Genomic DNA, 72,089 nt, shown 5'->3' with positions numbered 1-72,089 from the left:
CGAAGATTATGTCATCGACATAAATCTGAACAAGTAGGAGATCTTCTCCTTCTTTGAGAGTGAACAAGGTTCTATCCACTGATCCTTTCTTGAACCCTTGTTCTACAAGATACTCAGAAAGAGTATCATACCATGCTCTTGGTGCTTGTTTCAACCCATAGAGCGCTTTCTTCAGCTTGTACACCTTCTCTGGTCCTGCAACCTCAAAACTTGGAGGTTGTTTCACGTAGACTTCATCGGTGAGCACTCCATTGAGAAATGCGCACTTCACATCCATTTGGTGTACCTTGAATCCTTTGTGAGCGGCAAAGGCTAAGAAGAGCCTGACTGCTTCCAATCTGGCAACTGGGGCAAAAGTCTCATCGTAGTCGATTCCTTCTTCTTAACTGTATCCTTTTGCTACTAGCCTTGCTTTGTTTCTCACTACATTTCCTTCTTCGTCTTTCTTGTTTTTGAAAATCTATTTCAAACCAATCACTTTTGCATCGTCTGGTCGATCCACAAGTTCCAAAACTGAATTCCGATTGAATTCATTGAGCTCTTCTTGCATTGCGATGACCCATTGAGTGGACTTCAGAGCTTCTTCAATGTCCTTAGGTTCTGTAGATGATAAGAAATAACTGACGTTCTTATCTTCGTTGATGCAGTTCTGGTTGATATCAAAGACGAGGTTGCACATTGATCTTCGAGTCTTTACACCGTCTGATGGTTCTCTAATGATGTTCTCATTTGAGTGGAGTTCAACCCATCTTCGATACTTCTTGATTTCTTCTGGCGATGGTGGTGGTTCTTCAGTCAGAATGGTTCTGACTCGTTCAACAGTTTCTCGAGCAGGGGAGTGTTGAACTGGTGTTGCTTCAGCAGGTTTGACTTGTTCTTCGGCAAACGGAGTTCTCCCTTGACTGATGCCATCTGCAGTGGTTCCAGTCTGAGCTTCAGACCTTTTACTGATCTTCTGATATTGAAGCTTTTCAGTATCTTCTTCTTTTCCGGGTCCCCACACCAAAATTGTAGAAGGTTCGGTGTCCTGCCTTTCAGTTCTGGAAACTTCAGTGTTCTCAACACTTCTTTCAGTTTCCTGTTTCCTGAAATCATCAGTAGACTCATCAAAAACAACATGTGGTGTTTCTTCAACACAAAGAGTTTGAGAATTAAACACTCAATAGGCTTTGCTGGATCGTTCAGTTCCAGAGTATCCAAGAAAGATTCCTGGATCAGCCTTGCTATCAAATGTGTTTAATCTCCTCTTGTCATTGTTGTGAATGAAACACCGAGAACCGAAAGCATGAAAATATGAGATTGAAGGCTTCCTATTCTTCCATAGCTCGTATGGAGTTTTCCCATGTCTTTGAGTGAGGAAGGAACGATTCTACGTGATGTGTTGTTGACTGCTTCGGCCCAAAACTTTAAAGGGAGTTCGGCTAGCATCGTTCTTGCTGCTTCCTTCAAAGACCTATTTCTTCTTTCGGCTACTCCGTTTTGCCGAGGAGTCCTTGCTGCAGAAGTTTGATGACTGATTCCTTGTTCCTCACAGTAGTCACAAATTACGGAATTGAGGAATTCAGTCCCTCGATCTGATCTGATGCTGATGATGTTGACTTCCTTTTCAACGGTTAGTCTTCTCAGTAGCTTTGGCAATTCCAGTAGTCTCTCTCTCTTGTTGTAGAGAAAGATAACCCAAATATATCGTGAATAATCATCCACGACAACTAAGGTATACTTCCTACCGTTGTAACTTCTGGGAGAGATTGGGCCAAACAGATCCATGTGAAGTAGTTGAAGAATTCTTCCAGAGAAGTGTCCTGACTTTGACTTGAATGACGTCCTGGTTTGCTTTCCTCTTTGACATGTGATTTATGCCTAATTGTTCGTATTTTGGGGGTTTGCATGAGCTTGTTTTGAGCTAAATATTCTGGAAATTGGTGTGTTTATGGGTTTGTTTTATGCTTTGCAGGAGATTTTGATTTTATAGATGGAAGAGTGTGATTTTGGAGTAGAATAGCGTATTCTGGCGCAAGCCAGAGCAGAGCTGAAAAGTCGCATGACAGAGCAGAGCCCACATCGTCAGACCAGAACTTATATCTCCCGAGCTGAACTTCCCGAGTCAGAGCTGAAACTCTCCAGAGCAGAACAAACTTGTCAGAGCAGAGCTAAACTCGACAGAGCAGAACAGAATTCCAGAGCTGACTTCCAGCTATGCTTTCATCGCCGTTCCAGAGCTGACTTCCAGCTCTGGCATATCTTTCCAGAGCCGCTTACATTTCCAGAGCTGGCGATTTCTCGCCAGAGCTACCGCGTTACTTGCAGAGCACGCTACTTTGGACTTACCTTTGAATGCACAATTCTATTTCCTTAAGAGTCCAGTTTTGCAAGGGAGTTTGATGGTGATTAGGATTGGAAGGAAGTCTATAAATAGGGTCTAAATATTCATGTAACAATCATTCTTTTGCCCTAATCTTTCGTTCCACCTTGGAGAATCATCCTTCCGCAAGGCAACCAAGACTTAGGCTTTTTCCTGTTTTCATTGATTTTATAGTTTTCGAGTTCTTGTTTTATTTCGATTTCAAGTTTAGTGGTAAAGCATAAATGAACGGTGATCGTTTGTTTGGTGAATTATCGGTGAATTGTGGATTTTAACTAGAGATTGATCGGAAAAGTGAAAGGAGCTTGCTAAATTGCTGAGAGCACGAGAGAATATAATTGCAGTCATAAAAGTATTGGAAGCGTAAGGTTACAAAGTGTGTACGTGCGACTATTTATAGATTGCATGCTAGGGGTAAAACAGTAATTTCGCCTTCGAAGCATGCTTCCCGCATGGTCAAGGGCATAGTGGTAATTTTGCCCCCCAGGCGGGCGAATCCTCCGCTCTTCAGCGACTTCTCTGGCATAAACGGCTTCTCTGGCGTAGGTGACTTCTCTGGCAAGGGCCATTTCTCTGGCAAGAGCCATTTCTCTGGCAAGAGCCATTTCTCTGATCGGGAATGATTTCCCCGACATATCCGCTCCTCTGGTGAGGTCCGTTCCTCTGATAAAGACGATTCCTCTGCTTTGCATATATTACTCCTCATCATTTAGTTTGTTTAGTTGTCCTTTCGAATTTGTGATCAAGTGACAGTGGTTGCACCTTCGAAACGTTTATGGTATTTCGTATTTATTTCAATCTCTCTCATTTTGTTATGTTTATATTTTACGTTTATGCTTTATTTTCAATCATGCAATTTAAATTATGCAATTTAATTATGTTTATGCTTTCCTTTAAATTATGCAATTTAATTTATGTTTGTTAGATTAGGAGTTTTTAAGTTACACGTATTTAAATTCTTATTAGCGTTTAATTCTTTAATTGCTTTCGTTCTTCGCATGGCTAGTTAATTCTCTAATTTAAATTCAAGTTAAGTTTAATTCACGTTTAAGTTTACTTTACAAGTTTTTAAACCAACCTTTACTGCTTTCTCGAGATATAATTAAAAGCCCTTTAAGATCTTCCTTGAGAGACGACTTGGGTTAGCTTACACGTTACAATAGATCTCGTCCTATTGCGAGTCAATCTAGCGTAGTGTTTAGGTTGAGTCAAATTTTGGTGCCGTTGCCGGGGAAGGTTTTAGGCGTTTAGTTGTGTCACTTTCTTTTCAGTTTTTACCTGCTTTATTTTCTTTTTTCTTGTTTTTGGTTACTGTCTCCCTCTGGTGCATTTAATCCGTTTGTTTAGTGTTGTGCATGCAGGGACACCGTAGTCTTAAAGGCAATCTTGTGTCTCCATTGCATAGTACGAGCGAAGGGATTTTCAGGAAGAACAACTGCAAAAGAGTGTTAGCTAAGGACAGAGCAGACGATTTTGAGTCTGGCTCTGAAGCAGAAGCACGTGACAGAGCTGACGGTTTCTACTCCAGCTCTGACTTTGACTCTGACTTTCCAGAGCAGAGCGTAGAAATGGAAGAGGAAAAGCCTACAAAGTTGCCAGCGAGCTCTGTCTCTGACCATACAGAACAGCCCGCAGAAGAGAAAGAAGCCAAGTCCAGTGTTGACGAGTCCAACGCTGACGACAAGAAAGAAGAAAAGCCAGCCCAGCACAACAAGAAATAGATAGCACTTAACAACATGGAGTACATGGGAGATTTCACCAGGCCCGTCATAAGGGATACGAACACTTCGGCTGTTGTGCTTCCCACGGGATGCCAAGTGAAGACGCACTGTAATTCATTCGTGATTTTTGCATGCAAGTTCAAACCATCCCACTGCTGAATCTTACGGAGGATCAACTAAAGCTCAAGTGTTTCCCGTATACTCTTAAGGATAGGGCGAGGACGTGGATGCTAACTCTGCCGCCCAACTCTATCACCACTTGGGGAGAAGCTTGTGAGAAGTTCATGCTAAAGTATTATCCGAGCCACAAGACACAAGAGCTCAGAACGCAAATCATGGACTTCACCCAAGGATCGGACTAGCCTTTACATGAAGCTTGGGAAAGATTTCAAGAACTTCTCCGCTAGTGCCCGCAACATCAATTTACCAATGTGATGTTGATGCAATTTTTCTACGATGGGTTAGTACAAATGGCCCAATTCATGGTGGACAGCACTGCAGGAGGGAACATAACTCGGAAGACTGCAACAAAGTTAAAGGAGATATTTAAGACCTTAGCCGAGAGCTCCCAGCAGAAATCAGTCCGTAGAAGGAGAGTTGAAGCCAGCGCCGTGACGAACCAGTATGAGCTGCAGAAGCAAGTAGCCGATATTATGAGAGATGTGCAGTAGATGAAGATGGGAAGAATGGAGCCACCTCGGCCCCATGAGCCTTATGTCGAGAGTTGTGGGATATGCGGCGAGTTCGAACATGGAGTAAATGAATGCCACCGGATGGGTGAGTTCACACCCGAGGGACAAGCCGAGGCGTATGCTGCGCAGGGGTACCAGGGAAGACCGCCTTACGAGAAACGCCATCTATATAATCAGGGCAGCAGAACTCGGGTTGGAGGAACTCAGCTCCTAGCCAAGGGGCAGGATTAAATCAAAATAGCCAATTCCACCAACCCACGCAGCAGATGGGCTATCAAAGTAAACAACCGTTTTACCCACCACAGCCGCAATATCCTCCTCAGAAGTACCGACAGCAATATTCACAGCAGTATCAACCATCCCCAATGCAGCAAGGGAACGTTTAACCTCAACAATTCCAGAATACGCAGCAGTTTCAAAAGCAAACTCCACAGCAGAAGGAAGAGACTATGCAATCGTTTATAGAGATTAGCAAGCAGAACATGGAGATGACCAAAAAGAATATGAAGTCTCAATCCGCAACCATCAAACGCCTTGAGACTATGGTGGGGCAACTGTCGAGCACTCTAAACCAGCTGCAGTAGCAGCAGCAGCCCGAGAAATTTCATGGTCAGCCCTTGCAGACTCACCAGGCTCAAGCTATCACTGTTCTCCGCAGTGGTAAGATGGTGGATAATAAAGTGGATATATATCAGATCAGACCAGGGTACCAGAGCCGACATGGATGCCAGAGCTGATTAGCATACCAGAGCAGACCTGGGTACCAGAGCAGACATGCATACCAGAGCTGACCAGGGTACCAGAGCAGACTAAGGTGACAGAGCTGATACGACCGCCAACTCTGACAATGCCGTTAGCTCTGCCAAAATTGACAGCTCTGTCAAGATCGCCAGCTCTGACGAGTTTAGCCCTGCCAAATTCAGCTCTGCAGAATCCAACTCTGCAGAATCCAGCTATGCTAAATTCAGCTCTGCAGAATCTAGCTCTGCAGAATCCAGCTATGCAAAATTCAGCCCTGCCAAATCCAGCGCTGCAGAATCCAGTTCCGCAAAATCCAGCGCTGCCGAGATCAGTTCTGCCGAGCTTAGCTCTGATGAGCCCCTGCAAAGAAGAGAAGGCAGAGCAGCGGCAGCCGCAGAAACAAGGAGACAAGGAAAAGGAGAAGGAGGCGAAACTTCACAAGTCTACTTCACCTTATCGACCACCGATCCCTTTTCTGAGCAGATTGAGGAATGAAAAGCTGGATAAACAGTTTGCCTACTTCTACAACATGCTTGCTAAGGTCAATGTAAACTTGCCTCTTCTTGACGTGATCAGAAATGTCCCTGCTTATGTGAAGTTCTTCATGGAGTTGGCATCCAACAAAAGAAAGTTCAGCGACAATGAGAAGGTTCTGGTCTCGGAAATTGCAAACTCTATCATACAACAGCCTTTGCCATCAAAGCAGCGCGATCCAGGTAGTTTTGTTATTAATATTGCTTTGGGAAATGGTAAGGAAGCTACGGGTATGCTAGATCTTGGTGCGGGAATTAACTTGATGCTTTACTCTATTTTTCAACAATTAGAGTTAGGTAATTTGAAATCTACCCGAATGTGTTTGCAACTTGCCGATAGGTCTGTTAGATATCCTCGTGGAATAGTAGAGGATGTGTTGGTGAGTGTTGGGGGATTAATTGTCCCCATTGATTTTGTAGTGTTGGAGATTGGGAAGGTTCACGAGAATAGTAGAGATCACACTCTGTTGTTAGGAAGACCCTTTATGGCAACCACTAACACTTTGATTGATGTTAAGGAAGGAAATATTAAGATGTCTGTGTTAGGGGCATGGGAGTCATGCAATGCCTTATGCAAATTTTATTAACGAATGCTCATATATAGATCCCATTGATGGCTTGGTCGAGACGGTATTTGTGCAGGGGCAGGAGTGTGTGGATGTTTTTGCAGGATCAGCCGATATGGAGGAGTTAGCTCGAGATGCCGACGTTATGGAATGGGGTACGCTGCCTCTAGATGAACCTGTGGGGTCCAAGAGACCCAAGTTAGAGCTGAAGGAACCCCCTGAAAATCTCAAGCACGTGTTCTTAGAAGAGGAAAAGGAGAAGCCGATGTTTAGATCGGCAGAGCTGTCTCGGGAGCAAGAAGGTATGTTGCTAAAGGATGTGTTTGACCCAGGTGCAGTCGAGCCGTACATTGAGAATGCTAAGGAGAATTTTAGAGTAGACGGTCATAGCATGTGTAGGAATATTAAACTGAATTAATACTCGATTTACCCGAAGATCATTTCTTGGATTATTATTAATTTATCATACAGCGATTAATCTCTAACATGCCCTTATGAATTTAAGTGCTGCACGTTGGAGTTCAGAAATACCTGAAGAATTCAGAAGAATTCGTCAAACTCGCAGCTGAACAGACCAGTCAGCTTCAAGCCTTCGTTTGAAGCCTCAAACGTCCTCAAATCGTATTTCACCCAGAAATACGACTTCTTCGTCTTCGAGAGAGCTTTCCGTGGCCGCCTGTTTCGTCTGAATCGGAGTTCTGTGGAGGAAGTTATGGCCGTTCTCCCAAAACTGCCAGAACTTGATTTCCTGCGAAAATATGACTCCAGCTCAGATCTTCTGAACTGTATCCCGCTCAGCTTTCACCGTTGGATGGACAACGAACTATGAAAGTCCCAAGCTAGAAATTCCCACACGTTTCTGCGCCTCCCACAGCTCTCTCAAAAACCCTAATTTTATCAGTGTGTATTTCCTGAGAGCTGACAGCTGTATTTAAATGAGAAATACAGAGAGGGGGCGCAGGTTTAGGGTGTGGGGCGATTTCTAGCCCTTCTTGGGCTAGGAGACTTTGGGCCAGTCCAGGGACCAAATACAAGGAATAAAGATGGGCCTCAAATAAATTAATTATCTATGGTCAGCCCAGACCATAATTAATTTATAAATATTAGTTCATTCCACTAGAGAACCAATATTGACTTACCCCTTTATTGCCGGTGATGAGTCGGGGCTTGTATTTAGACTTATTAAATCCCCGTATTAAAAATATCCGACATCCATGAACACAAACAAATAGGAGATTAAAACAGTCCGTCAAAATTTGCATGACATGCTCGTGCACTGAGCTGTGCTCACTCATAAAAATAACAAGATTACTCTTATAAAATTTAAATGAGCAGCTCAGTCCGACTCTCGGAACACTTTCTTGAGATTCAGCATGGTGCTAATAGCATCGTCCATGCCCTGATGTTGGAGCTACAAGGTTTGTGACATTATATTCATAATATAGCATCTAGCCACATTATTCGTCTTATGCCACCTTTTATGTAATTCTTTTTTCTCATCAGTTGACTATTGTTCGGACCTTAAGAACGTGGAGTAGTAAGCAACACAAAAATTGTGTTAGTTTGTGATAAAGATAAAAATCCAAAACTGCGTTTCCATTTTATATATGTGGACCGGTTAAAAGACTTTGTGCAAGAATAAATAAACAATAAGAGACATAGACATATCTGAAAGTAACGAACATAAAGCACATAATTCGTAACAATAATATTGTAACCTTTTGATAAAATAATATTAATGAAACCTCCAACCGCTCAAAGAATCTCATGTGCAAGCCACGCGGGTGGACGTTTACACACGAACTCCTCAACCAGACTATTTACCTAGTCGTTTAATTTCCATCCATGTCAACTTAACCTTTTGACAAAGGAAATTAATAGTTGAACCTTAACTAGACCATATCATAATCAAGAAGGGACTCCGCGGAGAGTTGTACATTGTACTTGATATGATATCTAAGCAATGACCACAATTTAACCTTGATAATTAAAATCTCGAAATTGACATACTCACTCGGACCATGCCGCTTTCAATTTAATTATCTTGGTTATCTTATTTAATTCCATTCTTCCAAAGTACTCGTGAAAATCATACAAGCAAGCCACGCGGGTGGACGTTTACTGCATAACTCCCACTACTTTAATGGATTTAAATATTTTTATAGAAATCTCATCTGACAAACTTATGAAAGGACAAACATGAAGTAAGCCACGCGGGTGGACGTTTACTCACATCGCCAATCACTTTGTCTAGAGACCGCTTGTGGAGGTCTACATAATTTTAAAAATAAAAATTATTAAGTAATAACCACAATCTAACTTTAAAATTAAATTCTCGAATTTGACATACTCACTAGGACCATGCCGCATTCAATTTAATTTCTTAGTTATCTTATTTAATTCCATCGTCTAAAGTACTCGTGAAAAATTATACAAGTAAGCCACGCGGGTGGACGTTTACTGCATAACTCCCACTACTTTAATGGATTTAAATATTTTATAGAAATCTCATCTGACAAACTTATGAAAGAACAAACGTGAAGTAAGCCACGCGGGTGGACGTTTACTCACATCGCCAATCACTTTGTCTAGACACCATTTGTGGAAATTTAAATAATTTTTAATCATCTATAAAATTATTAATACAGCTTAGTCTTTTTCTTTCAAAAGGTTTGATCATGCTCAACACATAATCCTAAACATGCTCATCTAGAACGCAACATGTAAAACATGCTCGCAGAATTCTAAAACATGCTTAAGAAAACGATAAACCTAGCATGCTTGTCTAAGCGCAGTTAATAAACACATATTAACAAGCAAAGACAAAGAAAAGCAGGTAAAGAGCATAAGGGATTAACACCACGGCATGCAAAGAACAAAATAATAGAATTAAATTCTTCGTGACCCATTCGTGGAATCCCAACATCTAAACTATTAAATTAAAAACAGAAAAGAAAGCCCAAAAAATGTAAACTTGGCCTGAACACTTCAAACAGGCCCGTCTTTGGAATTAGGGTTTGGGCCCCCTAGGGTTTGAGATACGCAGCTAGGGTTTGGAAACCCTAGCTGCCGCCGCCACCTCTCTTGACAGCAGCCCACGGCGCGCGGCAGCAGCCCGGCGCGGCAGCCGCCTTCCTCCGCAAGCAGCAGCAGCACGCCAGCAGCGACAGGCCCCGGCGCAGGCAGCAGCGGCAGCGCATCGCCCGCTGGGCGCGCAGCGCGCAAAGCGCGCAGGCGCACCCCGGGCACGCACAGCCCCTGCCGGCTGCCTCCTCCTTGCTCGCCTGACCCGCAGCCACCAGTAGCGTGTGCAGCAGCAGCCTCGCACGGCGCCCTCGGTGAGAGCAGCAACAGCGTGCACGACATCTGACCAGGCGCGCGGCGCAAAGCGCGCAAGCGCTCGTGCGCGCGCTGGCCTCGGCGCCGGTAGCCTTATTCGCTCCTCACCCAGCACGCCTCCGGTGCTCCAACTCCAAACACCGTTCATCCGTTGTTGATTCGTCGTCGTCCTCGTCTCAGTCCTCAGTTTTATAGATTACAAAGGAAAAACAAATATAATTTGAAATCCTAATCTAACCACAGATTTTCTCGCGGTGAAAAACGATTACAACGTCAAAAATGACGTATCCCACGAATCAACAAACCACGAAGAACAACAGCAGTAAAAACAACGCATATTATTAATCGTACATAAATTAATAATAGAGCCAAGAAATTAATCCTGGGCTCTGATACCAATTGTAGGAATATTAAACTGAATTAATACTCGATTTACCCGAAGATCGTTTCTTGGATTATTATTAATTTATCATACAACGATTAATCCCTAACATGCCCCTATGAATTTAAGTGCTGCACGTTGGAGTTCAGAAATACATGAAGAATTCAGAAGAATTCGTCAAACTCGCAGCTGAACAGACCAGTCAGCTTTAAGCCTTCGTTTGAAGCTTCAAACGTCCTCAAATCGTATTTCGCCTAGATATACAACTTCTTCGTCTTCGAGAGGGCTTTCCGTGGCCACCTGTTTTGCTTGAATCGGAGTTCTGTAGAGGAAGTTATGGCCGTTCTCCCGAAACTGCCAGAACTTGATTTCCTGCGAAAATCTGACTCCAGCTCAGATCTTCTGAACTGTATCCCGCTCAGCTTTCACCGTTGGATGGACAACGAACTATGAAAGTCCTAAGCTAGAAATTCCCACACGTTTCTGCGCCTCCCATAGCTCTATCAAAAACCCTAATTTTATCAGTGTGTATTTCCTGAGAGCTGACAGCTGTATTTAAATGAGAAATACAGAGAGGGGGCGCAGGTTTAGGGTGTGGGGCGATTTCTAGCCCTTCTTGGGCTAGGAGACTTTGGGCCAGTCCAGGGACCAAATACAAGGAATAAAGATGGGCCTCAAATAAATTAATTATCTATGGTCAGCTCAGACCATAATTAATTTATAAATATTAGTTCATTCCACTAGAGAACCAATATTGACTTACCCCTTTATTGCCGGTGATGAGTCGGGGCTTGTATTTAGACTTATTAAATCCTCGTATTTAAAATATCCGACATCCATTAATTAATTAGAGCTCTAACAGCTTTAATTAATTAATCTCTTTGTAATCCTTAAGTCATTAGAGCTCTGACAACTTTAATTAATTAGCGCCCAGCGGGCGACGCGCTGCCGCTGCTGCTGCTCGCGCCGGGGGCCTGCCGCTGCTGCTGCTGTGCTGCTGTCGCTGGTGCGCTGCTGCTGCCATGCACCGGATGCCGCGCCAAGGCGGCTGCGGCCGCTGCTGCATGCCACAAAGGGCGAGGAGGAGACTGCTGCCGTTGCTGCACGCCGAGGAGGCCGAGCCAGTGCCGGGCTGCTGCAGCGCCGGGCGGCTGCTGTGCGGCGCAAGGGAGGCGGCGGCGCCTAGGGTTTCCAAACCCTAGGTGGCCGAGTTTTTCCAAACCCTAGGGGGCCCAATCCCTAATTTTTCCAAAGACGGGCCGGATGAAGTGTTCGGGCCAAGTTTTAAGTTTTTGGGTTTTCTTTTCTATTTTAAATGTAATATATTAGAATTTGGGATTCCACGAATGGGTCACGAAGAATTTTAATTCTTTATTTCTGTTCTTTGCATGCCGTGGTGTTAATCCCTTATGCTCTTTATCTGCTTTTGTTCGTCTCTGCTTGTTAATATGCTTTATTAACTGCGCTTAGACAAGCATGATACTAGGTTTATCGTTTTCTTAAGCATGTTTTAGAATTCTGCGAGCATGTCTTACATGTTGCGTTCTAGAAAAGCATGATTAGGATTATGTGCTTGAGCATGAACAAACCTTTTGAAATTAAAAAGACTAAGCAGTTTTTAATAATTTTAAGCAATTAAAATTATTTATAGACCTCCCCATGCGGTCTCTAGACGAAAAAATTGACAATATGAGTAAACGTCCACACCACGTGGCTTACTTCATGTTTGTTCTTTCATAAGTTTGTCAGATGAGGTTTCGATAAAAAATATTTAAACCATTAAAGTAGTGGGAGTTATGCAGTAAACGTCCACACCACGTGGCTTACTTGTGTAATTTTCACAAGTACATTGGAGAATGGAATTAAATAAGATAACCAAGAAAATTAAATTGAAAGCGACATGGTCCGAGTGAGTATGTCAATTTCGAGAATTTAATTTTCAAGGTTAAAATGTGGTCATTGCTTAGATATCATATCAAGTACAATGTACAACTCCCAAAGAAGTCCCTTCTTGATGATGATATGGTCTAGTTAAGGTGCCAACTATTAATTTCCTTTGTCAAAAGGTTAAGTTGACATGGATGGAAATTAAATGACTAGGTGTATAGTCTGGTTGAGGAGTTCGTGTGTAAACGTCCACACCACGTTGCTTGCACATGGGATTCTTTGAGCGGTTGGAGGTTTCATTAATATTGTTTTTTCAAAAGGTTACAATATTATTGTTACGAACTATGGCTTCATGTTCTTACATGTTTAAATTGTTTACTTTCAGATATGTCTATGTCTCCGATCATTAATATTCTAGCAAACAATCCTCTCACCGGTCCTAACTATACCGAATGGAAACGCCACATAATGTATATTCTTGACGCTGATGAGCACAGTTTTGTGCTTACCACTCCACGTCCCGCGCCCTTAACTGATCAGTCAACTGATGCGGAACGTGAGGCGCATAAGAGGTGGCACAAGTCAAATAATATGGCCAAGTGCTATATTATGATGACTATGTCGCAAACTTTGCAACTCCAGCATCAGGTCATGGATGACGCGGCTGGCATCATGTTAAATCTCTCTGAGGTTTATGGGGAGTCCGAAAGATCTGCCCGCTTTAACATAATGAGAGAAATCTTAGCATGTAAGATGAGCGATGGAAGTTCTGTGCACGATCATGTCATGCATATGATAAATTTTTTTGACAGGCTTGATCTGCTAGGAGGGGGTATCGAAGGCGAAGTCAAAGTCGATATCATCCTCAACACTCTCCCCAAATCCTATGAGAATTTCCGTCTCAATGTCGTTATGAGCAAGGCCAACTATACTCTTAATGAGTTGTTGAATGCTCTAGTTACGGCGGAGGGAGTCATGGGCACAAGGAAAGAGGTTCTTGTCGCTGCCAAGGGATCTGCTTCTTCGTCGAAAGGCGGGAAAAAGAAGTGGAAAGGTCCAAAGGGCAAGAATGACAAAGAAGCTAGTGGGAGTGGCAAAGCCAAAGTGGACGGCCCTACCGGCGGCGTGAAGAAGCCAACGACAAAGGGAAAGTGCTTCAAGTGCGGCAAGACTGGGCATTGGAAGAAAGATTGTCCGGTGCTCAAGGCAAAGGGACAAGGTACGTCACAAGTTCTAGTAACTGAGACATGTTTAGCTTCGTTTTCTACTCATTCATGGGTAGTGGATACGGGGGCAACTAATCATGTTTGTTACACCTTGCAGGGCTTCAAGCCGACAAGGCAACTGGAAAGTGATGAGATCACCATCTCCATGGGCAATGCAGTCGAAGGTCGCAGCTGTTGCTATTGGAGATTTATCTTTATGTTTTGGTGAGGACATTTTAGTTTTGAGAGATATTTTATGTGTGCCGGAGTTTCGGCGAAACATAATTTCTGTTTCAAAATTGTTTTTGGATGGATATTCTGTTACTTTTGATAGAGGTGTCTCTATCATGAAAAATAACATGACTATTTGTTCTGGAATTTTGAATAACTCTCTCTATACTATTACATGTCCAATTAAAAATTCTGTCCATGTTGCATCTACATCACAAATCTGTCCTAATCCGAATAAGAGGAAATATTATTCTCATGAACAATATACGCATGCGTGGCACCTAAGGTTAGGCCACATCAATCTAAATAGGATCCAAAGGCTCGTTACAAATGGAATCTTGAAAGACTTTCAAGCTGTTACATTTAGAACCTGCGAATCCTGTATAGAAGGAAAGATGACGGCAAGACCTTTTGAGGCCAAGGGGAATAGGGCCTCGCATGTGTTAGAATTGATTCACTCTGACTTGTGCGGACCGATGTCCACAAATGCTCGTAGAGGGTATGAGTATTTCGTCACTTTCATTGACGATTACTCAAGATATGGGTACATTTACCTACTTCAACGCAAGTCTGAATACTTTGAGAAATTCAAAGAATTCAAGGCGGAAGTGGAGAAGAGAAAGGGTAAATCTATCAAGTCATTGCGGTCTGATCGCGGTGGCGAATACCTTGGGAACGAGTTTAAGCAATACTTGTCAGATTCTGGGATTTCATCCCAATTGACTGCACCGGGTACTCCCCAACAGAATGGTGTAGCGGAGAGAAGAAAACAGAACTCTTTTGGAAATGGTACGATCAATGATGAGTTATGCATCATTGCCTATTTCGTTTTGGGGATATGCCTTGGAAACAGTGGTTTATTTGCTAAATCGGGTACCGTCCAAATCGGTTCCTAAAACTCCTATCGAGTTATGGTCAGGGCGTCAGCCCAGCTTGAACCATATAAAGGTATGGGGTTGTCCTGCATACGTGCTAGACAAGGAAGCGAAGAAATTGGAGCCTAGATGCGAGTTAATGCTGTTTATAGGATACCCTAAGGAAACGAAAGGTGGTTATTTTTATAATCCTAAGGATCATAAAGTGGTTGTTAGCACCAACTGCACGATTCTTGGAACAGGATTATATAAATGAACACAAGTCAAAGTCCGAGATTGTCCTTCAAGAAATCGAAGGCAATGGACAGGCGATTCCATCACCCCAGCCAAGTGTGCAAGTGAATGCACCGCAGGATACTGCACAAACCATTGTCACAGCTGTACCACCACCGCTTCGTCGTAGTGGGAGGGTTGTAGTTCAACCCGATCGATTTATGTTCATGGGAGAATCTTCGGATCTTCTTCTTGTTGATGAACAAAAGGATATCGACCCTGATAACTTTAGACAAGCGATGAAAGATACAGATGTAGATTCTTGGTACGACGCCATGGTTTCTGAAATAGAATCCATGACTGCTATGGATGTATACAAGAAAACTGAACTACCGGATGGCTTCTTAGCTATAGGTAGTAGGTGGGTATACAAGAGAAAGCAAGATTCGGATGGCGAAGTCGCAGCTTTTAAAGCTAGACTGGTGGCGAAAGGATATACCCAGGAACAGGGTATAGATTATGATGAAACCTTTTCGCCGGTTGCCATGCTTAAATCTATCCGAATACTCCTTGCCATAGTAGCCCACATGAATCTTGAGGTTTGACAAATGGATGTCAAAACCGCTTTTCTAAACGGTTTCCTTGAAGAAGGAAGGGACATCTATATGCAGCAACCCGAAGGGTTTGTGAAAAAGGGCGAAGAGCAACTTGTATGGAAGCTGAAGAAGTCCATTTATGGACTTAAGCAAGCTTCGAGGTCATGGAACAAGCGTTTTGACGAGGTTATTAAATCTTATGGATTTACTCGTTGTGAAAATGAAAGTTGCGTGTACCGTTTAGATGCCAATGGCGACGTGGTTTTCCTTGCACATTATGTAGATGATATCCTCCGCATTGGCAACAATGTTGAGCTATTATCGGACATAAAGAAGTGGTTATCCGAACAGTTTCAAATGAAGGACTTAGGAGATGCAGCGTACATCCTGAGAATCAAGGTTATTCGTGATCGCCATAAAAGGATGTTGAGCTTATCTCAAGCGTCCTACATTGATACTGTGATTGCTCGTTTTAGCATGCAAACTGCCAAGAAAGGCTTGCTACCTTTCAGACATGGCATTCCTCTGTCTAAGGACATGTGTCTTAAGACGCCTAGTGAGGTTGAGGAAATGAGGAAGGTACCATATGCTTCCGCCGTAGGTAGCCTCATGTATGCAATGCTTTGCACGAGACCTGATATTTGCTATGTCATTGGCATGGTTGCAAGATATCAGTCGAACCCTGGACCAGGACACTAGACTGCGGTAAAACATATTCTCAAGTACCTGAAGAGGACTCGAGATTATAGGCTAGTTTACCAATCAAACAGTCTAACTCCTTTGGGTTATACCGATTCGGATTTCCAGGCTGACCGGGATGATAAGAGATCTACCTCTGGCTATGTGTTTACCTTGGGAGGTGGAGCCGTATCATGGCGGAGTGCAAAGCAGAAATGTATTGCAGACTCCACCATGGAAGCCGAATATGTAGCTGCTTCTGAAGCTGCTAAGGAGGCTGTATGGTTCCGCAACTACCTCTTAGATCTAGGAGTGGTGCCTACTTTGCCTAAGAGTATCATAATTTATTGTGATAACTCGGGTGCAGTGGCAAATTCTAAGGAACCCAGGAGCCACAAGGCGACCAAACACATAGAGAGAAAGTACCACATCATACGAGAAATCGTAAGCAGATGAGATGTGCTAGTTGAGAAGATTGATACATTGGAGAACTTAGCTGACCCTTTCACGAAGAGCTTGCCGCAAAAGGCCTACGAGAAGCATGCTCGAGGGATGGATTGTGGTTGATGACACCCACTTAGAGAAAAAACTTTCAGTATAAGTGGGAGAAGAAGTGAAGTGTTGTTGTAATAGCTAATATTTAGACGCATTGTATACTAAAAGTTTTGCTTTAGTATAAGTGGGAGATTGTTGGATTTGTATACTGAAAGCAAGAACTCTTTATGCTTGTATACATTGATTCCTGTATTCACTGTTTTATCTCCTATCTGATTGTGTTCATGATTGCATATGTATGTTCTTTATCTCTATATAAGTAGATTATATGGTGTGTTGTAGATCACAGAAGACCATATAATTGGAATAACCTTAAGAGATATAATATAATCACAGCCGAAATAACTCTAGGACAAGTTATTGGTTTAGGTTGCGACATAGATGGAAGTAGTTTGTCTTGACTACTTATCTATACTGGTACGTCATAACGTATTGATAGGACCACAGTGAGATGTATTCTTATATCTGACTTAAGTGAAGAATCAAGATCTCGGTAACTTATATGATCTTAATACTAATAAGATTTCAGATATATATGTTGATTCGTTTATCACTTTGATTTACTATGAGTGAGAGTTATATAGTAACTTGAGTACTCTGTATCTTGGGTGATAGCAGTTAATATATGATATTTGATTATCTGTATTAGTACTCGTATCCGATAGAGGATAATGACATCCACTTAAGGAGCTCAATAATGTTTATTGCGTTAAACCCTGCAGGTTGATTAAGTTCAGGCGCAATAATAAGGTTTGAGTGGTACTACTTAAGGATTACAAAGAGATTAATTAATTTAAGCTGTCAGAGCTCTAATTAATTAATGGATGTCGGATATTTTAAATACGAGGATTTAATAAGTCTAAATACAAGCCCCGACTCAACACCGACAATAAAGGGGTAAGTCAATATTGGTTCTCTAGTGGAATGAACTGATATTTATAAATTAATTATGGTCTGGGCTGACCATAGATAAATTAATTTATTTGAGGCCCATCTTTATTCCTTGTATCTGGTCCCTGGACTGGCCCAAAGTCTCCTAGCCCAAGAAGGGCTAGAAATTGCCTAACACCCCTAAGTGGAACCCCCTCTCTGTATGTTATTCTTTAAATACAGCTGTCAGCTCTCAGAAAACACACACTGATAAAATTAGGGTTTTTGAGAGCTGTGGGAGGTGCAGGAACGTGTAGGAGGTTTCTAGCTTGGGACTTTCATAGCTCGTTGTCCATCCAACGGTGAAAGCTGAGCGGGATACAATTCAGAAGATCAGATGTGGAGTCTTTCGACACGATCATCAACGACCTCTGCATCCGCTTTACAAGTAAGTAATTCCTAACACCTATGTGCAGCTGTTAAATTCATAGGAGCATGTTAGGATTAATCGTTGTATGATAAATTAATAATATTCCAAGAAACGATCATCGGGCAAACGGAACGTTAATTCAATTTAATATTCCTTCACTTCTGTGATCTACAACACACCATATAATCTACTTATATAGAGATAGAGAACATACATATGCAATCATGAACACAAACAGATAGGAGATTAAAACAGTGAACATAGGAATCATTGTATACAAGCATAAAAGGTGCTTGTTTTCAGTATGCAAATCCAACAGCATGAAATCCTACTATGGGCACTTGAGTACTCCGATGATGGTGGAGTCTCAAGCTCTGCACGATCCTGACTGATGATCAGAGCTGAAGTCGGGCTGGCGACTTTAAAACTAGCGCTTGGTGGGAGGCAACCCACTGTTGGTTTGGTTTTAGTTTATGTTTTTCTGCTTTCCGTTTTTTGTGTTTTCCTTGTTTTTGGTTGCTTGTGCGGTTGCTTTGATTCTGTGTGTTAATGTTTTTGTCTCCAGCGCTGCAATTCTACTCTAACTTTGCCGCCAGCGCTAAAGAATACTAGCGCTGAAAAGTCCAGAACCAGAACTGAATTTTCTACTCTGATTTTGCCGCCAGCGCTGAAGAGAGCCACCAGCTCTGAAACGCCAGCGCCGACATTTCCACTCTGCCGCAAACTTTACTTCTTGCGCCGCCTCTCATAGCACTTCGGTCTTTCTTTGCCAATGATCAGGGATGTTTTCTAACTCTCTTTATCTTGTGCCCTGAGGATATGACATTCTTTAAGTGTGGGGGGGGTGCGCGCATCCCCGATGACAAAATCATCACAGGTATTTGACAAATCTCCTGCCAGGGTAGACCGCACTGAGCCACACAAGAATGTGGTGACACAATGAGAAACTACTTTGAGATAGGATCCTTGACATGTTGAACAACCGGGCTTTCCTCCGAGTATGAGTTCTGGCCCTTTCTTTCTCAGTAAGAGACAATGTAACATCTCGCGGTTGGGAGTAAGATAAGCAAAGGCCTTTCTTTCCCCGGACCGATGATATTCCTTATTTGTTTTTACCGCGACGGTTGAGAAAAGGAAGGAGAAGTCTTGTTTTGCTTATGCTTTCGATTGGACGATTGGTCCCTTTATGCTTAGCTTATTCTTGGATACTTGTGATTTTGTTATGAATTTGTGGAAGAGAAGATGGTTTTTGATGTGATTTTCAGGTTTGTGTTTGAATGGTGGTTATTCTTGTTTTTCTTTTGATATATATTTCTTGTTTGTGCAAAGAATTATGAGTTTTGTTGCAACACGATTGTAAGTAAGTAAAATGTGATTTGTCCGGTAGATGCTAGAAGGAGTGTTGTCATTGTGATTGCCTATGATCGTATCCTTATCTGTGAAATCAAAATGTTGGACGAATTGCCAGCTCTGAAAAGGCCAGCTCTGAAACATCTGGTCAGCTCTGAAAATGACAGCGCTGAGTCTCTGCTCCTCTAGTTTAACTATGAGCATGGGAAACTACTTGAAAAGACTTTGGATTACATCCAAATGGTTTTTATTTAATGAATTATGGCTCAACTGTCGAAATTTAAGTGTTTAAGCACACAAAGTCTGAAAAATGGAGATATTGATTATAAAGGCGATCACATTAGGAAATTCACTTCTAGCGGAGAATTAGGTCTGATCGAATTACTTGCATTACTGTTTTGCTACTTCGTAAACTTTAAGTTACTTGCATGATCGAGAAATATGTGTTGATTGAAAATTTTTGAATTGACTTGTTGAATGTTTGGATGGAAATAAGCATCGTTGAAACACTCTCTTCCTAGGATTCATACTGATTTTGCTTGAGGACAAGCACAAGGCTAAGTGTGGGGGGGTTGATTTATGCCAAATTGTTTGTATTTTAGGGGTTTGCATGTGCTTGTTTTGAGCTAAATATTCTGGAAATTGGTGCGTTTATGGGTTTGTTTTATGATTTGCAGGAGATTTTGATTTTATAGATGGAAGAGTGTGATTTTGGAGATTTTGGAGTAGAATAGCGTATTCTGGCGCAAGCTAGAGCAGAGCTGAAAAGCCGCATGGCAGAGCAGAGCTCACTTCGTCAGACCAGAACTTATATCTCCAGAGCTGAACTTCCTGAGTCAGAGCTAAAACTCTCCAGAGCAGAACAAACTTGTCAGAGTAGAGCTAAACTCGACAGAGCATAACAGAATTCCAGAGCTGACTCACGTTTCTAGAGCTGGCGATTTCTCGCCAGAGCTACCGCGTTACTTGCAGAGCACGTTGCTTTGGACTTACCTTTGAATGCACGATTCTATTTCCTTAAGAGTCCAGTTTTGCAAGGTGAGTTTGATAGTGATTAGGATAGGAATGAAGTCTATAAATAGGGTCTAAATATTCATGTAACAATCATTCTTTTGCCCTAATCTTTCGTTCCACCTTGGAGAATCATCCTTCCGCAAGGCAACCAAGACTTAGGCTTTTTCCTATTTTCATTGTTTTTATAGTTTTCGAGTTCTTATTTTATTTCAATTTCAAGTTTAGTTTGGTTAGTTTTCCTTTCGAATTTGTGATCAAGTGACAATGGTTGCACCTTTGAAACATTTACGGTATTTCGTATTTATTTCAATCTCTCTCGTTTTGTTATATTTATGTTTTACGTTTATGCTTTATTTTCAATCATGCAATTTAAATTATGCAATTTAATTATGTTTATGCTTTCCTTTAAATTATGAAATTTAATTTATGTTTGTTAGATTAGGAGTTTTTAAGTTACACGTAATTAAATTCTTAGTAGCATTTAATCCTTTAATTGCTTTCGTTCTTCGCATGCCTAGTTAATTCTCTAGTTTAAATTTAAGTTAAGTTTGATTCACGTTTAAGTTTACTTTACAAGTTTTTAAACCAACGTTTACTGCTTTCTCGCGATATAATTAAAAGCCCTTTAATATCTTCCTTGAGAGACGACTTGGGTTAGCTTACACGTTACAATAGGTCTCGTCCTATTGCGAGTCAATCTAGCTTAGTGTTTAGGTTGAGTCAACATGCTTCACATGCTGGCTTCTTCTGGAACACAATAGAGGGTAAGCCCTCTACCAGTTGATGCTTAGCAAGCTTGTTGATCGTTTTGAAGTTTAGGTGGTTTAGTCTCCTGTTCCACAGCCAGTTGAGCTCCGAGCTGCTTTTGCTGATGAGACAAGTTTCTGGAGGGCTATCTTCCCATGAGACGACATAGAGACTTCCTTGTCTGATCCCTCTCAGAACCACCTTCCTTTAACTGTTTCTGACAGTGAATTCATCCTTTTTGATCTTCACTGCAAATCCGCTGTCACAAAATTGACTCACAGACAACAAATTATGTTTTTGTCCAGAAACATAGCTAACATTACTGATACTGGCGTTACCCATGTCGAGTACACCATAGCCTTTTGTTTCTCCGATTGGGTTGTCTTCGAATGCAACTTTTGATCTAGCTTTTTCAACATATTGAGTTAGATATTCTTTGTAGCCCATTATGTGCTTCGAACAGCCGCTATCTAGGTACCATGTTCTGATTGAAGCTTTAACTTCTTCTTTCTTTTTGTGTTTCCTATTTTTGACCTGCAAGGAAGAGTTAATTTAGGTACCCAATCAATGTTTGGGTCCTTCATTGTTAGCTCGTGTTCCTTTTGAAACCCATATCTGCTTCAGAACTGGTCTTGGTGCTGATCTCTTGCGCTTTGCCTGTTGTCTGACTGAAGTAGTCGGTGCTTCAGTTGGCACATGAGCAATCTTCTGTTGAGCTTTCCTTTTGAGAGCCTCACTCTTGTAGAAGCTTTGTCTGGTGAGTTGTTGAGGTCTTCTTTGCTCTACAGAGTATCTCCTTTGAGATATGTGAGTCATTCTTGAGTGATGGAGACTTGATTGATGTTGTGGAACATGAGTCATATGATGTCCAGTTGCATGCTGTCGTGATTGGCATTTGGCTCGTCTGGACTTATCATAGCTTTGTCTCCATGGATGTTCTTCTATTCGAAACTGAACTGGTTTCAGTTTCTGACTGATGTTGTTGTTCTTTCCCCTGTACCGGTGAGGAAGATTTTGCTTGAGTCCTGATGTTCCTTGCCCTATCTTTGACTGAAATCTGCTTTCCAGTCTTCTCAGTAGAATGATCTGGTTGGGGGCCTCCTTGGCTCGTTTGTAGCTTTGTGGAGGAGGAACATTTGTTCTTGCCATCAGTTTGCGTTTCCGAACTTTTTCCATATCATGATCTCTTGATTCTTCTGAAGTGTTATTTTCAGAACCGTCAGCTGCTTCTTCGATCACGATATTTTTACCTTTAACAGTTGAAGCAACCTTTCCTCCTATGGTTACGACAAGGGCTTTTGAAGGAAAGTTGGTCATCATGGGAAACTTCATCATGTAGTCCTCGACTGTTTCTTCCAATTTGTGATCGAACCTCTTGATTTTATGAGATGCTCTGTCATACTCTGAAGCATAAATTCTGAGCTTTTCTACCAGTCAACTGTTCTCTATGATCAATTCGTCAAGACAAGTTTCATCCGAAAAGTAGATGATTGTCTGATTCTTGATTCGTTCATCATTGATCTCCTTTTCCATTTTTTGATTCTGCTTGAGGAGATCTTCAAACATTTTCCTTAACTGACAGTGATCAGTCATGAGCTGATCGTACTCGTCAGTTTCATTGGCTGAGCTTTCTCCGAATTCTGAGTGAGAGTTTACCTCTGAGCCGTTCATTTCGTTGTCGTAGCTGTTGTCGGCCACGCTTTCAGTTTCGTTAGCCATCAGTGCTTGGCTCTCATCATCTGAGCTGGTAGAGTTGAAGTCGGATGATTCTGATGCTTCTTCGGAAGATCCTGCATCGTCAACAACCATTGCTTTCTTCTTCGTATATTTGCGATCTCTCTTGACTTTCAGCTCCTTACGCTCAGACTGCGTCAGTTCAGGGCATCCAGTTCGAAAGTGCCCATTTTTCTTGCATCCAAAGCATTCCACATCTTTCAAGTCGAAAGCGGTTGATTTTCTTTCTCTGCTTCTGTTAGTGGAATATTTGGACTTGCTTTCTCTTTCTTTTCCTTTGTAGTGGTGCTTGTGGAACTTCTTGTACTTGCGGAATTTAGACTCGATCTTATTGAATCTTTCAGTCAACTAAGCATATTGACTGAAGAAGTCTTCAGGCTTGAGTTCCTTTGTCAATTTCTTGCTTTCTTTTGCTGAAGCTTTCAGTGCTGCTCCTTTTGAGGATGATGGACCATCTTCGTCTGATCCTCCAGCCCTCTTGGTTCCAAGATTTCTCTGAATGTCGAACTCATTTGCCAAAAGATCAGAGAAAAGCTTGTTTGTCGGGAGCCGACTGAATCCTGGCTTATTCTGATGAACGACTGAGTAGATCTGCCAATCTCCTCGCGGAAGAGCTCGAAGAATCTTCAGGTTGATTTCTCGTTGAGTGTACTTGTCCTTCGAGATGGATTGAACTTCGTTCAGGATCTGGTTGAATCTGAGTTCAATCTCGTCTATAGATTCATTCTTGAGCATGAGGAAGGAGTCAAATTTCTGACAAGCTATGGACAACTTGTTCTCATTTATCTTCTCGGATTCGATGCACATTCCTTCAAGAATGACCCACATCTCCTTTGCAGTTCTACACTTGATGATCTTGGTGACGTGCTTGTCTGGAACTGTGCCGGAGATGATGCTTTTGGCGAGGTTGTCAAGCTCATCCTGCTTCCTTTCTTCTGTGGTGAAGTCTGCCTTTGGCTTGATCTGAACATCGTCGAACGGATATCTAGATGGTTCTAGAGGAATTCTTCTGACAATTTCAGTGATGACGATGAGTCCATTGGTGATGACTTCCCACATTCAGCAATGCTGGGCAGTGAGGAAGCTTTCAAGCCGAAACTTCCATATGTCGTATTTTTCAATACTAAACATAGGTAGAGAGGATACTCTGCTGTGGTTAGTCTCCATATAAAAAGAGAGAACATATAACAACAGATAAGAAAAGCAGTAAACACTTTTTGAAAGAGAAACTTTTCGTGACCTTTGAAAAAAATGATCTAGTTCAATTAGAACCTAATCAAAATAGAATTGTTCTTGCGAACAACCTACTCTGATACCAATTGCTAGGTCCGAAGGGTCTCGAATAGGTGTATGGCGGAGGGGGAATACACCTATAGGCTAGTTTTGATCTTTACAAGAGATCAAAACGAAACTTCAAACACAAACTCTGACACCTGTTTACTGAAAAGAGTTTTGACCAAAACAGGGTTGACGACTGATACTGAATACTCTTCAGTAATGAGTTATCAGTTAAGTCAAAAGAACTTAACTGATGCACGTAAGGCTTCAGTCGAGTTTGATAAATAGAGATGTTATAAATCTTCTGACTATCAGAGGTTAGATCAGTCAGACTGATAACACACGCAGCGAAAAACTTTTGTTTCGCAATAGCCTGTGAGTTGAGCACGTTGTTAGTCTTAGGTTTCTCTTTGCAATTAATCAGTTTTCAGTTTACGAAAGGTAGAGCACAAGTAAGAACGTAAATACTGAAAGCTATAAATAACACAGAGATTTTTACGTGGTTCGGAAAACACTTCCTACATCCACGGTCGGTTGATCAGACCAACAACTTCACTCTGCAAGTGCTTACTGGTGCACTGCAAACCTGAACATGTGCTTACAGGTGCACACAACTGAAACAACCGAAGATCCAATCTTCAGTACCAACACACCTTGTTGGATTTCTCACTCCTAGCACACACTAGGCATGCACTAGGATCTTGACTCAACTAGAAACACCTCTAAGTTGACTTGCAATAGAACAAGGACATCCTAGCGATGGTAAGTTGACCCAGTGTCATCTCTCAAGGAAGATCTTTAAGGGCAATTAATTATGTCACACAAAAGCAGTAAACTAGGGATTATTAAACTAAAACTTGGAAAATAAATTGACGTGAATTTAAACTTAACTAGAACGTAAACTTAAACTTGTAAATTTAACTAGGCATGAAACTATTAAACCCTAAGCAAGATTTAAACGCATAAAAGTAAAGGAACTAGGAATTTAAATACTTGTAATTTAAATGCTTCTAATCTAATCTAACTAGGCAGAAACTAAATTGCATAATATAAAGAAAGCATCATAAAAACGCATAAGTAAATTTGCAGAATTTAAAGAAAGCATAAGTAAAAGCAAATAAATAAACTTGATTAAAGAAATACCGTAAATCGTCTCGAGAAGTAATCTGTCACGTAATTACAACTCTAAACGGGAACTAATCTAAAACATGAATTAAAAGAATTATACTAAACTAACTAAGAACAATAATCAAAACTAACACTAGAAAAGCAGTAAACCTAAGCTTTAGCTAACTTGGCGGAAACTAAAGATTAGGGCAAAGGGAATTATCTAACTACACGCCTGGAGGCAGAAGGATTATTTTTACAATGAATAACTAAGCCCTATTTATAGACTTCAAATCCCTCTTGATCACCATGGAAGTTGCCTTTCAAAGTAAAACTCTAAAGGCAACAAAATCGTGTAAAATAAGGCAACTTTCAGCTGAACGCGCGCTCTGAAAAACTCCTCAACTCTGGCGAAATTCGGCTCTGAAACGGCATGACAGAGCTGAAAAGTCAGCTCTGGCATTGATGCTCTGAAATGTCCAGAGCTGAAAAGTCAGCTCTGGCAGTTTGACTCTGGAAAGTCCAGAGCTGAAAAGTCAGCTCTGGCGGTTTGACTCTGGAAAGTCCAGAGCTGAAAAGTCAGCTTTGGCAGTTTGACTCTGGCCCTTAGCTCTGCTCTCTCTGGAGATGTCTGCTCTGCTCTGGATGTTGGCTCTGCTCCGGATGTTAGCTCTGCTCTGGCGAGCGGGCCTTCAGCTCTGGCGCGGGCCTTCAGCTCTGCACACCAAAACACCTAAAAAACGCCAATTTCATCCACAATTGCACTCTTCCATCTATAAAATCTAAATCTCCTGCAAAGCATAAAATAAACCATAAAACGCACCAATTTCCAAAAGATTATCTTAAAATAAAGCTCATATAAACCCCAAAATTTAGCACAATTAAGCATAAATCAACCCCCCCACACTTAGCCTTTTGCTTGTCCTCAAGCAAAATCCATATGAATCCTAGGAAGAGATTGATTTCAACAATGCTAATTTCCATCCAAACATTCACAAAGTCAATTCAAAATTTTACAATCAACACACATCTCTCGATCATGCAAGTAACTCAAAGTTTAAGAAGCAACAAAGGAGTAATGTAAGCAATTCGATCAGACCCAATTCTCCGCTAGAAGTGAATTCCCTAATGTGATCGCCTTTATAATCAATATCACTATTTTCACACTTTGTGTGCTTAAATTTTCGACAGTTGAGCCATAATTCATGAAATAAAAACCATTTGGATGTAATCCAAAGTCTTTTTACGTGGTTTCCCATGCTCATAGTTAGACTAGAGGAGCAGAGACTCAGAGCTGTAACGTTTCAGAACAGGCCAGATGTTTCAGAGCTGGCAAAATTAGAGCTGATTTTCAGCGTTTTTCACAGATAAGATACGATCGTAGACAATCACAATGACAACACTCCTTCTAGCATCTACCGGACAAATCACGTTTTACTTACTTACAATCGTGTTGCGACAAAACTCATAATTCTTTGCATAATCAAGAAACATATATCAAAAGTAAAACAAGAATAACCACCATTCAAACACAAACCCGAAATTCTCATCGAAAACCATGTTCTCTTCCACAAATTCATAAAAATTAGCAAGTATCTAAGCATAAGCTAAGCATAGAAAGATTGATCTCGCCCAATTTTTAAAAATATAAGCACAACAAAACACCCCCCTACACTTAAAGCATACCATGTCCTCAGGGCATAAAAGAAATAAGAAGAGTGTAGAAAATGTCCCTGATTATCGGCATTTGAAAAGCTGAAGCATCGTGAGAGGCGGCGAAAAGTGAGGTTTGTGGCCTTGGGCAGTGTAGAGACGGCAGCACTGGAAACAAAGTCATTAACACCCAAAAATCAAAGTATCCGCACAAGCAACCAAAACTTAGGAAAACACAAAACAAAAACGGAAAACAAAGAACAAGAAAAACAAAAACAAAAACCAAACCAACGGTGGGTTGCCTCCCACCAAGCGCTAGTTTTAGAGTCGCCAGCCCGACGTAGAGGATCCCTTAACCAAAATCGCTATGAAACGTCAGCTGAATTAGTCTTCATGAAAGCACATCATCCTCCAGTTCAGCTGCGGATTCTCTTAATGAGCAAGCAGAGCTCATTGCGTTCATCATTCTCTCGAACCAAGAGCTATGTCGAGATCTCTCATCTTTCTTCTCTTCCAAAGGTGGTGCACTCTGCACTCTTAGCACGGTATCATCCTTGCATGGCAGCACATCAGCCCGTTCCTCCTCAGCGGTTGCATCCTCTTCCACGGGAGTTGGCACCTCATGAACGGCATTAACGTCGATTGGAAGCTTGGCCAAAAGCTGATCTTCAATGGCTTCCTCATCCTGCAAATTATCAAGAAACTTTTGTATAATTTTGTTCTCTTCCGGGCTGGTGCACATCAGTTTCTCCTTAGCAACATTCTGGCAAGTACTCTGCAGAGCTGGCGGACTGCTCAGAGCTGAGCTCGTCAGAGCTGGGGCGCTGTTCAGAGTTGGCGCTGGCGGTAGATTTGAGCACGTCAGCGCTGGCGGTAAAATTTCTGCTCTGTCTTCCAGCGGCAGAGCTGGAGTAGTCAGCGCTGGCGGAATGGTCATAGCTGGAGTAGTCAGCGCTGGCGGAATGGTCATAGCTGAAGTAGTCAGCGCTGGCGGAATGGTCATAGCTGGAGTAGTCAGCGCTGGCGGAATGGGCATAGCTGGAGTAGTTAGCACTGGCGGAATGGTCATAGCTGGAGTAGTCAGCGCTGGCGGAATGGGCATAGCTGGCGAAAGACAGTGAGCTCTGAAAATTTCTACTTCTTCCTCATGGTCAGCAATCTCCACAAGAGAACAGATATGCATTGAAGAATTAGAAATAACAGGCTTTTTATTAAAAACGGAGAATGTTACCTCTCTACCAGACCCGGCCATGCTCAACATTCCCGAACCCACATCAATGCGCGTCTGAGTAGTAGCCATAAAAGGCCGACCAAGTATAACAAGTTGCCCATTCTTTTCTATAATACCTTGCCCTGCCTCGAGCACAACAAAATCGGCTAGCACCGTGATTCCTCTCACCATGACTTCAACATCTTTTAACAGACCACGAGTGCTACAATTTGCTCCATCGGCAAGTTGAAGTCTTGTATTCGTGCGTTTATGCTCCTCTTCCTTTCTGCCCAATTTCTTGAATATAGCATACGACATCAAATTGACTGCCGCACCCAAGTCTAACATGCCCGTGAATTCTCCAGCTCGACCCAAACCAATACCAATAATGAAACTTCCTGGATCTTCTTTCTTTGGCAATGGTTGGGTTGGATCAACAATTGATGGTGGCAGAGGCGGGCTGGGCTTCGGTGGTTGATATGGCGTACTTGATTTGTGAAGTTTCTGCTCTGGCCTTATCAACTCTGGCGCTCTCCTCTGCTCTGTCATCCTTCTCCTCTGCTCTGGCTGCCGAGTCAGAGCTGACTCTCTCCTCTGCTCTGGCTGTCGAGCCAGAGCTGTCTCTCTCCTCTGCTCTGGCTGCCAAGCCACAGCTGGCTCTCTCTGTTGGATTTGTATACTGAAAGCAAGAACCTTTTATGCTTGTATACATTGATTCATGTATTCACTGTTTTATCTCCTATCTGATTGTGTTCATGATTGCATATGTATGTTCTTTATCTCTATATAAGTAGATTATATGGTGTGTTGTAGATCACAGAAGACCGTATAATTGGAATAACCTTAAGAGATATAATATAGTCACAACCGAAATAACTCTAGGACATGTTATTGGTTTAGGCTGCAGTATAGATGGAAGTAGTTTGTCTTGACTACTTATCTATACTGGTACGTCATAACGTATTGTTAGGACCACAGTGAGATGTATTCTTCCATCTGACTTAAGTGAAGAATCAAGATCTCGGTAACTTATATGATCTTAATACTAAAAAGATTTCAGATATATATGTTGATTCGTTTATCACTTTGATTTACTATGAGTGAGAGTTATATAGTAACTTGAGTACTCTGTATCTTGGGTGATAGCGGTTAATATATGATATTTGATTATCTGTATTAGTACTCGTATCCGTATAGGATAATGACATCCCCTTAAGGAGCTCAATAATGTTTATTGCGTTAAACCCTGCAGGTTGATTAAGTTCAGGCGCAATAATAAGGTTTGAGTGGTACTGCTTAAGGATTACAAAGAGATTAATTAATTTAAGCTGTCAGAGCTCTAATTAATTAATGGATGTCGGATATTTTAAATACGAGGATTTAATAAGTCTAAATACAAGCCCCGACTCAACACCGACAATAAAGGGGTAAGTCAATATTGGTTCTCTAGTGGAATGAACTGATATTTATAAATTAATTATGGTCTAGGCTGACCATAGATAAATTAATTTATTTGAGGCCCATCTTTATTCCTTGTATCTGGTCCCTGGACTGGCCCAAAGTCTCCTAGCCCAAGAAGGGCTAGAAATCGCCTAACACCCCTAAGTGGCGCCCCCTCTCTGTATTTTATTCTTTAAAAATACAGCTGTCAGCTCTCAGGAGGACGTGACGGGTGCAGAGCGGGTAAGGCTGCCGGTGCCGAGGGTAGCGCGCGCACGAGCGCTTGCGCGCTGTGCGCCGCGCGCCTGGTCAGGCTGCTGAGCACGCCGCTGCTGCTCTCGGCGAGGGTGCCGTGCGGGGCTGCTGCACACGAGGCCGTGGCGTGCGGGTCGGGCGAGAAAAGAGAAGGTAGCCGGCAGGGGCTGTGCGCGCCCGGGGCCGCGCCTGCGCGCTTTGCACGCTGCGCGCCCAGCGGGCGACGCGCTGCCGCTGCTGCTCGCGCCGGGGGCCTGCCGCTGCTGCTGCTGTGCTGCTGTCGCTGGTGCGCTGCTGCTGCCGTGCGTCGGATGCCGCGCCAAGGCGGCTGCTGCCGTTGCTGCATGCCACAAAGGGCGAGGAGGAGACTGCTGCCGTTGCTGCACGCCGAGGAGGCCGAGCCAGCACCGGGCTGCTGCGAGCGCCGGGACGCTGCGCGCACCGGGCTGCTGCAACGCCGGGCGGCGCAAGGGAGGCGGCGGCGCCTAGGGTTTCCAAACCCTAGGTGGCCGAGTTTTTCCAAACCCTAGGGGGCCCAAACCCTAGTTTTTCCAAAGACGGGCCAGAGTTTTAAGTTTTAGGGTTTTCTTTTCTGTTTTAAATGTAATAGATTAGAATTTGGGATTCCACGAATGGGTCACGAAGAATTTTAATTCTTTATTTATGTTCTTTGCATGCCGTGGTGTTAATCCCTTATGCTCTTTATCTGCTTTTGTTCATCTCTCCTTGTTAATATGCTTTATTAACTGCGCTTAGACAAGCATGATAGTAGGTTTATCGTTTTCTTAAGCATGTTTTAGAATTATGCGAGCATGTTTTACATGTTGCGTTCTAGAAAAGCATGATTAGGATTATGTGCCTGAGCATGAATAAACCTTTTGAAATTAAAAAGACTAAGCAGGTTTTAATAATTTAAGCAATTAAAATTATATATAGACCTCCACATGCGGTCTCTAGACAAAATGATTGACAATATGAGTAAACGTCCACACCACGTGGCTTACTTCATGTTTGTTCTTTCATAAGTTTGTCAGATGAGGTTTCTATAAAAAATATTTAAACCATTAAAGTAGTGGGAGTTATGCAGTAAACGTCCACACCACGTGGCTTACATGTGTAATTTTCACAAGTACTTTGGAGAATGGAATTAAATAAGATAACCAAGAAAATTAAATTGAAAGCGACATGGTCCGAGTGAGTATGTCAATTTCGAGAATTTAATTTTCAAGGTTAAAATGTGGTCATTGCTTAGATATCATATCAAGTTCAATGTACAACTCCCAAAGGAGTCCCTTCTTGATGATGATATGGTCTAGTTAAGGTGCCAACTATTAATTTCCTTTGTCAAAAGGTTAAGTTGACATGGATGGAAATTAAATGACTAGGTGTATAGTCTGGTTGAGGAGTTCGTGTGTAAACGTCCACACCACGTGGCTTGCACATGGGATTCTTTGAGCGATTGGAGGTTTCATTAATATTGTTTTATCAAAAGGTTACAATATTATTGTTACGAACTATGTGCTTCATGTTCTTACATGTTTAAATTGTTTACTTTCAGATATGTCTATGTCTCCGATCATTAATATTCTAGCAAACAATCCTCTCACCGGTCCTAACTATACCGAATGGAAACGCCACATAATGTATATTCTTGACGCTATTGAGCACAGTTTTGTGTTTACCACTCCACGTCCCGCGCCCTTAACTGATCAGTCAACTGATGCGGAACGTGAGGCGCATAAGAGGTGGCACAAGTCAAATAATATGGCCAAGTGCTATATTATGATGACTATGTCGCAAACTTTGTAACTCCAGCATCAAGTCATGGATGACGCGACTGGCATCATGTTAAATCTCTCTGAGGTTTATGGGGAGTCCGAAAGATCTCCCCGCTTTAACATAATGAGAGAAATCTTAGCATGTAAGACTAGCGATGGCAATTCTGTGCACGATCATGTCATGCATATGATAAATTTGTTTGACAGGCTTCATCTGCTAGGAGGGGGTATCGAAGGCGAAGCCAAAGTCGATATCATCCTCAACACTCTCCCCAAATCCAATGAGAACATTCGTCTCAACGTCGTTATGAGCAAGGCCAACTATACTCTTAATGAGTTGTTGAATACGGCGGAGGGAGTCATGGGCACAAGGAAAGAGGTTCTTGTCGCTGCCAAGGGATCTGCTTCTTCGTTGAAAGGCGGGAAAAAGAAGTGGAAAGGTCCAAAGGGCAAGAATGACAAAGAAGCTAGTGGGAGTGGCAAAGCCAAAGTGGACGGCCCTACCGGCGGCGTGAAGAAGTCGACGACAAAGGGAAAGTGCTTCAAGTGCGGCAAGACTGGGCATTGGAAGAAAGATTGTCCGGTGCTCAAGGCAAAGGGACAAGGTACATCACAAGTTCTAGTAACTGAGACATGTTTAGCTTCGTTTTCTACTCATTTATGGGTAGTGGATACGGGGGCAACTGATCATGTTTGTTACACCTTGCTGGGCTTCAAGCCGACAAGGCAACTGGAAAGTGATGAGATCACCATCTCCATGGGCAATGCGTCGAAGGTCGCAGCTGTTGCTATTGGAGATTTATCTTTATGTTTTGGCGATGACATTTTAGTTTTGAGAGATATTTTATATGTGCCAGATTTTCGGCGGAACATAATTTCTGTTTCAAAATTATTTATGGATGGATATTCTGTTACTTTTGATAGGGGTGTCTCTATCATGAAAAATAACATGACTATTTGTTCTGGAATTTTGAATAACTCTCTCTATACTATTACATGTCCAATTAAAAATTCTGTCCATGTTACATCTACATCACAAATCTGTCCTAATCCGAATAAGAGGAAATATTATTCTCATGAACAATATACGCATGCGTGGCACCTAAGGTTAGGCCACATCAATCTAAATAGGATCCAAAGGCTCGTTACAAATGGAATCTTGAAAGACTTTCAAGTTATTCCATTTAGAACCTGCGAATCCTATATAGAAGGAAAGATGACGGCAAGACCTTTTAAGGCCAAGGGGAATAGGGCCTCGCATGTGTTAGAATTGATTCAGTCTGACTTGTGTGGACCGATGTCCACAAATGCTCGTGGAGGGTATGAGTATTTCGTCACTTTCATTGACGATTACTCAAGATATGGGTACATTTACCTACTTCAACGCAAGTCTGAATGCTTTGAGAAATTCAAAGAATTCAAGGCGGAAGTGGAGAAGAGAAAGGGTAAATCTATCAAGTCACTGCGGTCTGATCGCGGTGGCGAATACCTTGGGAACGAGTTTAAGCAATACTTGTCAGATTCTGGGATTTCATCCCAATAGACTGCACCGGGTACTCCCCAACAAAATGGTGTAGCGGAGAGAAGAAACATAACTCTTTTGGAAATGGTACGATCAATGATGAGTTATGCATCATTGCCTATTTCGTTTTGGGGATATGCCTTGGAAACAGCGGTTTATTTGCTAAATCGGGTACCGTCTAAATCGGTTCCTAAAACTCCTATCGAGTTATGGTCAGGGCGTCAGCCCAGCTTGAACCATATAAAGGTATGAGGTTGTCCTGCATACGTGCTAGACAAGGAAGCGAAGAAATTGGAGCCTAGATGCGAGTTAATGCTGTTTATAGGATACCCTAAGGAAACGAAAGGTGGTTATTTTTATAATCCTAAGGATCAGAAAGTGGTTGTTAGCACCAACGCACGGTTCTTTGAATAGGATTATATAAATGAACACAAGTCAAAGTCCGAGATTGTCCTTCAAGAAATCGAGGGCAATGGACAGGCGATTCCATCACCCCAGCCAAGTGTGCAAGTGAATGCACCGCAAGATACTGCACAAACCATTGTCACAGCTGTACCACCACCGCTTCGTCGTAGTGGGAGGGTTGTAGTTCAACCCGATCGATTTATGTCCATGGGAGAATCTTCGGATCTTCTTCCTGTTGATGAACAAAAGGATATCGACCCTGATAACTTTAGACAAGCGATGAAAGATACAGATGCAGATTCTTGGTACGACGCTATGGTTTCTGAAATAGAATCCATGACTGCTATGGATGTATACGAGAAAACTGAACTACCGGATAGCTTCTTAGCTATAGGTAGTAGGTGGGTATACAAGAGAAAGCGAGATTCGGATGGCGAAGTCGCAGCTTTTAAAGCTAGACTGGTGGCGAAAGGATATACCCAGGAATAGGGTATAGATTATGATGAAACCTTTTCGCCGGTTGCCATACTTAAATCTATCCGAATACTCCTTGCCATAGCCCCATGTTTATCAATCCCGGCTTCAGCTCGAACGTGTTAGCCTGCACAGTTGGTCCCCAGCTGCCTCCTTGGAATTGATCAACTCGAGGCTGATACATGTGATTCAGTGGTGGCTCTGGTGGAGGAGCCCGGTTGCGCTCTCTCTCTTCGTCTAGCTGCCTCTGAAGGTGTGTCACGGCTCGCACAAGAGTTTCAAGGTCCATGTTATTCTGCTGCTCTGCCATTGCTTGCTTCTTCTTTTCGCGGTTGTCTCTTTTGTATTACTTTTCGATTTCCAAGTTCAAAGGTACTAGATGTTCTTTTCCTTTGGATCTCGTAATCATACACGCCTGAGACAACAAAAAAAAAACAGAATTTTCAAAACTAGAAAATAAAAATAAGCTTATAACGCCTGAAATAATGCTTAAGCCTAATCAGAAATATTAAAGTCAATTCTAAATAATCTCCGGCAAAGTTGATCACTAATTTCTTAGCAACAAAAACCGCAACTAACACAAGCAATTGTAGCAAGTAAAAGTAACCGAGTATCGTATCCACAGGGACTATCATAACGAATTACTCTAAGTAATCCTAATTAAACTCTAGTAATATTCAGGCAACGAAAGTAAAGATTAATTTAAACTAAAACGCAAATAACGATAAATCTAAACACGTAGGAAAAATCAAGTATTAAAAGACAACTGATCCTAGGGTAGTAAATTCATCAATTAAATCTACGCAATAAATCTATTAATCCTATGTACCAATTTAATCCAGTTATGATGAGAGATCACTTAATTAATCAATTACTCTCGCTAGAGCAGCAACGATCGTAGATTAGTAAATTATCTATCTTCGCTAGGTCTCAAGAAAATCTACTAACTCCCAATAGCTCCTAAGAATAGCTCCCTATGATCCACCTATCTCCGCTAGGTCTCAAGGTTAAAATCATATCATACATTCCTGAATCCGCTAAACAGTTATCTCCGCTAGGTCTCAAACCGAATAGCTAAACATGCAAACTATTGGCCAAATAATTCACAAGAAATTAAGCACCAGGAATTATGAACCATAAACTGGAAGGCACAAAGGTATTAACAAATAAATCACATAAATTCAATCAACTATTTACAAACCCTAGAATCAGCTAAAAGAAACTAGCCAGATATGCTTAAATAAAACATAAACATAATTAAATAGAATGCAATTGTAAAAACTGAATTATATAAAAACCGAATGAAAAACGATTGTAGCGCTTGAATCTTCAATCTTGATCCAAGCCTTGAAAACTAGAAAACAATAAAAATCTAAAGCTAAAAACTAAAGTTTAAATGCTAGGGTTCTCGGATTTGTGTTGGTGCTCTCCATAGGTCAAAAGAGGACCTATTTATAAGCTTCAGATTTCCTTCGGATCACCATGGAAGTTGCCATGCAAAGTAGAATTCTAAAGGTAATAGAATCGTGTGAAATAAGGCAACTCTCCAGCTGGATGTGCGCTTCTGGAAAATACTCCCACTCGCCAACTTCGCAGCTCTCGCCAGAGGAATGGATGATTTCCCTGTTATCGCCAGAGGAACGATTGTCTCTCGGGAAACGGGTCGTGCCCGAGAAATGACGAATTCTCTGCTATCGCCAGAGGAATAGTATTGCCAGAGAAATAGGTGATTTCTCTGACCTCGCCAGCGGAATGGGTCGCCAGCGGAGTATCTTCCGCTCTGGCATTTCTCCGCTCTGGCAGCGGGGAAGCGAATCCTCTGGCATCGACTCCTCTGACCTCGACTCCTCTGGAATGGCGACTCCTCTGACCTCGACTCCTCTGGTTGAATCCTATGGAATGGCGACTCCTCTGGCGCCTTATGAGTCCTCTGGCGTTTCCGCGCTCGCTTCGATTCCTCTGGCGTTCGTGGATTTCGCTGCACTGAACTTTGATTTCTCTGACTCCAGAGGAATGGTGATTTCTCTGCTCTGGAAATGTCGGTTCCTCTGCTCTGGAAACCAGAACACCTGGAGAACGCCAAATTCTTCCAAATTCATTCAAAACTGCATTCTTCCATCTCGAGAGCCTAAATCTCCTGCAAAGCATAAAATACACCATAAACGCACCAATTTCCAGAAGATTATCTTAAAACATGCACAAACAAACCTTTAAAAATAGAGTAAATTAAGCATAAATCAACTCCCCCACACTTAGTCTTTTGCTTGTCCTCAAGCAAAATCTATATGAATCCTAGGAAGAGATTGATTTCAACAATGTTCATTTCCATCCAAACATTCACAAAGTCAATTCAACACTTTACAATCAACACACATCTCTCGGTCATGCAAGTAACTCAAAGTTTAAGAAGCAACACAAGAGCAATGCAAGTAATTCGATCAGACCCAATTCTCCGCTAGAAGTGAATTCCCTAATGTGATCGCCTTTATAATCAATATCACCATTTTTCACACTTTGTGTGCTTGAGATTTCGACAGTTGAGCCATAATTCATGAAATAAAACCATTTGGATGTAATCCAAAGTCTTTTCACGTGGTTTCCCATGCTCATAGTTAGACTAGAGGAGCAGAGACTCAGAGCTATCACGTTTTCAGAACCGGCCAGATGTTTCAGAGCTGGCAATTTTGAAGTTGCCAATTCGTCCAACATTTTCACATAATAAGATACGATCGTAGGCAATCACAAAAGTGTTTATCAATCCCGGCTTCAGCTCGAACGTGTTAGCCTGCACATTTGGTCCCCAGCTGCCTCCTTGGAATTGATCAACTCGAGGCTGATACATGTGATTCAGTGGTGGCTCTGGTGGAGGAGCCCGGTTGCGCTCTCTCTCTTCGTCTAGCTGCCTCTGAAGGTGTGTCACGGCTCGCACAAGAGTTTCAAGGTCCATGTTATTATGTTGCTCTGCCATTGCTTGCTTCTTCTTTTCGCGGTTGTGTCTTTTGTATTGCTTTTCGATTTCCAAGTTCAAAGGTACTAGATGTTCCTTTCCTTTGGATCTCGTGATCATACACGCCTAAGACAACAAACAAAAACAGAAATTTCAAAACTAGAAAATAAAAATAAGCTTATAACGCTTGAAATAATGCTTAAGCCTAATCAGAAATATTAAAGTCAATTCTAAATAATCCCCGGCAAAGTTGATCACTAATTTCTTAGCAACAAATACCGCAACTAACACAGGCAATTGTAGCAAGTAAAAGTAACCGAGTATCGTATCCACAGGGACTATTATAGCGAATTACTCCAAGTAATCCTAATTAAACTCTAGTAATATTCAGGCAACGAAAGTAAAGATTAATTTAAACTAAAACGCAAATAACGATAAATCTAAACACGTAGGAAAAATCAAGTATTAAAAGACAACTGATCCTAGGGTAGTAAATTCATCAATTAAATCTACGCAATAAATCTATTAATCCTATGTACCAATTTAATCCAGTTATGATGAGAGATCGCTTAATTAATCAATTACTCTCGCTAGAGCAGCAACGATCGTAGATTAGTAAATTATCTATCTCCGTTAGGTCTCAAGAAAATCTACTAACTCCCAATAGCTCCTAAGAATAGCTCCCTATGATCCACCTATCTCCGCTAGGTCTCAAGGTTAAAATCATATCATACATTCCTGAATCCGCTAAACAGTTATCTCCGCTAGGTCTCAAACCGAATAGCTAAACATGCAAACTATTGGCCAAATAATTCACAAGAAATTAAGCACCAGGAATTATGAACCATAAACTGGAAGGCACAAAGGTATTAACAAATAAATCACATAAATTCAATCGACTATTTACAAACCCTAGAATCAGCTAAAAGAAACTAGCCAGACATGCTTAAATAAAACATAAACATAATTAAATAGAATGCAATTGTAAAAATTGAATTATATAAAAACCGAATGAAAAACGATTGTAGCGCTTGAATCTTCAATCTTGATCCAAGCCTTGAAAACTAGAAAACAATAAAAATCTAAAGCTAAAAACTAAAGTATAAATGCTAGGGTTCTCGGATTTGTGTTGGTGCTCTCCATAGGTCAAAAGAGGACCTATTTATAAGCTTCAGATTTCCTTCGGATCACCATGGAAGTTGCCATGCAAAGTAGAATTCTAAAGGTAATAGAATCGTGTGAAATAAGGCAACTCTCCAGCTGGATGTGCGCTTCTGGAAAATACTCCCACTCGCCAACTTCGCAGCTCTCGCCAGAGGAATGGATGATTTCCCTGTTATCGCAGAGGAACGATTGTCTCTCGGGAAACGGGTCGCGCCCGAGAAATGACGAATTCTCTGCTATTGCCAGAGGAATAGTATTGCCAGAGAAATAGGTGATTTCTCTGACCTCGCCAGCGGAGTATCTTCCGCTCTGGCATTTCTCCGCTCTGGCAGCGGGGAAGCGAATCCTCTGGCATCGACTCCTCTGACCTCGACTCCTCTGGAATGGCGACTCCTCTGACCTCGACTCCTCTGGTTGAATCCTCTGGATTGGCGACTCCTTTGGCGCCTTATGAGTCCTCTGGCGTTTCCGCGCTCGCTTCGATTCCTCTGGCGTTCGTGGATTTCGCTGCACTGAACTTTGATTTCTCTGACTCCAGAGGAATGGTGATTTCTCTACTCTGGAAATGTCGGTTCCTCTGCTCTGGAAACCAGAACACTTGGAGAACGCCAAATTCTTCCAAATTCATTCAAAACTGCATTCTTCCATCTCGAGAGCCTAAATCTCCTGCAAAGCATAAAATACACCATAAACGCACCAATTTCCAGAAGATTATCTTAAAACATGCACAAACAAACCCTTAAAAATAGAGTAAATTAAGCATAAATCAACTCCCCCACACTTAGTCTTTTGCTTGTCCTCAAGCAAAATCTATATGAATCCTAGGAAGAGATTGATTTCAACAATGTTCATTTCCATCCAAACATTCACAAAGTCAATTCAACACTTTACAATCAACACACATCTCTCGGTCATGCAAGTAACTCAAAGTTTAAGAAGCAACACAAGAGTAATGCAAGTAATTTGATCAGACCCAATTCTCCGCTAGAAGTGAATTCCCTAATGTGATCGCCTTTATAATCAATATCACCATTTTTCACACTTTGTGTGCTTGAGATTTCGACAGTTGAGCCATAATTCATGAAATAAAACCATTTGGATGTAATCCAAAGTCTTTTCACGTGGTTTCCCATGCTCATAGTTAGACTAGAGGAGCAGAGACTCAGAGCTATCACGTTTTCAGAACAGGCCAGATGTTTCAGAGCTGGCAATTTTGAAGTTGGCAATTCGTCCAACGTTTTCACAGATAAGATACGATCGTAGGCAATCACAATGACAACACTCCTTCTAGCATCTACCGGACGAATCACGTTTTACTAACTTACAAAAGTGTTGCAACAAAACTCATAATTCTTTGCACAATCAAGAAACATATATCAAAGGTAAAACAAGAATATCCTCCATTCATTCACAAACCCGAAATTCACATCGAAAACCATCTTCTCTTCCACAAATTCATAAAAATTAGCAAGATTCGAGACCAAAAACTAAGCATAGATAAATCAATTTTTGCCTAATTTTTGATAAAAATATAAGCTCCGCTCCAAAACACCCCCCACACATAAAGCATGCCATGTCCTCAGGGCATAAAAGAAATACGAAGAGTGTAGAAAACATCCTTGATTATCGGCAATGTGAAGCTAAACCATCGTGAGAGGTGGCGAAAAGGTTTTTGGCCTTGGGCAGAGAAGAGGGTAGCGGTGCTGGGTAGGGCAGCGAAGAGTATAAAAGGCTGCGCTGGATAGGTGCAGCGAAGAAAAGTGCAGCGTGGAAAATGGTTGCGCTGGAACATGAAGACCACCAGAAATCTGGCAGAGAAACACCTGCCCCACACTAAACAAAGAAACAGAGAAAAACAAAACGAAACAAAACGAAAAAGAAAGAAAGGAAAACAAAACAAAGAAAAACAATTGGGTTACCTCCCAACAAGTGCTTAATTTAACGTCTAGAGCTCGACGATACCTCAAAAACTCATGGAGGTCGGAAACAGCACTCTAACCATTGGAAAGATTTTCTACTCTTGGGTGCTCTCTCCACCAAAACACTTCTCTTGGCTCGAACATCCTCCACAAGCATTGCCCCCTTCTCATTCTTGTTCCGAAAGATCCGGAATTTTACTTTCTTCTTCTTGGGGGTATGGGTTTTCAAAGGCCCCCCATCATGCTCCAAAAACAAACACATTTCAAAAGTCAGAACTTCTTTTGGTTTTGGAGTCTTTTTCTTGGCTTCATACTTGGGCAGCTCATTCTTCTCAACCTCTTCATCCTCCGAATTTGCTAAAAAACTGTCAGCCAAATTAACCACTTCATTCTGGGGAACTTCCTTTGGTGGAGGCTCCCAACGTCATCGTCCCCCTTTGCATATCAAGCTTTGCTCCACATGTGGCAAGGAAAGGTCTCCCTAACAACAAAGGCATCTTTGGATCCTCCGGAATATCCAACACTACAAAGTCGACTGGGAAGAAAAAATCACTCACTTTTACAAGCACATCTTCCGCAACTCCTAGAGGTTTAGAGCAAGACTTATCAATAAGCTGAATTGTCTTTTTGGTTGGCTTCAAATCCCCCAGCTGCAACTTTCTAAACTGTCGCAGCCCGATTCCCGACGCTAGTAATAGCGGGGTACGAGTATCGATACGACTATTTTTAAAAGAATAAAAGATAAGAGGAATAGGTTGAACATCAAGCGGAAGCTCGCATCAAAACATGCTAAGGAAAATCATCATAAATGAACCCAAGGGTAAAATCGTCAACGTCGTCATAACTTCATAAATATCAGGAATTTCAAGATCAAAAACAAAACGGGTATCGCTCATTTTTCGTAAGGAATCATAATATGCAGAGTGTCGCAGCAAAAGGCGAATCGATTATATGTATGAAGACATATAACCGGGAGTACATTGCTTAAATTCAAAAGAAAATCAAAGTATATCAATCATCAAGGCTTTATCGTCAAAATGGAAATACGATAAAGTAAATACATCCTCCAACAATTCCCCACCAGCACCAGACCAATCTCTCTCCTCGCTTAGCCTGCACATTTAGAAATACATGCAGGGCGTGAGTACATAATACTCAGTGGGCAAACGCCGAAAAACAAGAAAGGTGCTCTTAGAGCTATAAGTTTGAAGCTTGCCCCATCTCAGCAATACACAGAAATAAGTTAGCATCAATGAATCTGTGCATGCAGTTTTCATAATCAACATCATAAATAAGTAACTGCGCAGTTTAAACATTCATCATGTATGTACCACATCCACTACTCATCATCAAAGGTACTGAGAAGTAGGCCTCCCTCTCAAGTACCGTGACCGGCCGACCCGAAGACGGCTCACAGTCACCTCTGTGCACAAAATCCCGCTTGAGGCAGGACCGAATTCGTCTCATCAGTAGAGGGTAACACACAAGCTCAACATCAAAAAATTGGCAAGTCAAACAAATTCTCAAATATCATTTATCTCAAAACATTTGTTAATCTCATAACATCATCAAATCATTTTAGAAAGCTCATATGATAAACATATACTCAAAATATTGCCCACCTGAAGTCCTTCGCTAGTTTCGGAAAGAAAACAGGCGACTTACTTCTTCGTCTCGCTCGGTCTTCATAATTCATCATCATCGTCATCGAAGGTTCATGTGATAAAACAAACCTTAGTTAGAACCCATTACTAAAATCCAATCTCGTCTCAACGATAACTTCTCACTCAACGTCTATTTACCCAATAAGACTCAATCCCTAGGTATACTCAACTTCTAAGGATTCACACATCCTACTCTCGACTTAACTCTCAACTCGGATCATACTCATAGCATTCAAGCACATAAACAAGCATGAACACATAAACATATAAAATTCACACATAGATAAGTCAAAAACACTACTAGAAAAACGCTCATAGATAACGGATTTTATCCGTTATCTATGAGCAAAAAAACCGTTGTGTATAGTGGTGTTATCTATGATACGTATCATAGACAACGGTTTAAAAACCGTTATGTATGTGAGAATAGATAACGGTACGAGACGCTCATACATAACGGTATGAAACCGTTATCTATAATGATTATACATATAAACCGTTATGTATGAGGATTTTTCCGTTATGTTTTGTATTTTTTTTGTTTTTTTTTTCCTATCATAGTTAACAGTTTTTTTTCTATATATAACGGTATGAAACCGTTATCTATAATGATTATACATAACGGTTTATACCGTTATGTATGAGGATTTTTCCGTTATGTTTTGTATTTTTTTGTTTTTTTTCCTATCATAGTTAACAGTTTTTTTTCTATACATAACGGTATGAAACCGTTATCTATAATGCTTATACATAACGATTTATTACCGTTATGTATGAGGATTTTTCCGTTATGTTTTGTATTTTTTTGTTTTTTTTTCTATCATAGTTAACAGTTTTTTTTACTTTTTATAACGGTTTTTACCGTTATCTTTGATAGAAATACATAACGATTTTTTTGTACTTTTTATACTGTTATGTATTTCAACTACAACTAGCATATTTAATATTTTTTCTCGATTTTTATGTTATTTATCTCAAGAAATAAATAAATAACTTTAAAACAACAAAATGATAAAATCACCAATAACAATATTATATATCATCCAAAATATTCATACATTACCATCCAAATGAACCAAGTATCAAGTACATATGATCATTGCATATTTCAATTCAAAATTGAAAGTACCAACTATCTTATAGCTAAAACAAAAATCTATCATATTATGTGTTCTAGCACCAAGTCCTCATGAATTAGTTGACCTGCTATGATGAATTTGCAGCAACTAACTTAGGAGAGAACCCGACACACAAGTTCAACCTGCCAATAGAAAAATAATCCAAATAAAATATGTGAAATAAAAGAAAACTGGACAAGAAAAAGATAACAAACAATATGTTGACTTTTGTTTCACACTACATCATGAATCACATTAGACGGCAAAGGCAAGAAAACATTTCTTTCAAAGTGTCATTCATGACTCCCCGTTCCCTGCAACTTCAAGCTGCGAAGTCTTTATTTGTTGAGAGTATAGTATGAGAAGAGGGAGAAAGCTGATATAAATCTAGTTTCACAACTGGTGTAATTACTAATTAGAATGTTTGATTACCTTGCCTGTAGCATCAAAAACATTTGATTTAGCTTCCTTTGTCTTCTGCTCAAATTGTTTGTTTTGGTTTTCTATCCAATTTCTTAGCTTTCTGTACATAAGAAGCAGAAGAGAATCTAGCTAGGTGAGGAATAAAAAGGAGTGGCATGTATAACTTAAAATGGAAAAGGTCCTTACTTGAGAGATATAGGTGCTTGTTTAGAAACAATTGAAACTGAGTTGCAGATCACAACTTTTTCTTGGTGCTTTGGTTTAATGATTCATTACCCTAATCGTGAAACAGCAAATATCAGATATCTGACTAGCAAAATTTTCTATAAGTTGTAAGATTTTTCATAGACTGATCAGCTATAAACACTTGCATATGTATAGATACAAATAGCATTGGGATTATAGTCATTTCGTCAGGTATTTGAAGAAAAAAAGCCTATTAATAAGTGCCAAAAATAAAATAAATTTTGACAATTACCGGGCGCCCCCACTTGGAAAGCTCCGACACTTTAGCTCTTTGCTGACCTGGGTAACCTGCAAGCATTTATGTTACAGTTAGTAACACTGCCTCCTAACTTCAGAAATTTACAAAAGAAGACCTATATGCAATTGCAACGTTGGAAATGCTGAAAGCTGCTGTAAGTTATGTGAATGATTTAACATGGAACCAAGTGGTCCAATTGTAACCTCTGGAACCACTATGAAAATATTGTATGATATATGACTTTTCCAATATTGAGATGGAAAAACTATGACTACATTTATAAAATAGCTTAATCTCGTTCACACACTCTTTTTACTTATAAATCTCTAGAATTACGGAAGCACATAAGAAACCGGGTGCTGGAGTATTACCAGATAATATAACTAAGCCATCAGAAGCTACCCTCGCTAGCTGTGGAACAGTCTTGTTAAGATACTTAGGAGACAAGTAATCCAATGCATCTGAAACTATGACGAGGGAAAATGTCTTAGGCCTGTACGGAAGGGGAAATTTGATATCAGCCACTCGCACGATGCCTTTGCGAACTAGATTCTTGCAGCTGGCATCAGCATCATCTAACTCATAAGGCTCTATACCCCAGACTTCTGTATCCTCTTGTTTCAATAATTGAGAGACCACCGAGCAGGTTCCAGGACCAACATGCAATACCTTTTTCATGCTGTCACCATATGTTTTCTTCAGAATAGGTATTATTTTCTGAACTTCTAGAGTACAAGAAACACCACCTGCATAAGCATTAATGGGTTAACAAAAGTACATGTAATCTAATAGCAAAATCCATGTTTCATATAGATGAGAACAAGGAATAGGATGAAAAGCTAGACGGAAGACTGATTGGTAATTGATATACACATCAGACAAGCGTGTTTCCTTTATCCAAGAAAGAGGTATAGATCACACATGCAATGCTATATATAGCCGTAAAGCCCATTTTCCCACATAAAACAGCATTCCTCAACATCATATGCAAAATTCGTATCTTGAACATCGATTACTTCTGGTGAAACCCCCGACATGCATCTTGGCACCAAAGAATATCACAAAATGTCAAAATCTGGTGAAACCTGTAGTACCAGCTTCATTAAACCAATTGAAAAACCAAGAAATTTTGAAGATATAATGGTTGCAAGTACAAGAATGAAGCCTTCTATACATGCATGCATTATTTATTCATAATTCACCAAAACAAATCGGGTAAATAACAGATACAACACTTTTGAATCATAGGTACTTACCTTCAAGTCTACTTAAACTATTTATGTCACCACTCCTGCTACCTGTCAAGAACAAAGGAAAAATGATATAACCTCAATGGTTGAATATACCTCCAAACACTCTTTAACTAAAGTGACCTATTAAAAGGAATGTTTCCATCATCCTTATATTTTTCCTGCCAGCTTCCTAATATAATTATTGGAACAAGTACATAAGATTGATTTCCTGGGGTACAGCGGTGTGTGTGAAAAAACCAAGAACAAACCTGAACTGTGATAAAGATAACCAACAACCAGCAATGCTCCCTGAAATTCCGGAAAAAAGTAGCTTATCAGTTCTCTCATTTTAGATACGCATTAATGCAACAAGCTCAACTATGTGACAAGGGTCATCATGACAAGTACTAGAAATAAGTGAACAAGCATCATCCTTAAGCCATCTCCTCCTCTCTATTTTTTTAAAATTCAGATACACAAGGTAACTGTAACTCAATTCCATGATTGTACAATATGGAAAAAAGGATCTATGTGTGAAATGTATGTACCTATCCACTATGTGTATATGCAATAATGGTGAATAACTCATGCAAATATGTGTGCTCTCTGAGCTCTCTCATGTATAAGAGGAGGCAAAGTGAAAGAAGCAAAGAGATATACCACAACAAAAATTCCAATGGATAATAGTGAGGAAAAGAAACCTAAAAAGGCTAGAACATATTAAAACAACTAACGTTACACCTTTACCTTTCCAGTAGGAATATAGACTGACATACTGTCAAAATTATATTTTGATTTAAAATAAGTAGACTGACATACGAATAAGCACATTATTCTCTTCTTCCAATGTCAAAGTCGTAAATATGTGAAGCTAGATCAAGCTATTAAACTAATCCCTCCATAGGTTTGCAACCTCATCATTTTGCTCTGTTCCCTGTCGATCACATTCACACGAATCAGATCCCAGCAAGACATCAGATAAAAAATAATCCTACTGATTCCTTTCCACGTACCAAAATCTAAAATCTCAATTTCTGCAATTGCATAAACTTCAACGAACAAATAGGATATATGAATCTTGAAAGTGCCTCATCTATTATTAGATTTCTCTTGATAAAATTCTTAAAACGTACAGGAGAAACATCACCACATACATAATACACTGATAGTAAGGAATTGAGGATAGCATCACACCACACATTCATAACCAACTCCGTTCAACAAATTAGACAAATACGTAAATTCGTTAAATTAAGCCATCTTTGCCCATTATTCAGCTTAACTCAGCAATAATGAGTAACTCACACTCACAAGTACAAACTCAAACATCAATTTGCCGAATTCAGCAAGAATAAAAAGTAAGAAATAGAATTAGGGCTAGATTGTATGGATGGAATAGAAAACCTAGCTTCGAAAGGGGAGAATTGCGGCTACCCTGCTCTGTAACCAAGGAGAGCGGCACGACGACGAACTTCCGACGCACGACGGAGCTCGGAGGATCGATGGAGGCGGCAGGCCCTCACCTGCTCGACGGAGAAACGTAACAGCAGCGAGAGATTGGGAAAGAGTCGAGAGAGAGCTAGGACTCGGTTTCTATTCTCTTCGTGTGTGAGGGAGATCTGTTCTTGAGAGTGAGTGAGAGAGGTAACGAGAGAGCAGAGGTGACAACGACTCGCCCGACCATTCACTGGTCTTCCAGTTGCAGCGGCAACGGTATTTCTTTCTATGAAAGCTAGGGCTCAAAATTGGAAGGGAAAGGGGCCTCCTGCGTGGAGGCATCGACAACATCGGAGAGAAGGGCGCTGCGTTGCCGGATTTCGGCTCAGGCGACGGCGTTTCCTGATTTGGGGAGGAAATTAGGGCTCCCCTTTTGTCTTCATCCGTGATTTTTGAGAGAGAAGAATGGATGATGGGAGGAAGTAGTCGAGGAGCAGCGCCCTCGGCCGGACACGGCCTCGCCGGAGCCGGTGGGAAGGCGGACAGGTGGTGCGGCCGGAAGAGGGAGTTCAGCAGCGGATTGGGTGGAGTAGAATGGGGGAAACTAAGTTTCAAATGATATAATAATAAGTTTTATAAAAATTTTAAAAAAACAATTAAAAAAATTAAAAAAAATTATACATAACAGTTTTTAGATACGCTCAAACATAACGGTTCCAAAACCGTTGTAAATGACTCTTATACATAACGGTTCTTTAACGTTATGAATAAACCGTTATAAAAGATGGTCATAGATAACGGTGGCTTAACGGTTTTATAATACCGTTATGTATGCAACTAATAGATAACGCAAAAATATAACGGTTTTTCAAAAACCGTTATCTATGCTATAGACAACACTACATAGATAACGGATTTTTTCAAAACCGTTATCTATTCCTAAAAGTGCGCTCATACATAACGGTTTTTGAAAAAAACTGTTATCTATGCACTGTTATGTATGTAAACTTTTGTAGTAGTGAAACAACCTTCACACTGCACTGACTCGACTTCAAAAATTAACCTGTTATGACTCCGACATCTCCTGGACTCGAGACTTATACCAAAAGAAAGGTCTTCGAGTCTAGTTTCATATAAAAAAAACTAGAGTCAAAAAATCCAAGTGGTTTGGGAGATATGACTGTTTTACTACAGTCTACCATATTCGGCAGTTTTGAGCAATCGAAAACTTTGATTTTTGAAAAATAGTAAATGTTGTCAAACTGGGCTCAAATTTGGTAGATATCTAGCTAACACAATAATGTTAATACCATAAAACTTTGGAAGGCTATATTACACAGGAAGCCACTGGAATTAATGACTCTTTTCCCTGTTCTCTGCAACTCTCGGTAGAAATGTGCAGTTTAAGTTTTGTATTTTATAAAACTAGTAAACGAAGTTCAAATGACTTGAAATTTTACAGAGGTGCTCAAGACTCATGTAGAGACTTGTTATAAAATTTTCAAAGCTTTTTGACATCGAAAAACCGTCGATCACAGTAGGTCAGTAGGCCTACGAAAATCACCAAAATCTCATCTCAAACTCTTAAATGCTCAACTCAACATTCCTTCAAAGAAAACCAATCAAAGCTCATCTTAAACACATATAACACTCACAAACATTCAAACACATTATAATACTCATCATACTCAAATTAACTCTCCTCTTTTACATCTTAACTCAAATCTCAAGGGAAACGTTTCAACGAACGCATCAATTCAATTCTCTTTTCATTCTCATGCTCAAAATTACCCAAACACTCATTAATGACCTCATACATCATATAACTCATTTTACACATATAAATCCCCTTTTTATCATGTAAACTAAACTCTAATGATAACTCATGTATCAACGCAAACTCTTAACAAAAGCATGACAAACGTTCACATAATGATCATAAATCAATTAGACCTCATTTTATCATTCATTGACCTCTCCAAATATAAAAACTCAAAAACTCATTCAAACTAAACTAAGTTCAAATTTTACTTAGCTTACAATAGACTTAATCAAACATATTAAAACACTAATATCATGCTCAATTTCATATATCTTAAGTCGAATCACTTAATAGGCACATAGACACGAAAGTCCTAATTTTTATTAAACTAAACTCTTTGAAATTTTATAAACACACATGGATCTTTAATCTAATCATAGATCTATCCACTTTAATCATTTAAACTCACATATACTCCATCAATTTACAAATTAGAGCATAGATACACATATCCCTAATTTTATTAAACTAACTCACATCAAACTCATCAATTGACATCATATACTCAATTTATTCCATAAATCATCATCATATACATCTCATGGACTCATCCTCATCATCAATTCATCACTTTAATCATCAACTCAAAAATTCCCAAATTGGGGTAAACTAAACTCATCCGATTTTTACATCTCAAAGCATAGCTTTTCAAAACACACAACAATCATCACCAACCATCACATAGATCACTTTTCTCACCCCAATTCAAAGAAAGAAGAAGAAAATTTTATGAAGGGTATGAGACCCAAATTTTCGAAAATTTAGAAAAAAAGAAGGGGGTGATTTTCTTGCTTCAAATCCTCAAGAATACACACATACAACATCATTCAAGCAAGATCTATGGATTACAAGATCACTTACCCAAATTTTTCACCAACACCCACACTTTCTCACTCTAGCTTGGAAGCCTTTCTTCAATGATCCTCTTGATTTCAAGTAGCTAGGATGTGTTTATGTATGATTTAAGAGTGGATTGAGGTGTTTGGTATAATTTAGTGAAGCTTCGGAGGTCTCATCTATGGTTGTTAAAGGTGGAAATATGAGAGATGAGGGAGAGAGTGAAGTGGTCGAAATTTGGGGTGAAGGAGAGAGAGAAATTCTTTAGCAAGATATGAATTGATTTGGAAATCTTAGGAAAGATTTGTGATCTTAAAGGATATTTGGAAATCTTTGAGAATATATGGCATTTAATGCCTTGATCTCTCTCTCTAATCTCTACACTCTCTCAATCTCTACACTCTCTCAATTTGTGGTATTTAATCACATGGTAGGGAAATTAAAATAATAGTGTGAGAAGGTTGATTAAACATTAATCACAAAAAATTATGGAAATGTCACTCACTAATAAAATACCATAATATAATTATTCATGTGACCAAATAAAATAATTATAGCACTAATATTAGTGCACTCACTAAATTTTAATATTCCTCATTGTAGGAAAAATAATTTAAAAAATATTATGCTTGGAAAAATTTCCAGAAACCGGCATCATTCGATTTCCCGGTAAAAATAAATCGCACTTGCTTTGGAAACTTAAATAAAATTCCAAGTGCTAAAGTCCTCAAATAAAAATCATAGTAACTTGGTCATAATGACACACGTAACAGAAATCACATAATCAATCAGTCACGTAATTCACATAACATCACATCAAAGCAGTCGGCAAACACAAACAAACTAGACCTCTCTCAGATCGACTCTATTTATCGAGGTTTCTCACTCTCTCTTCCTCGACTCTATTTCCAACTCATTATTCCTATTTTTCTTAATAGGACAGTCAATCTCTGATAACTCGGTATCCGGTAACTCTAATCCCGGTAGTTGGAAAATAAAATAAAATCTCAGCTCAATTCAATCAGCAACTCTATCTCAACTCATTTCTCAAATCTCATCACTCTAATTCCATCATCGGTTTATTTACTCGTATTACTATTTGAAAGACAAACTGTCTTATCTTGTCATAAAAAAAAGGTTCGTATTTCGACATCTCAGTACTCTCATTAGTGTTAAGACAATATTTCTCAATATAGGGAAAAGTACGGGGTGTTACATCCTACCCCCCTTAAAATAAATTTCGTCCCGAAATTTGAGTTATTCACCTTCGGGAAAAAAGCTCTGGGTACTTCTCTTTCATCTTCTCTTCCAGTTCCCATGTTGATTCTTTTTGACCGTGATGTCTCCATTGGATTTTCACCAAAGGAATCGACTTGTCCCTCAATTGTTGGATCTTTCAGTCCAGCATAGCATCAGGTCTCTCTTCATAGCTCAATTATGGTTCCAGGGACACTTCTTCTTGATGGATGACGTGTTTTGGATCAAACACGTACTTTCTCAGTTGAGAAACATAAAAAAAGCCTTGGACGTTCGCGAAGCTCGGAGGCAACGCTAGTTTATAGGCTACAGGGCCTACTTTTTCTAATATATCATAAGGTCCTATATATATCTCGGTTTGAGTTCTTCGTTAACTCGAAAATGACATGCTCCCCAAGATAGGGAAAACTCACATAAACATCGTTTCTAACATCAAAAGAATCTATCAGTGATTACTCAACTGTTGGATTTTCTTCTCTCGATTTTGCTAATCGATGCCATAATTCATGGCTATGTGATCTCACTTTTATTGTGGAAGTCTCTAATAGGTGTAATTGTATAAGGTTGCCTAAAGTGGCGCCTTCACGTGTTAACACGTCAAACATCTTTCTACGAAAGATGCCACCTCTCGCTTCTTATTCTCCTATCTAAGCGTCGTTTTAGTCTTGGCATATCTTTATACTTTTTTGCATGTGCGGTGTAAGGGGTGTCATGAGCTTCGCTCATAGTCTCATTCTTCAACTCTTCTTTATCAGGCACACACACTCTCTTTTAAACAAAAAGGCATTATCTGCCGTCTCTTCATAATTCTCTACTTTTTCGGTTCGAATCTTCATTCGCAACCTTTCCATCTTTCCATCCTCTCTCTCTGAGCTGTGACTATTCTCAATCGTAAGTCAAGTGTAACGTTCAATGCATAAATTACTATTCCTGTCATTTGTGGTGGTATTACTACCTCTAAATTCATCTTCTCGAATTCCATGATCAGGTTTTCGTCTTGAGTAAGGAGAAATCCTAACTCTCCCTGATTCTCTATGCTTAACACGTCAGTTACAACGTTAGTTTTTCCAGGGTGATAATTTGTTCCTCAATCGTAATTCTGCACTAACTCTGACCATCTTCTTTGTCACATGTTCAGATCTTTTGCTCAAAGAAATATTTGAGACTTTTGTGATCGGTGTATATCTCACACTGTGCTACGTAGAGACGGTGTCACCAAATCTTCAAAGCAAGCATTACGGCTGCTAATTCTAAATCATGCGTTGGATAATTCTCCTCGTGTGGTCTCAGTTGTCGCGAAGCATATGCTATAACTCTTCCTCTTGCATCAGTACACATCCTAGACCATTTTTCGATGCATCAGTATAAACTGCATACTCTTTATCCACTTTCGGAACAGCTAACACTGGGGAAATAGTGAGCCTCTTCTTCAGCTCTTGAAAATTTCGCTCACATTCGTCCGTCCAAACAAACTTGACTTCCTTCTTTAGCAGGTGCATCAATGGCTTAGCGATTTTTGAAAAGCCGTAAATAAAATGTCGATAATACCCTGCTAATTCCAGAAAATTGCGAATCTCGTGCGGTGTGGTTGGCGATCTCCACTCCTGTACCGCTTGAACTTTCGCTGGGTCTACGTCAATTCCTCTTGCGGAAACAACATGGCTGAGAAAAATTTTCTTCTTCAAGCCAAAACTCGCATTTACTAGACTTCGCATAAAGCTTTTCAGCTCGCAATCTCTCTAACGCGATCCTCAAATGCTCTTCGTGTTCTCGTTCATTCTTCGAGTAAATCCGGATATCGTCTATGAAGACTAACACGAACTTGTCTAAGTATTCGTGAAAAACGCGATTCATGAGATCCATGAATACTGCCGGAGCATTCGTCAAACCGAAAGACATCTCTTCCAAACATCCTTGAGTTTATCGTAATGCCATATTGCATACACAATGCCGTCTTCGGAAATATCTTCTGATCGTATCTTCAGCTGATGGTATCCCGTTCTCATGTCAAACTTTTAAAAAAAAAGTGCTCGCTCCTTGTAGTTGATCGAATAGATCAGCGATTCGGGGTAACGGATATTTATTCATTAACATCACTTTGTTCAACTCTCGATAATCGATACACAACCTCAAGCTTCCATCATTCATTTAAACAAAAAGAACTGGTGCTCCCCACGGGAAAACACTGGGTCGAAAGAAACTCATATCTAGAAGTTCTTGGAGTTGCAGCTTTAACTCTTGCAACTCTGTGGGGGCCATTCTGTACGGCGCTAGGCTCTAAATCGATCGTAAACTCAAGCTTTCGGCCTGGGGTAATCCCGGTAAAGTCATCGGGAAAAACGTCTTTATACTCTCGTACAACTGACACGTCATCAACGTTTGCCTTGGATTCGTCTCTCTCTGGTTCAGATATACAACGTACGCGATTGTATCTTTTCTCCACAAGAGCTTTCTTGCTTGTGGTGCCGAGATGATCGGTGTCTTCTTCTATCTTCTCTCAATACCAATGAAGGAAGTAGGTTCTTGGCCAGGTGGCTGAAAAGATATCCGTCTCTCCTTGCATTGTATCTTCACATGGTTTTCTTTTCTAACCAGTCCATTCCAAAATTATATCCAAGTGCCACATAGGCATTAATCTCAGGTTTCTAACATCGAGCTTAATCGATCTTAACTCGAATTCTAAGTTAGGGCACACAGATGAAACCGTAATAATTTTGCCTATGGGTGTGGCTACTCTTTAGAGGTTGTGGAGCAAGCTCTACATTCAGCATCGATCAAAAATACTATGGGCACATCTTTCAACTCGCCTATATCTGACAAATTTCCTCTATTCTTGTCTGGTGCTTTTGACTCAAGCGCGAACAGTCTCTGATGATGCTGTTGATTCGCCTGCGGGGCTGGTGGTTGCCTTCTTGACTGCTGTGGTCGGATAGGCTGGCTGTTGTCGCTGTGGTAGAGGTAGCGGTAGGATTTCCCTCCATCGCTTGAGTTGCGGCTGAAACTGACTCGGTCGTTTTTCCGCTTCCACTTTGCTGACGATTCGGATACTGGTTCGAGTAGTGCCCGACCCTTTCGCAGGTGTAACAGCTATTCTGCCTTATTTTGCATTCTCTTAGACGTAATTTATTGCTCTTCGACAAAGCGACATCCCTCGCGGTTCTTGAAGGTTTATTGCTGCTGGGGCAGTTGGGCCAATATAAAGCCGTTTGTCTCAGTTCTGATATTGTGGTGGCGCATTCTGACTCTGCCACGGCTTTTTGGGATCTTGACTTCGGTCGTCCCATTTTCTCTTTCCTTCTTGCCCTCGTCCAGAAAATGATGGATTGCACGTTTGTGTGCTCTAACTCATTTGGGGTGCTGAAGCTCAAATCACGTTCTCTGGCTGCATTGCCTGTATATATCAAATGCTCTATTTAATGCTTCAGTACACATAACCGCACTCTGACTCGTTAAATCGTCTCGTACCTCTTGTCTCAAACCTGATCGAAACAATTCTGACATCTTCTCGTTCATCTCTTCTCGATATGTGGCATACCGAACCAAGTCGCGAAACTAACGTTCGTATTCAGCTACGGTTTTATTGCTTTATCTCATATCATCAACTCTAATTCTTTCTTTATTCGGTTTCTCTTGTTGGCAAAAGTCTAAGGGAACATATATCAACCTTAGAACTAATTCTCATAACTCACAAATCATAAGACTCTTACTCAACATCATACTTTTTTCTCAATTCTCATAACTCAACGTCAAAGACATATTTCATGTCTATCATCGCAACATCAGCTCAAAACTCTACTCAAGCATAGAGACTCTCTGGTCATCGTCATATAGACATATAAGAAAATTTTCTCTTTCGAGAACTCTTACTAATTGCGGCGCATAACGAAAATAAAACATCCCCTAATATTACGACGATGCTACTTCTATACTAGTCGTCATCTCAGTCTGCTATCGTGGAAAACATTATCTGCTCTAATCTGTCATCTCAATCTCCTTGAATCTGCTATTGCCTATCCTGGCTTAGCATCACTTCTTCTCGTCCTCGAATTGGTTAGCTTTTTGCATACTTGGCTAATATAAGAAAATCCATAACCGAAAAGGTGTGCTCGTCCCGTAATAATTATATTCTACGGCTGCTCCCATAAATCGTGTTTCTTCCAAACACTCTTCTGGTTATACTATCCTAGTCACCTAGACATTCCTAACTCTTGTCGGATGTGGTAGGGAATAGGATGTGATAAACAAAAATGTCTGATCTTGAACAAGACGAGCTCAAGTAATGGAATGATTCCATAATAGCCAGTGCTATTTCAAGGATAATGAAGAAGTTACAATCAAGGTAAGATCAAAAGCTAGAACATAATCCAGAATAAAAACTGAGATATGATATGATGGAAATAAATCAATACTGGAAGTAGAAACAATCCACTAAGTGGAAAATGAATAAATTGTCCACTGTTAAAGCAAGGGGTAAGGATTTCCAACACAAACGGCTCAGGCTCAAACACAGTGGATCTGGAAAAATTTTCTCAATAGCAAATAGTTCATCTCCTGTTGGAGTTCAAATGGATGCAGAAAAATTTAAATACGACCAACCGGGATAGGGACTCAATAAGTCTACTCTCATGACTACTCTAGCGATGATACGCGCGGTCCCGGTGAAAGTACTTCTATTTCAAAGTACAATTGGTCAATAGTATCTATGCATCCCATGAGTTCTCCATAATACGTTCGTCCTATTAGAGTCGTGTCTCGAAATCGCGATGAAAACTCTAACTCTCGTCGTGTTATCTCAACGGTTGGTTTCTCTGCTTCTCTTCTTCATCTTCTTCTCGGTTTATGTTCCTTCGGTTCCCTCTTCTTCTCGGAGGTATACTATAAAGGAAAAAGAGTTATATAACTATCGACTTCTAAACTAACCGTTCGTCGTTACAAAATACAAATCCTCGTTTTCTCACTTCACTTCTATATCTCATGTGCGATCTCAAAATTCTAAAAATTCTCGTCTACTCTATTTCTCGTCTATCATCGTTCGTAATTCTCATCAATCTCTATTTCTCATTTATCATTAAGCCTCAACATCATCATCATTCTCAAAGCTCTGATAAAGATAGTGAAACTCATTAATCATTAACATCTCTGTGTATATATATATATATATAAGGAAAACTGCCTCTCTCTCGAGGTCTTTTACAAAAGTAGGATCCTATTTACAAAGGTCCTAACACTAAGATGATGCTCTGGCTATACAGGCATCATAGGTACTAAGCATCTATAGATCTGTGCTATCTACACATACACACTATACTATGCTTCTCTACCTATATATATATATATATATATATATATATATATATAACAACTATGCATCTATACATATGTACGCGTCTACTAGATACACGTGATCGCTAGTCGTCGTCTCCTGAAATCCTGCTCGTCGCATCGTCAACCTCCATATCCTCCCTCGGCTCTGTCTCCTCGCTCGGCTCTGACTCCTGACTCTCGTACTCGTCGATCAGTCGGTAGACTCTATCGTCGCTCGACTCATTCTCGACGTCGGTGTCCACCATCGGGCCATAAACCGGCACCTCGGGAACAGGTACCCATATCTCGATTCCGTCGGCAGTAATATGACGCTGTAATGGCTGGGTCCGTCCATGGCCGACCGTCATCTCTAGAATCTCCTCATCGAGGTCCTCCTCATCACTATCGGAGCGTGCCGGCCGAGATCCTCCCTCCTAGGCGTCTCGGGATGGTGAATATAGAATCGAGTGCATATACGTCTGGAAAGCCAAAGTGCCTAGCTCAGGCAACGGGGCAAGCCTCGGATATGGATCGAAGGGAATAAGCTGTATCTAAGGCTCAGTAGAAACAATCGACTGTGCCGACTCAACAGGTGGCAATGGCAAAGGCGCCGTCGCCGGTGTCAAATCCCAAGGCGGTAGATCAGCGCTGGGAGAATGAATAAGTGATAGAAACGCAAACGGGTCATGCTCTACCACTGGAGAATACGCCTCGAAGACCATCGACTCTGAAACATCAGGCTCAAAAGAAACTGGAATCGGATCAGCTGGGGGTAAAGGGGCAATCGGAAACAGCTCCTCGGGAAGTGGGGGCACAACAACAAGCTCCCTTCCCTGGGCTGGTCCCTCAGACTCTACATATGGCGGTGAAGGTGGCTCGAAAGTCGCGATGAAGCCACGAAAATCAACATTCACGAAATACCTGAACTCAGTCCTCAAGATATGTTGCGGCACCAGCGAAGCCGCCCAGTCTTGCTATCCGAGTGGCAACTGTGGAATCAGGTGAGTGATAGCCTCAGCCTCATCTATCCCATGGGCACTAGCCTCTAACCAACGTCGATGGTAAAGCGCTAGAAAGTCTCCAAGAGTATCGCCCTCTCTCAGTCCAGTAGTCCTGAACCAACGGCGCATTGCCTCGCTATATCGTCTCTGTATCGCTGCCTCTTCTCGACTCTGCATCTCATCCTCGTTTGGTACGGTAGGGCATCGGCTATACTAGCCTCAACATCTCTCCTCGTATTCCACATCAACTGCCTCGTATCAGAATCCATCATCTCAAACAATTTCGTCCTCAAAACAATACATAACTCATTAGTGAATCAAACTCAACTTTCAATCAAGAAAGCGACAAGAAACAACATCAACCTCTTACCTCGTTTAAGCCGGAGGAGATGGGGTGCTGGGGTTTCGTTTCAAACTGACTCTCTCAAACTAGTCCAAGAATTCAATTTAGACTAGTACTCAATTTAAAAAGATATCAGTAATCAAGGGTTCAACTCAGTCAAGCAATAGACTCAGAGCAGATGACCTGCTCTGATACCACCCTGTCGCAGCCCGATTCCCGACGCTAGTAATAGCGGGGTACGAGTATCGATACGACTATTTTTAAAAGAATAAAAGATAAGAGGAATAGGTTGAACATCAAGCGGAAGCTCGCATCAAAACATGCTAAGGAAAATCATCATAAATGAACCCAAGGGTAAAATCGTCAACGTCGTCATAACTTCATAAATATCAGGAATTTCAAGATCAAAAACAAAACGGGTATCGCTCATTTTTCGTAAGGAATCATAATATGCAGAGTGTCGCAGCAAAAGGCGAATCGATTATATGTATGAAGACATATAACCGGGAGTACATTGCTTAAATTCAAAAGAAAATCAAAGTATATCAATCATCAAGGCTTTATCGTCAAAATGGAAATACGATAAAGTAAATACATCCTCCAACAATTCCCCACCAGCACCAGACCAATCTCGCTCCTCGCTTAGCCTGCACATTTAGAAATACATGCAGGGCGTGAGTACATAATACTCAGTGGGCAAACGCCGAAAAACAAGAAAGGTGCTCTTAGAGCTATAAGTTTGAAGCTTGCCCCATCTCAGCAATACACAGAAATAAGTTAGCATCAATGAATCTGTGCATGCAGTTTTCATAATCAACATCATAAATAAGTAACTGCGCAGTTTAAACATTCATCATGTATGTACCACATCCACTACTCATCATCAAAGGTACTGAGAAGTAGGCCTCCCTCTCAAGTACCGTGACCGGCCGACCCGAAGACGGCTCACAGTCACCTCTGTGCACAAAATCCCGCTTGAGGCAGGACCGAATTCGTCTCATCAGTAGAGGGTAACACACAAGCTCAACATCAAAAAATTGGCAAGTCAAACAATTCTCAAATATCATTTATCTCAAAACATTTGTTAATCTCATAACATCATCAAATCATTTTAGAAAGCTCATATGATAAACATATACTCAAAATATTGCCCACCTGAAGTCCTTCGCTAGTTTCGGAAAGAAAACAGGCGACTTACTTCTTCGTCTCGCTCGGTCTTCATAATTCATCATCATCGTCATCGAAGGTTCATGTGATAAAACAAACCTTAGTTAGAACCCATTACTAAAATCCAATCTCGTCTCAACGATAACTTCTCACTCAACGTCTATTTACCCAATAAGACTCAATCCCTAGGTATACTCAACTTCTAAGGATTCACACATCCTACTCTCGACTTAACTCTCAACTCGGATCATACTCATAGCATTCAAGCACATAAACAAGCATGAACACATAAACATATAAAATTCACACATAGATAAGTCAAAAACAACCTTCACACTGCACTGACTCGACTTCAAAAATTAACCTGTTCTGACTCCGACATCTCCTGGACTCGAGACTTATACCAAAAGAAAGGTCTTCGAGTCTAGTTTCATATAAAAAAAACTAGAGTCAAAAACTCCAAGTGTTTTGGGAGATATGACTGTTTTACTACAGTCTACCATATTCGGCAGTTTTGAGCAATCGAAAACTTTGATTTTTGAAAAATAGTAAATGTTGTCAAACTGGGCTCAAATTTGGTAGATATCTAGATAACACAATAAGGTTAATACCATAAAACTTTGGAAGGCTATATTACACAGGAAGCCACTGGAATTAATGACTCTTTTCCCTGTTCTCTGCAACTCTCGGTAGAAATGTGCAGTTAAGTTTTGTATTTTATAAAACTAGTAAACGAAGTTCAAATGACTTGAATTAACTCTCCTCTTTTACATCTTAACTCAAATCTCAAGGGAAACGTTTCAACGAACGCATCAATTCAATTCTCTTTTCATTCTCATGCTCAAAATTACCCAAACACTCATTAATGACCTCATACATCATATAACTCATTTTACACATATAAATCCCCTTTTTATCATGTAAACTAAACTCTAATGATAACTCATGTATCAACGCAAACTCTTAACAAAAGCATGACAAACGTTCACATAATGATCATAAATCAATTAGACCTCATTTTATCATTCATTGACCTCTCCAAATATAAAAACTCAAAAACTCATTCAAACTAAACTAAGTTCAAATTTTACTTAGCTTACAATAGACTTAATCAAACATATTAAAACACTAATATCATGCTCAATTTCATATATCTTAAGTCGAATCACTTAATAGGCACATAGACACGAAAGTCCTAATTTTTATTAAACTAAACTCTTTGAAATTTTATAAACACACATGGATCTTTAATCTAATCATAGATCTATCCACTTTAATCATTTAAACTCACATACATTCCATCAATTTACAAATTAGAGCATAGATACACATATCCCTAATTTTATTAAACTAACTCACATCAAACTCATCAATTGACATCATATACTCAATTTATTCCATAAATCATCATCATATACATCTCATGGACTCATCCTCATCATCAATTCATCACTTTAATCATCAACTCAAAAATTCCCAAATTGGGGTAAACTAAACTCATCCGATTTTTACATCTCAAAGCATAGCTTTTCAAAACACACAACAATCATCACCAACCATCACATAGATCACTTTTCTCACCCCAATTCAAAGAAAGAAGAAGAAATTTTTATGAAGGGTATGAGACCCAAATTTTCGAAAATTTAGAAAAAAAGAAGGGGGTGATTTTCTTGCTTCAAATCCTCAAGAATACACACATATATACAACATCATTCAAGCAAGATCTATGGATTACAAGATCACTTACCCAAATTTTTCACCAACACCCACACTTTCTCACTCTAGCTTGGAAGCATTTCTTCAATGATCCTCTTGATTTCAAGTAGCTAGGATGTGTTTATGTATGATTTAAGAGTGGATTGAGGTGTTTGGTATAATTTAGTGAAGCTTCGGAGGTCTCATCTATGGTTGTTAATGGTGGAAATATGAGAGATGAGGGAGAGAGTGAAGTGGTCGAAATTTGGGGTGAAGGAGAGAGAAATTCTTTAGCAAGATATGAATTGATTTGGAAATCTTAGGAAAGATTTGTGATCTTAAAGGATATTTGGAAATCTTTGAGAATATATGGCATTTAATGCCTTGATCTCTCTCTAATCTCTACACTCTCTCAATTTGTGGTATTTAATCACATGGTAGGGAAATTAAAATAATAGTGTGAGAAGGGTGATTAAACATTAATCACAAAAAATTATGGAAATGTCACTCACTAATAAAATACCATAATATAATTATTCATGTGACCGAATAAAATAATTATAGCACTAATATTAGTGCACTCACTAAATTTTAATATTCCTCATTGTAGGAAAAATAATTTAAAAAATATTATGCTTGGAAAAATTTCCAGAAACCGGCATCATTCGATTTCCCGGTAAAAATAAATCGCACTTGCTTTGGAAACTTAAATAAAATTCCAAGTGCTAAAGTCCTCAAATAAAAATCATAGTAACTTGGTCATAATGACACACGTAACAGAAATCACATAATCAATCAGTTCACGTAATTCACATAACATCACATCAAAGCAGTCGTCAAACACAAACAAACTAGACGTCTCTCAAACCGACTCTATTTATCGAGGTTTCTCACTCTTTCTTCCTCGACTCTATTTCCAACTCATTATTCCTATTTTTCTTAATAGGACAGTCAATCTCTGATAACTCGGTATCCGGTAACTCTAATCCCGGTAGTTGGAAAATAAAATAAAATCTCAGCTCAATTCAATCAGCAACTCTATCTCAACTCATTTCTCAAATCTCATCACTCTAATTCCATCATCGGTTTATTTACTCGTATCACTATTTGAAAGACAAACTGTCTTATCTGGTCATAAAAAAAAAGGTTCGTATTTCGACATCTCAGTACTCTCATTAGTGTTAAGACAATATTTCTCAACATAGGGAAAAGTTCGGGGTGTTACATAAACACTTTGAGAGGCATGACATTTATGCTTGCTCCGGTGTCACACATCACTTTCTCAAACAGTGACTTTCCAATCTTCACAGGAATATTGAAGCTGCCCGGATCTTCCCTCTTTGAAGCCAACTGATACTCCTTCACTGCGAGCATCTCTTCAAATTCATTGAATGCACTCTTCTTTTCCATCACAGCCTTCACAATTTGCACCTCATTTGGCTTATTTCTCAAGATCTCCACGGAAGGAATATTCACAGCCAACTTCTTAAATGTTTCCAAAAATTTGGAGCTTTGCTCATCTAATCTTGGCCTCGGAAATAAAAGAGGGAAAGGTGCTACAGGCTTGTACTCTGGCCTGGGAAACATAGGAGTAGGAATAGGCTTCTTAACAGCAGAGGTATTCGACTGATACCGTAGAAGTAGGCGGCGAATCGCACACAATCGTCTCCAGGTCATCATCCTCCATAAGCTCTACATTTTTCTCCTCTCCATTCTTGCCGTCCCGCTGCTCTACAGAGAAATAGTGATTCCTCTGCTCTGTACGGTCTCGCTGTTCTTCATCCTCAACTGAATTATCAACCACCCGGATGGAATGACATTGCTGATTTTGCTGAGGTTGTTGATATTGGCTCTTCGGATTGAACTGAGTGTTGCTAGGAAATTGGCTTGGCTTGTTCTGCGCAGCTGCTTGGTTGGCAATCTGACTAACTTGAGTCTCCAATATCTGCACTTGCTTGGACAGTGCTGACACATTTTGCTCCATGCTGAACATTTTAGTTTCCAAGTTTGCCGAGTTTGCCTCCATCCCGGTGACCTTCACCAATACTTGCTTCATCATTTCCTCCATTGAATCTTTCTTTGGCTCATTGATTACTCCCCCACTAGAAACAGAAAATCCTGGTGGAGGTTGCAAAGCATTGTTGGGATTTGAATAGGAAAAATTTGGATGATTCCTATTATTTGGATGATACGGGAGATTTCCACCCTGATGTCCCTGATAGTTTGGCCTATGGAATTGGTACTGTCGCTGGACAAAATTAGCATCTTCAAACTGTGCTACATCGGATGAAATCGGCTGCTGAGGGATTTTGGCTAGCAGTGTTTTTCTCTCCAACTCATACTGCTTTTGAAGAGCTTCGTATTTCTCCTTAAAATCATCTCTCTCCTCGTTTACAGCTGCAATTCTTCTCGTAGAATTTCTGTCATTCGGCCATTGATAACTGTTGGAGGCCATCTCTTCTATCACACGATAAGCTTCCTTTGTATTTCTATGGAGAAGACATCCACCTGCAGTGGCATCCACCATACTTTTTGTCAGACCAGTCAAACCATTATAAAAGTGAATGATTTGCTAATCCTCTGTGAAACCATGTTGTGGGCATTTCCTGAGCAGCTCACGAAATCTTTCCCAAGCATCATGAATGGTCTCATCTCCTAGCTGGGAAAAGTGAGAAATCTCTGCAATGATTTTCTGAGCTTTAGAAGCAGGAAAGTATTTTGCCAGGAAAGCTCTACACAAATCCTCCCATCCAGTAATAGCACCTCTGTCCAAACTCTTGAACCACTCCTTTGCTCTATCTCTGAGAGAGAATCCAAACATCTTCATTCTGATGGCATCTGGTGGCACTCCATTCTGCTTAATAGTATCGCAGATATCAAGAAACTGAGTGATGTGAACATGCGGATTTTCATCAGCCATTCCACTAAACTGTTCAGCTTGCACCATGTTTATCAATCCCGGCTTCAGCTCGAACGTGTTAGCCTGCACAGTTGGTCCCCAGCTGCCTCCTTGGAATTGATCAACTCGAGGCTGATACATGTGATTCAGTGGTGGCTCTGGTGGAGGAGCCCGGTTGCGCTCTCTCTCTTCGTCTAGCTGCCTCTGAAGGTGTGTCACGGCTCGCACAAGAGTTCCAAGGTCCATGTTATTCTGTTGCTCTGCCATTGCTTGCTTCTTCTTTTCGCGGTTGTCTCTTTTGTATTGCTTTTCGATTTCCAAGTTCAAAGGTACTAGATGTTCCTTTCCTTTGGATCTCGTGATCATACACGCCTGAGACAACAAACAAAAATAGAAATTTAAAAACTAGAAGATAAAAATAAGCTTATAACGCCTGAAATAATGCTTAAGCCTAATCAGAAATATTAAAGTCAATTCTAAATAATCCCCGGCAAAGTTGATCACTAATTTCTTAGCAACAAATACCGCAACTAACACAGGCAATTGTAGCAAGTAAAAGTAACCGAGTATCGTATCCACAGGGACTATTATAGCGAATTACTCCAAGTAATCCTAATTAAACTCTAGTAATATTCAGGCAACGAAAGTAAAGATTAATTTAAACTAAAACGCAAATAACGATAAATCTAAACACGTAGGAAAAATCAAGTATTAAAAGACAACTGATCCTAGGGTAGTAAATTCATCAATTAAATCTACGCAATAAATCTATTAATCCTATGTACCAATTTAATCCAGTTATGATGAGAGATCGCTTAATTAATCAATTACTCTCGCTAGAGCAGCAACGATCGTAGATTAGTAAATTATCTATCTCCGTTAGGTCTCAAGAAAATCTACTAACTCCCAATAGCTCCTAAGAATAGCTCCCTATGATCCACCTATCTCCGCTAGGTCTCAAGGTTAAAATCATATCATACATTCCTGAATCCGCTAAACAGTTATATCCGCTAGGTCTCAAACCGAATAGCTAAACATGCAAACTATTGGCCAAATAATTCACAAGAAATTAAGCACCAGGAATTATGAACCATAAACTGGAAGGCACAAAGGTATTAACAAATAAATCACATAAATTCAATCGACTATTTACAAACCCTAGAATCAGCTAAAAGAAACTAGTCAGACATGCTTAAATAAAACATAAACATAATTAAATAGAATGCAATTGTAAAAATTGAATTATATAAAAACCGAATGAAAAACGATTGTAGCGCTTGAATCTTCAATCTTGATCCAAGCCTTGAAAACTAGAAAACAATAAAAATCTAAAGCTAAAAACTAAAGTATAAATGCTAGGGTTCTCGGATTTGTGTTGGTGCTCTCCATAGGTCAAAAGAGGACCTATTTATAAGCTTCAGATTTCCTTCGGATCACCATGGAAGTTGCCATGCAAAGTAGAATTCTAAAGGTAATAGAATCGTGTGAAATAAGGCAACTCTCCAGCTGGATGTGCGCTTCTGGAAAATACTCCCACTCGCCAACTTCGCAGCTCTCGCCAGAGGAATGGATGATTTCCCTGTTATCGCCAGAGGAACGATTGTCTCTCGGGAAACGGGTCGCGCCCGAGAAATGACGAATTCTCTGCTATCGCCAAAGGAATAGTATTGCCAGAGAAATAGGTGATTTCTCTGACCTCGCCAGCGGAATGGGTCGCCAGCGGAGTCTCTTCCGCTCTGGCATTTCTCCGCTCTGGCAGCGGGGAAGCGAATCCTCTGGCATCGACTCCTCTGACCTCGACTCCTCTGGAATGGCGACTCCTCTGACCTCGACTCCTCTGGTTGAATCCTTTGGAATGGCGACTTCTCTGGCGCCTTATGAGTCCTCTGCGTTTTCGCGCTCGCTTCGATTCCTCTGGCATTCGTGGATTTCTCTGCACTGAACTTTGATTTCTCTGACTCCAGAGGAATGGTGATTTCTCTGCTCTGGAAATGTCGGTTCCTCTGCTCTGGAAACCAGAACACCTGGAGAACGCCAAATTCTTCCAAATTCATTCAAAACTGCATTCTTCCATCTCGAGAGCCTAAATCTCCTGCAAAGCATAAAATACACCATAAACGCACCAATTTCCAAAAAATTATCTTAAAACATGCACAAACAAACCCTTAAAAAATAGAGTAAATTAAGCATAAATCAGGGACATCTATATGCAGCAACCCGAAGGGTTTGTGAAAAAGGGCGAAGAGCATCTTGTGTGGAAGCTGAAGAAGTCCATTTATGGACTTAAGCAAGCTTCGAGGTCATGGAACAAGTGTTTTGACGAGGTCATTAAATCCTATGGATTTACTCGTTGTGAAAATGAAAGTTGCGTGTACCGTTTAGATGCCAATGGCCACGTGGTTTTCCTTGCACTTTATGTAGATGATATCCTCCTCATTGGCAACAATGTTGAGCTATTATCGGACATAAAGAAGTGGTTATCCGAACAGTTTCAAATGAAGGACTTAGGAGATGCAGCGTACATCCTGGGGATCAAGGTTGTTCGTGATCGCCAGAAAAGGATGTTGAGCTTATCTCAAGCGTCCTACATTGATACTGTGATTGCTCGTTTTAGCATGCAAACTGCCAAGAAAGGCTTGCTACCTTTCAGACATGGCATTCCCTCTGTCTAAGGACATGTGTCCTAAGACGCCTAGTGAGGTTGAGGAAATGAGGAAGGTACCATATGCTTTCGCCGTAGGTAGCCTCATGTATGCAATGCTTTGCACGAGACCTGATATTTGCTATGTCGTTGGCATGGTTGCAAGATATCAGTCGAACCCTGGACCAGGACACTGGACTGCGGTAAAGCGTATTCTCAAGTACCTGAAGAGGACTCGAGATTATAGGCTAGTTTACCAATCAAACAGTCTAACTCCTTTGGGTTATACCGATTTGGATTTACAGGCTGACCGGGATGAGAAGAGATCTACCTCTGGCTATGTGTTTACCTTGGGAGGTGGAGCCGTATCATGGCGGAGTGCAAAGCAGAAATGTATTGAAGACTCCACCATGGAAGCCGAATATGTAGCTGCTTCTGAAGCTGCTAAGGAGGCTGTATGGTTCCGCAACAACCTCTTGGATCTAGGAGTGGTACCTAATTTGCCTAAGAGTATCATAATTTATTGTGATAACTTGGGTGCAGTGGCAAATTCTAAGGAACCCAGGAGCCACAAGGCGACCAAACACATAAAGAGAAAGTACCACATCATACGAGAAATCATAAGCAGAGGAGATGTGCTAGTTAAGAAGATTGATACATTGGAGAACTTAGCTGACCCTTTCACGAAGAGCTTGCCGCAAAAGGCCTACGAGAAGCATGCTCGAGGGATGGGATTGCGGTTGATGCCACCCACTTAGAGAAAAACTTTCAGTATAAGTGGGAGAAGAAGTGAAGTGTTGTTGTAATAGCTAGTATTTAGACGCATTGTATACTAAAAGTTTTGCTTTAGTATAAGTGGGAGATTGTTGGATTTGTATACTGAAAGCAAGAACCTTTTATGCTTGTATACATTGATTCCTGTATTCACTGTTTTATCTCCTATCTGATTGTGTTCATGATTGCATATGTATGTTCTTTATCTCTATATAAGTAGATTATATGGTGTGTTGTAGATCACAGAAGACCGTATAATTGGAATAACCTTAAGAGATATAATATAGTCATAGCCGAAATAACTCTAGGACAGGTTATTGGTTTAGGCTGCAGTATAGATGGAAGTAGTTTGTCTTGACTACTTATCTATACTAGGTACGTCATAATGTATTGATAGGACCACAGTGAGATGTATTCTTCCATCTGACTTAAGTGAAGAATCAAGATCTCGGTAACTTATATGATCTTAATACTAATAAGATTTCAGATATATATGTTGATTCGTTTATCACTTTGATTTACTATGAGTGAGTTATATAGTAACTTGAGTACTCTGTATCTTGGGTGATAGCAGTTAATATATGATATTTGATTATCTGTATTAGTACTCGTATCCGTATAGGATAATGACATCCCCTTAAGGAGCTCAATAATGTTTATTGCGTTAAACCCTGCCAGTTGATTAAGTTCAGGCGCAATAATAAGGTTTGAGTGGTACTGCTTAAGGATTACAAAGAGATTAATTAATTTAAGCTGTCAGAGCTCTAATTAATTAATGGATGTCGGATATTTTAAATACGAGAATTTAATAAGTCTAAATACAAGCCCCGACTCAACACCGGCAATAAAGGGGTAAGTCAATATTGGTTCTCTAGTGGAATGAACTGATATTTATAAATTAATTATTGTCTGGGCTGACCATAGATAAATTAATTTATTTGAGGCCCATCTTTATTCCTTGTATCTGGTCCCTGGACTGGCCCAAAGTCTCCTAGCCCAAGAAGGGCTAGAAATCGCCTAACACCCCTAAGTGGCGCCCCCTCTCTGTATTTTATTCTTTAAATACAGCTGTCAGCTCTCAGGAAACACACACTGATAAAATTAGGGTTTTTGAGAGCTGTGGGAGGCGCAGGAACGTGTAGGAGGTTTCTAGCTTGGGACTTTCATAGCTCGTTGTCCATCCAACGGTGAAAGCTGAGCGGGATACAGTTCAGAAGATCAGAACTGGAGTCTTTCGACATGATCATCAACGACCTCTGCATCCGCTTTACAAGATAGTAATTCCTAACACCTATGTGCAGTTGTTAAATTCATAGGAGCATGTTAAGATTAATCGTTGTATGATAAATTAATAATATTCCAAGAAACGATCATCGGGCAAACGGAACGTTAATTCAATTTAATATTCCTTCACTCTCCTCTGCTCTGGCTGCCAAGCCAGAGCTGGCTCTCTCCTCTGCTCTGGCTGCCAAGCTAGAGCTGGCTCTCTCCTCTGCTCTGGCTGTCAAGCCAGAGCTGGCTCTTTCCTCTGCTCTGGGTGTCGAGCCAGAGCTGGCTCTCTCCTCTGCTCTAGCTGCCAAGCCAGAGCTGGCTGCCTAGTCTGCTCTGGCAACCTCGCCAGAGCTAGCACTTGATGAGTTTGGCTCTGCTGCTGCTGTAGCTGGTCCAGCGCGCCCGACAGTTGCCCCACAGTTGTCTCGAGGCGTTTGATAGTGGCAGCCTGAGACTCCATGCTTTGCTTGGTCATCTCAAAGTTTTGCTTACTAACCTCTATAAAAGCCTGCATAGTCTCCTCCAGGGACTGTTTTTGCGGAGGCATTGGCTGTTGTGGAGCATTCTGGAATTGTTGAGCAGGCTGAAAATTCCTTTGGTGTTGACCTCTCCATCCACCATTGCTTTGATTATAATTTATGCTCTGCGCAGGGATAGGTGCAGCTTCCGTATGGCTCATCTTGAGCTGCTGTACTTCGCGTATGATTGAGGCCAATTGTTTCTGCATCTCAAACTGGTTCGTCACAGCGCTGGCCTCAACTCTCTTTCCACAGACTGATTTTTGTTGAGAGCTCTCCGCTAAAGTTTTGAATATTTTCTTCAACTCTGCTGCAGTCTTCCGAGCTATGTTACCTCCTGCAGTGCTGTCCACCATAAATTGGGCAGTTTGCACTAACCCATCGTAGAAGTATTGCATTAACATCACCTTCGTCAGTTGATGTTGCGGGCATTGGCGGAGTAGTTCTTGAAATCTTTCCCAAGCTTCGTGTAAAGCCTCGTCTGGTCCTTGGATGAAATCTACGATCTGCGCTCTGAGCTCCTGTGTCTTGTGGCTGGGATAGTACTTTAGCATGAACTTCTCACAAGCTTCTCCCCAAGTGGTGATAGAGTTGGGCGGAAGAGTCAGCATCCATGTTCTCGCCCGATCTTTGAGTGCATAGGGGAAGCACTTGAGCTTAAGTTGGTCCTCCGTGAGACTCAGCAAGGGAATGGTTTGAACTTATGTGCAAAAATCACAGATGAATTGTAGGGCATCTTGACTCGGCATCCCATAGAACAGAGGTAAAAGACTTGAATCATTCGGCTTTAGATTGTAATTTCTGACGGCGGTGGGAAGCACAATAGCCGATGTGTTGGTGTCTCCGATGACGGGACGAGTGAAATCTCCCATGTACTCCATGTTCTGCGCCATCTAACTATTCCCCAGGCAACGGCACCAAAATTTAACTCAACTAGAAACACCTCTAAGTTGACTTGCAATAGAACAAGGACATTCTAGCGATGGTAAGTTGACCCAGTGTCATCTCTTCTTTGTTTGTGTTCTGCTTAGTGCGGAAATTGGCATGGCTGGCCTGCTCTGCGCTGGAACTGGCAGAGCTGGCCTCTTCCTCCTTAATGTTCTGCTCTGCTTGGTCCGAGAGGTCAGAGCTGGCTTCCTCCTTCGTGTTCTGCTCTGATCAGTCAAAGGCAGAGCTGGCGTCCTTCTTTATGTTCTGCTCTGCTCGGTTGGAGGTAGAGCTAACGTCCTCCTTTGCGTTCTGCTCTGCCGTGTCAGAGCTGGCTTTGTCCTTTGTGTTCTGCTCTGCACGGTCAGCGCTGGCTCCTTCCTTCCTTTCTTTGTTCTGCTCTGCCGTGTCTATGGTGTGCTCTGTACAGTCAGAGCTGGCTTCAGAATCAGAGTCAGAGTATAACACGTCTGCTCTGGTATGTGTGCGAGTGTTATCCAGCGGGGAAGTTAGTTTTCTTTTCAGACTACGGCGTCCCTGCATACACAACACTTAACACACGGATTAAACGCACCGGGTGGGAGGAAAGGAAAAGTAAAAAATAAAAACGTAAAGTAAAGAAAACAAGAAAAACGAAAAGAAAAGTGACACAATTAAACGCCTAAAACCTTCCCCAGCAACGGCGCCAAAATTTGACTCAACTAGAAACACCTCTAAGTTGACTTGCAATAGAACAAGGACATCCTAGCGATGGTAAGTTGACCCAGTGTCATCTCTCAAGGAAGATCTTTAAAGGCAATTAATTATGTCACACAAAAGCAGTAAACTAGGAATTATTAAACTAAAACTTGGAAAATAAATTAACGTGAATTTAAACTTAACTAGAACGTAAACTTAAACTTGTAAATTTAACTAGGCATGAAACTATTAAACCCTAAGCAAGATTTAAACGCATAAAAGTAAAGGAACTAGGAATTTAAATACTTGTAATTTAAATGCTTCTAATCTAATCTAAGTAAGCAGAAACTAAATTGCATAATTTAAAGAAAGCATCATAAAAACGCATAAGTAAATTTGCAGAATTTATAGAAAGCATAAGTAAAAGCAAATAAATAAACTTGATTAAAGAAATACCGTAAATCGTCTCGAGAAGTAATCTGTCACGTAATTACAACTCTAAACGGGAACTAATCTAAAACATGAATTAAAAGAATTATACTAAACTAACTAAGAACAATAATCGAAACTAACACTAGAAAAGCAATAAACCTAAGCTTTAGCTAACTTGGCGGAAACTAAAGATTAGGGCAAAGGGAATTATCTAACTACACGCCTGGAGGCAGAAGGATTATTTTTACAATGAATAACTAAGCCCTATTTATAGACTTCAAATCCCTCTTGATCACCATGGAAGTTGCCTTTCAAAGTAGAACTCTAAAGGCAACAAAATCACCTTCCAGCTGAACGCGCGCTCTGAAAAACTCCTCAACTCTGGCGAAATTCGGCTCTGAAACGGCATGACAGAGCTGAAAAGTCAGCTCTGGCGTTGCTGCTCTGAAAAGTCCAGAGCTGAAAAGTCAGCTCTGGCAGTCGACTCTGGAAAGTCCAAAGCTGAAAAGTCAGCTCTGGCAGTTTGACTCTGGAAAGTCCAGAGCTGAAAAGTTAGCTCTGGCCGTTTGACTTTGGAAATTCCAGAGCTAAAAAGTCAGCTCTGGCTGTTTGACTCTGGAAAGTCCAGAGCTGAAAAGTCAGCTCTGGCAGTTTGACTCTGGCGTTTTACTCTGGCCCTTAGCTTTGCTCTGCTTTGGAGATGTCTGCTCTGCTCTGGATGTTGGCTCTGCTCTGGATGTTAGCTCTGCTCTGGCGAGCGGGCCTTCAGCTCTGCACACCAAAACACCTAAAAAACGCCAATTTCATCCACAATTGCACTCCTCCATCTATAAAATCTAAATCTCCTGCAAAGCATAAAATAAACCATAAAACGCACCAATTTCCAGAAGATTATCTTAAAATAAAGCTCATATAAACCCCAAAATTTAGCACAATTAAGCATAAATCAGATCTCACGAAGACAGAACGCCTTTCTGAACTCCTTTACAACACAAACATTCGATTCAGTAGGTTGAAGGGAGGTTTGAAAACTTGCTAACTAAACTTCAAAGAACAAGTTCTTTGCAGTTTATTTGACCTAGGCTTTGGATAAACAAGGTTTGCCTAAGGTCTAAGAGAATTTATGTAATCAGCAGTGACTGATTTTTGGCTTTGGGATTCTCTTCTTCGATTCAAACTTTGGAGAGTCTGGGCTTTAGCTGAGAAACAATTTTGGCAGAGTTTCAGCTTATGTCGTTGAATCGGTGAAGATTGAAGTGATCCTCGAGCACTATTTGTAGGAGAACTCTTGAATAGATCCGTTGGCGGAGAAGGTCTTCAAGATTTCTTCCGTTAGAGAGTAATTTGAACTTGGGCTGAGGCTTCAATCTTCGAGGTTCCTTGTTTAGTGAGAACGACTATCTTGAAGAGCAGGAGATGCGACATCTCTGAAAAGGTAATCACCAAAGAGGAATGACCTTCTTAAAGTGAAAATGGTGAAATTCTATTTTGTAGAAACAAGGGATTTAAAAGGAGAAGATTTTTTTATTCTTCATTTTCTCATGATAAATTTACAACTCAAGAGAACACACCAAAAGAAAACTTCACTCTTTTTCATTCCTCTTTTCCACTTCAAGGCGGAATAATATTATCCCTATATTTTGGATGTGATAATGTTATCCCTCTTTAAAGTGCAAAATGAGGTATGAGAATAAGAAAGGGTGAAATATATATACTTTTTGTAGAAAATGAGAAAAAAGAAATAAGAGATTTAAAGGAAAAATAGTGAAAATCAATAGTTATCTTCAAACATAATTTCAACAAATTATTGCCAAAAGTAGGTGTTTTGGACGGAATTACCTTTGCCCTTCTCTCTTTTACATACTGTTGGGAACTTAATTAAATATCCTAATCCTAGTTTTGATGATACCGAAATCAATAGGTTTCACTTGTAATAGACTAGAACTGTTCGAACTCAAGTGTTAGAGTTCTTTTCTAGTTTAGTTGCTGTTTTGAAGACTGAAGACTGAAGCCGGATGACTGAAGACTAAAGACTGAAGTTACCGACTGTTGACGATTTAAGGTAGAGTCAAATATTGAAATTTGACTAACCAGTCCAAGAATCAATTACGACTGATTATTTAATGCGAGCCACGTGGATTCAGCAGACTGATACTAAAGTCAAGTATCAGTTAAACTTTCTTCCTCGGACTGAAGCTCCAAAGCTTAAAGGAAGTCACGCACTCCAGAACTACAACCGCATTAAATGCAGAGATTTCGAGGATCGTCCTTTCTCTGCAGAGCCTTTCTTT

The 72,089-nt window shown here is 40.6% G+C and overlaps 1 protein-coding gene, 1 long non-coding RNA gene and 1 other non-coding gene across 3 annotated transcripts; 1 reads left to right on the top strand and 2 right to left on the bottom strand.

Annotated features, from left to right (window-relative positions):
- Positions 1–43,397: 43,397 nt before the first annotated feature.
- Positions 43,398–55,819, bottom strand: LOC131006683 (probable pectin methylesterase CGR2). Its single transcript, XM_057933859.1, has 7 exons — positions 55,598–55,819; positions 45,542–45,569; positions 45,455–45,495; positions 45,064–45,103; positions 44,819–44,860; positions 43,934–44,308; positions 43,398–43,612 (listed from the first exon to the last, which is right to left on the bottom strand). Exons 1-7 carry the CDS (start codon positions 55,817–55,819, stop codon positions 43,518–43,520), a joined length of 843 nt encoding a protein of 280 aa, XP_057789842.1. The 3' UTR covers positions 43,398–43,517.
- Positions 55,820–57,216: 1,397 nt separating this feature from the next.
- LOC131015617 (uncharacterized) lies at positions 57,217–59,849 on the bottom strand. Its single transcript, XR_009098604.1, has 3 exons — positions 59,710–59,849; positions 57,951–58,011; positions 57,217–57,442 (listed from the first exon to the last, which is right to left on the bottom strand). It is a non-coding gene; the product is annotated as an uncharacterized LOC131015617 (long non-coding RNA).
- A 2,393-nt stretch (positions 59,850–62,242) lies between these two features.
- LOC131007334 (small nucleolar RNA R71) lies at positions 62,243–62,349 on the top strand. Its single transcript, XR_009096039.1, has one exon. It is a non-coding gene; the product is annotated as a small nucleolar RNA R71 (small nucleolar RNA).
- Positions 62,350–72,089: the final 9,740 nt, after the last annotated feature.

Source organism: Salvia miltiorrhiza, chromosome 1 (assembly GCF_028751815.1).
Source record: "Salvia miltiorrhiza cultivar Shanhuang (shh) chromosome 1, IMPLAD_Smil_shh, whole genome shotgun sequence".
Taxonomy (NCBI): Eukaryota; Viridiplantae; Streptophyta; class Magnoliopsida; order Lamiales; family Lamiaceae; genus Salvia; species Salvia miltiorrhiza.
This window is presented reverse-complemented; position numbering and strand designations above follow the sequence as displayed.

Coding starts and splice junctions, on each gene's coding strand:
- LOC131006683 (XM_057933859.1), bottom strand. CDS start 55,819: ATGACGGTCGGCCATGGACGGACCCAGCCATTACAGCGTCATATTACT. Junction 45,570..55,597: donor AGCCGAGGGAGGATATGGAG/GTTGACGATGCG, acceptor TAATTTTGACAG/TATGTCAGTCTATATTCCTA. Junction 45,496..45,541: donor TCTATATTCCTACTGGAAAG/GTAAAGGTGTAA, acceptor TAGCCTTTTTAG/GTTTCTTTTCCTCACTATTA.